Below are 72089 nucleotides of genomic sequence, written 5' to 3'. Positions count from 1 at the left end.
GTAGAAATTCACCCGGTTCTACTGCGCATCACTCTGCCCTATTGTCACATATATGACATGCCTATGGTACATGCATTCTGTGTGATGGCATGTGTCATGTATGTGTATTTGAAATGCCACTCCCAGGCCAATGTGTGATGGCACTGCTAGCCAGCATGCAGCTAATGTGTTGCTCTCCCATCTTGGTGTCATCATTGTCTGACATTTTCCTCCCCTTCCAACTCATGGACAGTGCATGCATGGGAGGGTTATAGTCATGTGGGACATGTGTAAATCAAGTACTGGTACTGTAGCTTGTCTGGCCTAATAGCGTGCCATGGTGCTAATGCCTGTTTCCATTTTTTGTCTTTCAATTTTTTGCAGAGGATGACGCACCTGATGCTGTTGAGGGAGAGGAGATGGTGCAGGCCCAGTAGGGATCTGAAGCACGACCAGGCACCAGTGGGGGACGTGTTGTGGTGGTGGGGGAGAACCCTCTCTTGCTGCAGGCCATACTGTCCCGGGGTGTCCCTGGCTGCACCTCCCCAGAACTCTTTTCAGGTGTTGATTCGGATGAGACCTATGTGGATTCTCAGGTATGTGTTCATGGAAGGGACACTGTTCTGTCCGACCCACCTGCACCAGGGGTAGAGCCCACTATGGGGATGTCAGTGTTGGTAGGTGCGCCTGTGGTGGTTACGGATGCAGGGCCACACTCCGCAACATCTGATCCTGTTCCTGGGCCAGCAGTTCAGAGGGTAAATGCAGTCCTGCAGCCTCAGGCAGTGCCGACACAGCAAGGCGCAGTTTGCCTTGCCCCAGACAGGTGTGGTGCCCGTCAACGCGGTGGCCGTCCGCCACCGGGCAATACCGCATGGGAGCAATCCATATACTGTATGGCCAACCAACAGGCAGCATCATCAGAAATGATTGCTCAAGCCATGGAGAGGGTGGCCACTTCCATTGTCCCCCCAGAAAGGCAGATGGAGCTACTACAGCAGGCAACAGACTCCGTTTGCCAATCAGTCAGGGAGGACATGTTGGCGTCCAACAGGGACAGACAGGCGGCCCTGGACAATCTGAGGGAATCAATTTCTCTAGATGCCCAGGGACAGAGGGAAGCCCTGAGGGGAGAGGTCCGGCACCTCAGGCAGACTCTTGTGGACCTTGAGGCTTCCACTGTCACCAGGACGGAACAGCTGCTGGAGTGCGTCACCCGTACGCTCTCAGCAGAGATGCAGTCAACTCGGGCGGAGGTCCGGGCAACACGTGGGGTGTTGCATGGGGATCTCCGCACCATATCCCTCCAGAACGAGGCCTTCCACACCCGCATGCTTGCTGCCATGGAGGACCAAACTAGGTCTTTGCGTGGGCTGCCTCCCATAGCACCACCACATCCTGTGGCAGTAGCAGCAGAGGTTGAGGAGAGCGAATCCAGCAGTGAATCTCCCACAATTTAGTAGCCGTGCAGGCCATGAGCCCATGGAGGTGTTTTTTTTCCCCAACATTCACACAGGTGGCTGTTGGTGGGCACCCTGTCCTCGGACCTCCTGGGTGGCCTCCCCCACACCTCACGGCCCACACATGGCCATTTTTGATTTTTGATTTTTTGTTGCAGTGTTTTGCCTTGTGTGGCTCCTGTGGGCATCCACTGTATTCCGGCTGGACACATGCAGGCTTGTCCTGAGTTTGGGTTAGATGCTTGGGTTCGTGAGACACACACCCCTCCTGCTTCCCGTTTCCATGGGCTTGCAAAGGGTGTGCCCAAGTGACAGTGATTTACACAGTGACGTTGGACTCCCACGACATGTGTGGGCAGTCTGTAGTCAATGCTGTGTATACATTCCTAGTGAATATTGTTGTTGTATTGTACACGGCATGGTGTATTGATGTGTGCTTGTGCATCCATGTCTCCCTCCTAATTTGCAGGTTCATTCCTCATGTCTTCACAAGGCCGTCCACTTTGGAGATGGAGCTCATGTTGTGAGCAGTGGACTTCCAGATGTGCGTGGCAACAACACTGTACAGTTGGAGGCGGTGGATGTGCTGGCATTCTCATGTTGTAAGACTACGTATCCTTTACCTTAGTACTGTCATGTTAATGCTATGTCGATTGTATTGTGGTAAGTATTTGGTCATGTGTGTTGTTATTTCTACATTTATGTGGGCATATTGTGTGTGGCCAGTTTCCATTAGGGGCACTGTACTTTGTGACACGTGTCATGTTTGGGGGATGACTTTGTTTGCTCTCACATGGCATGTCATGCCAATGATGTGTTGGGTGGCGGTGCTGGGGAGGGGTTGGGTGACATGGCACTGTTGTCATGTTGTACTATGCAAGGGGGTAATGATTTTAGCAGCATAGAAGTGTGTCTTTTGAACACAGCATTGGTGGTGTTTGTGTAGGTAGGGAAGCACACAATGGAACACTTCCAGATGTACAATCTCAGGCTGGTATGGTTGTGACAGTTGACTGTCCATTGACACATCATAATTGTCAGTTACAATCATCATTGATTGTCAGCTGGTATGTGCCAGGGCTGTGTGCACTCCACAGGGGTGTGATTTTATGTGAAGTAATTAGCGACGAGCTGCGTACGGGCTGCCTCACCCCGTGCCCTTTCCCCTCCCATGCGCAACAGCCATGCATGTGGTTGGGGATGTGGGGGCACCCCCATGTCCACGGCCAGGCCCCGGCGTGTTGCAACGTTGTGCAGGACACATGCTGCCACTATGATCCTGCACACTACTGGGGGAGCGTATAACAGCTGCCCGCCAGAACGGTCAAGGGAGCGGAAGCGTGACTTGAGCACTCTGAATGTGCGCTCCACGATGCCCCGGGTTGCAATGTGGGCTGTGTTGTATCTTACCTGGGGTGGCGTGATGGGGTTCCGAATTGGCGTCATCATGTGGGTGCTGAGAGGGTAGGCACTGTCCCCTGGGGAGGTGGTGATGGGTATCATTAGTGGGGTTGTGACATTACTCAGTATCTGACATGCATGCATGCGCAGTGGCATTTATACTCACCGAGCAAGCCATGTATCGCCATGCCGCCCAGCTTCTATGTCCCGGTTTAGGGTAGACATTCTGTAGATGAAACTGTCGTGGGTGGAGCCTGGATAGTTGGCGTATACTGAGGTGATGATTCCCTTGGCATCACATACTACCTGGACGTTGATGGAATGCCAGTGCTTGCGGTTTCGATAGATGTGCTCAGTTGCCCTGGGGGGACGTAGAGCCACATGGGTGCAATCAATGGCACCTAGCACTTTGGGGAATTGTGCCACCCTGTAGAAATCCTGGGCGACAGCCTGCCTTTCTGCAGGTGTTCTGGGCAGGTATATGTGCCTGCGGACTGATGGGCGTGCAGTGATGATGGCCAAGACCTGGTGTAGGCAGCGTGACTGCGTGGCCTGTGACACCCCCCCCACTATGGCACTTGTCCGCTGAAATGATCCAGTGGCCAAGAAGTGCAGTACATTGAGGACCTTCTCCAGGGGGCTGAGTGCTTGGGAGCACAGGGTGGTTGATGTGAGGTCATCCTCCCACTCACTGACCAGGTCGAGTATTATGTGAGGTGGAAACCTGTACCTCCCATACACATGGTCATTAGGCATCCCAAAAAGGCTGGTTCTGGGTGTAAAAATTCTGGCCCTGACTATCCTCCTCCTCCTCCTGTGGTATCCCACGGCCACTGCTGCTAGGAACGGTATGTTCATCCTGGCGTCTGAGCTTGTTTGTTGTTTGCGTGCACTTTTATGCTGTGCGGGTGGACGTACGCCTACTTCCTGCTGGCGTACGTGTTTCCGGATTGGCCACGTTCGATTCCATGAATACGTGTTGTAGGCGAGCGTGTAAAACTTCCCGCGCACCCCTGGAATACACATACCCAGCCCAATTGCGTGTGAAACTTCTCGCGCACCCCTGAAATACACGTACCCTGCCCAGTCGCGTGTAAAACTTCTCGCGCACCCCTGAAAAACCCGCACCCAGCCCAATCACGTGTTAAACTTCCGGCGCACCCCTGGAATACCCGCACCCAGCCCAATCGCGTGTAAAACTTCCCGCGCACCCCTGGAATACACGTACCCAGCCCAATCGCGTGTTAAACTTCCCGCGCACCCCTGAAATACATGTACCCAGCCCAATCGTGTGTGAAACTTCTCACGCACCCCTGAAATACACGCACACGCTCCCCCAGGCCCGATCGCGTGTGGGACTTCTCGCGCACCCCTGAAATACATGTACCCAGCCCAATCGCGTGTGGAACTTCCCGCGCACCCCTGAAATACCTGCACCCAGCCCAATCACGTGTTAAACTTCCTGCGCACCCCTGAAATACACGTACCCAGCCCAATCGCGTGTGAAACTTCTCACGCACCCCTGAAATACACGCACACGCTCCCCCAGGCCCGATCGCATGTGGAACTTCTCACGCACCCCTGAAATACCGCACCCAGCCCAATCGCGTGTAAAACTTCCCGCGCACCCCTGGAATACACGTACCAGCCCAATCGCGTGTGAAACTTCCCGCGCACCCCTGAAATACCCGCACCCAGCCCAATCCCGTGTTAAACTTCGAGCGCACCGCTGAAATATACGTACCCAGTCCAAAAATTGCACGGAAATTGATTTTATCGCATGCGGCTGGCGCAGACATTCGCACGGGCACGCTGTGCGCCAGCCGCGTGCGACACTTTTGTGCAAATTTCCATGAATTACCCTGTTGATTACAATTATAATTGTTGTTACCCGCCCTTTGCCCAAAACCGGGACCGCTTTTTTAAATTTAAAAAACTCTCGTGATGGGGGGACAGAGGGCCCAATTCCGGGACCGTCCCGGCAAAACCAGGACGTCTGGTCACCCTAACAAAGGTGGCCTGCTGAGACTTGAGTTAACCCAAAATGTCTGCAGGAGGCGCTCAGCCCTCAGCGCTATCAAAGATTGCATGACAGTATGCTGCAATATACAAGTGTGAATCGCTTACTATCTCAACTCATCGAGACTTGCCAGGAGTTTGGCGGTAAATCGACAGTAAATCTGCCATTTTACAGGAAAAACAATTACCATTACTGCCACTCCGTCCCGTGGCGATACCACAGGATTATGCATGCGGGCACTGCGGTGTAAATCCCCATTTGAAGAGTCCACGGGACTCCGTGGGGATTTTTGGTGGATTTCTTGCAAGAAGCAATTATGTGCGGTAAATACACTGATTATTGGAGGTAAAATGAAGGATGCACCTCCAGATTGTTTCTGGCGGTGAAGCCTCCACTTGATCTCCACACTCGGAATTCGGTGGTACAGTAAAAAGGCGGTAAAGTGACAGTAACGAAATTACTGTTATTGTACTGCCTTTTTCCCTGCACAGCTGAACTTGTAATGAAGCCCATAGTGTGTGCGGAGCAGCGTGAATACTGAGACACACATCACACATGTGTAGGGCTCTGCCCCTACTGCAGTCAATCTCTCTCTGTCTGACTCTCTCTCTTTTTATTTCTTACTCTCTTTCTCTCTCTGCACTCTCTTTCTTTCTGTGTCTATCTCGCTCTCTCTGCACTCTTCCTCTCTTGCTCTTGCTGTAATGTCTCACTCTCTCTGCACAGTGCACTCTCTCTCTGTGCCTGTCTCTCTCTGCACTCTCTTTCTCTCTTCCCTATTTCCAGATCTTTCTCTCCTTCTCTCTTTCTGTGTTTTTCTATCTCTCTCGCTCTTTCTGCACTTTCTTTCGCTCTCCCCCCTCTCTCTCTGTCTCTTGCTTTCGGTCTCTTGCTCTCTCTGCTGCACCCTCTTTTCACTCTCTAGCTCCGTCTCAATTCCTCTCTATTTCTCTCTGTGTGCCCTCTCTGCACTCACTCCCTGCATTCTTTCTCTCTGTCTCTTGCTGTAACCTCTCACTCTCTCTACACGGTGCACTCTCTCTGTGTCGCTGTTTCTCTCTAAACTCTCGTTCTCTCTTCCTCTATTTGCAGATTTCTCTCTTTCTATACGTGCCTCTATCTCTCTCTCTCTCTCTCTCCCTCGTCTCCCCCATCACCCCGTCTTCCTCCCGCCCCCCGCCCCTGCAGCCGCCACACTAGTTCTTGTGAATGGTCATGGGCGAGCACCGGATTGGCCGAGGCCCTTCCCCCCGGGGGCACTTCAGTGGCTCTTGCGGTTTTCAGTAAGAACCAATTACCATCAGCATCACCTTGACGCAGGCTTCTCGCGCGCAAATGGGATGGAGGCATTTTGCTTCCTGGTTCTCTCACCCCCGCTTGCTTCCCTCTCCAGTGGCACATATGTGGCGGAGTACCGCAGCAGCCTGGAGCACCCAGAGGCAAGGGGCGGCATCGCCCAGCGGCACATGAGTACAACTACTGACCTACAATATCCAATAATAAAACCCCAGCTCGCGTATCAATAATAACGCCATGTTTTGTTGTGTATTGCTACACAACGTCGAGTTACACCAGCTCTTCCATACCAAATGTTTCTATCGCCCAACACATTTTCCAGCCTGGAAAGGATAAAAGGATAACATATGGACCTGCTGTTAGCGACAGCCTCACATTGCTTTCTGAATAAATGTACTCTAAACGAGTGCAGTGGGGAGAGGGACTTTATTTGCTTGGATCTTTACCATTAATCTGACATGGCGCCTTCCGGCCACGTATTTACTCTCTGAGACGCATAACAATAGAGAGTGGTTCTCAGTGCCCTGAAGGGTCTTCCTGGGGTCGCAGGCTCATGAAGTCCCAGTAGCTGGGGTAGCCTGAATCCTCCCTCAGTTGATGGTGGGCTTCAGTTAGTAGGGTGCATAGTGCAATGCCTCGTGTGTGCTATATGCTCCCCCGTGTCCGGTCCCCCCTCCTTAATTCCCAGCCATTAACCCCACGGGACGCTGTAGTTCTGGAGTGACTTGGCCCCTCCTAAGCCAGTGCTCCTCTGGGAGTCAACTGCATACACAACCTGTTTCCAAGCTCCCTCGCGTTGCTGTAGTTTCTTCCAGGCTTCAATAGGGGGCCATGTGGAGTGTACTCAATGGACTGAATCTCCGTTGCCTTCAGGTCCTTTTTCCTAGTACCAATACCGAGACGAGGAAGAGTAGAGCTAGGAGTAATGACGATTACTGATAAGTAATCCCATCATTGCCGGGCAGCGCTGGGATGCGTGGGTTCCAGGCCTGGTTAGGAAAGAGCTAAAGTAATTATATAATAAAGGAAGGGTTTCCAGTTCACAAAAACATAACGAGTTAGTGAACCAGGGAAGGCGTCAGTGTAGAAGAAACCTATATAACTACCTCGAACTCAATCCTGTGAAGGTCTACTTGCCGTTCTTCAGGGAAGGCATGTCTACCGCAAACCTCTGTGCGGGTACATTACACCACTGGCTCACCTTGCAAAGAAATCAACAGTAAACTAGTGTGGGGTGTACGGGTGCGGGATGCACAGCATATCCCTGTGATACATAGACACCCATTGCAAGGAGGGGCTGTCGGTACAATCAGGTGTCCCCTGCAAGGATTGGGTGTGGCTACACTCCGGTGCTTTTAGTAAGAGGTGTGTCTGGGTACAGTCAGTTGCCCATAGCAAGGCCGGTATTAGGCTGCATTTAGGTGTTCCTAGCAAAGAGGGGGTGATGGGTGGGGGATGGGTACACTCTGGTGTCTTTAGCAATAGGTGTGTGTGTGGATACCATCAGGTGTCCCTAGCAAAGATGGTGTGAGGCTGCATTCAGGTGTCCCTAGCAAGGATGGTGTGAGGCTGCATTCAGGTGTCCCTAGCAAGGATGGTGTGTGGAAACATTCAGGTGTCCCTAGCAAGGATGGTGTGTGGAGACATTCATGTGTCCCTAGCAAGGATGGTGTGTGGAGACATTCATGTGTCCCTAGCAAAGATGGTGTGTGGAGACATTCATGTGTCCCTAGCAAGGATGGTTTGAGGCTGCATTCAGGTGCTCCTAGCAAGGATTGTGTGTGGATATATTCAGGTGTCCCTAGCAAGGATGGTGTGTGGAGACATTCATGTGTCCGTAGCAAAGATGGTGTGTGGAGACATTCATGTGTCCCTAGCAGGGATTGTGTGTGGATACCATCAGGTGTCCCTAGCAAGGATGGTGTGAGGCTGCATTCAGGTGTAACTAGCAAGGATGGTGTGAGGCTGCATTCATGTGTCCCTAGCAAGGATGGTGTGTGGAGACATTCATGTATCCCTAGCAAGGATGGTGTGAGGCTGCATTCAGGTGCTCCTAGCAAGGATTGTGTGTGGATACATTCAGGTGTCCCTAGCAAGGATGGTGTGTGGAGACATTCATGTGTCCGTAGCAAAGATGGTGTGTGGAGACATTCATGTGTCCCTAGCAAGGATTGTGTGTGGATACCATTAGGTGTCCCTAGCAAGGATGGTGTGAGGCTGCATTCAGGTGTCCCTAGCAAGGATGGTGTGAGGCTGCATTCATGTGTCCCTAGCAAGGATGGTGTGAGGCTGCATTCATGTGTCCCTAGCAAGGATGGTGTGAGGCTGCATTCATGTGTCCCTAGCAAGGATGGTGTTTAGGGACATTCAGGTGCTCCTAGCCAGGAGTAGGTGTGGGTACATTCAGGTGCCCCTAGCAAGAAGGGTGTGTGGGTACATTCAGGTGCAAATCAAAGGGGTGTCTGGGAGTCTCTCTACCAGCACGAACACAGCCCATTGGCCTGTTCGTGGGTGGATGGCCCCTGGGAGAGTCTCAACCAAGTCTTTAGTTCAGATGCTCCTCGCACGGAGGGTGCGTGGGTTCATTCGAGTGCCCCTAGCAAGAAGAGTATGTGGATACATTCAGGTGCCCCTAGCAGGAAGGGGATGGAAGGTGTGTGGGTACAGTCGATGGAATTCTGGCTGCCTGAGCAGGGGTCTTATCTGTGGCAAAACAGCATCTTCTGTTGTAGGTGAGATCATACCATGGTATACACAAACGGGTGGCAACTTTCAAATGTGCCTGGGGCAGAGATCTGGGCTTTATGGCACACTCTTTCACCAAGTGAGGTCATGGAAAGTGACATGTCATGGAATGACAACACAGGAAGTGACTGAGCAACGCATTAGCTTGGCCTTGCTTTTTTTCGTGATACTCCACATTTTCACCAGAACTAAAAAGAAATGAATTGAGGATTTTACATAATCATAACCACTGGCATTGCCCTTGGCAACCTTCCATGCCAGAATAATTGGTTCCATGTCTTAAAATTGCTGCAGAAATGGCAGTGAATACAAAATATCACAGCAAAAATGCTGTGGTTTTGCCGCCACAGTCATGTAATGGATGCGGGGACACCCCTGCAACCCCTAGACCTATTACACCATTTAAGGTGAGCGGGGGGGCACCCCTGCAACCACCGCTCCCTTTAAATGGTATAATGGGGTACACCTTTACAGGGTCAAACCACAGCATTTTTGCCGCAATAATTTGTATTCACAGCCATTTTTGCCGCAATTGTATTACCTGATACCGAATTATTTTAGCCTGTCTATACCATTATAGAAGGGGACCGGATATTTTAAGCGGAGTCTTAGTCCTTCGAACAATGGGACCAGTTGAGTCCTAACTGCTCGGTAACATCTCCTCTGCACAAGAACACTTTTCTGTTCTGTTCTCTCCTTAAGTAGGTAAACCCAAAGAATGCATAATCGAAATGCACTAACAAGATACCTCAGCTGGTTGACGCACCTGCGTACGAGCTGAGAGCCACACCCTGGAACCTTTGATGAGCCAGCAAAGCATTTCATCCTTCTAGGGCTTATACAATGAGTAATATTGAGATGGATCATGCTCTCCTGCCTGTGGGTAGAAGGAGTAATGGCTAGCAGAGCTGCAGGTGGGTTCAAGCTGTAGTGGAGCTTTCCAAAGTCCCACAGTAGGCACAAGTGGAGCAGCAGGTGGCACTGACATACCCTGTGCGGTGGGAGACACTCAATAATTGGCAGGTGGCAAAGCTCAGCTTTAGGCAAGTTCTCACCATGCCCAATACTACTGGGTACACCCCGCCCCCACCGCCCCGTACACAAACTGGGTTACAGGTGGCGACTTCAGGGCCACATGCCCTAAACGCGGGCAAGGCATAGTAAAAGAAATCGCTCTGGCAGTCCCCTTTCAAGGCGCACACTCCTAGCTCCTCACCCACTTTAAACGATGTAGGGCTTCTGTTATTTCACAGGGGAAAACCATGGCCAACTAATGGCAATTCCAGGGGCAATTAGCAAGCTAAGGGGCATATCATCCTGTGGTGTGGGCTGTATGAGCAGTCATTTTTTTGTTATAGACTTAAAGAATAAGGGCTAGAGTAGGAAATGGACCCGAACAATACAGAGCTGTGCTCCAGCCAAGTTTGTCTTGCCGTAGCGCCCTTCCATCCTGAAGCCCAACCCCTGGGGGTAGGATAGTCAGGCAGTCCCCAAAATCTGCTCCGAGTCTTGTGCAAGACTAAATGCTTAACTTGCAATGAGTGCCATGCAGAACTAGCCTGAGCTTTCCAAATACCTGCTATGTCCAGCTATTTAGAGACATTCGGCCTCATTCTAACATTGCCGGTATCCTGGCGGTAGAGTCGCCAGGATACCGGAAAATGTAGATACCGTTCCCGGCACTCAGTACGGTGGCGTTGCTGCTGGATTCCGAGTGCCAGAGTGACAGTGTAAATCCCCATTCATCCACGAGGGGATTTGCTGTCATTACCAGCACCGGAAATGCCAGTGCAGGTAATGAGGACTTTTTTTCCCAGTAGGGCACCGGCAAACCCGCAGTCAGCCTGTCGGGTAAAGTGCTGCTATCCACAAATACCAGCACTTTTTACCAGACTGGCCGACCTAGAATGAGGCCCATTGTTCTTTGAGGTTGAGTATTGAGGTGAGATGCCCCAAGGTGGGGTTCCAACCCTCTAGGTAACGGCCTACCACCCAAGTTGAGGGCCCAAACACAGCAAGCGTCCCTTAATAAGGGTGGTGGGCCAGTACCTACAGGGTCGGCCTGCCACAGAGGGGCATATCGCCATTAACACCTGTGTAGTTTGGTAAATGGGTGCTAATGTTTCTTTTTTTTTAAATGGAATATATTTTCTCTCCGTGAACGGGAAGCCTCGGGCGTCCTGTCATGCAGAGAAAATACTATACCAACATGGCCGCCAAGGAATAGGAAGGCAGGGAGCTGTATGGAGCCCCTCTTCCATTTCCACAGTGGCCAAATGGAGCGGGGACAGGAGCTGGAGGAGCTGCAGCAGAGGGTCCCGCCGCCGCAGCAATCAGGTAAGTGGGATTGGGGAGGTCAACAAAAAAAACTGTGTCAACTGGGTCGGTGGGGGGACGATGGCGGTCGGGGGAACATGGCCATCAGGCGACTTCGAATGCGGACTAACACTAGCAGTGCCAGAGAGAAATCAAAAGAGCAGAGAGCCCATTTTGAATTAATTGATCAAAAGGGTTTCATACTGAATCACTATCACAGACATATTTCAAATGTAAATGTGCTCATTCATTCTTATGTTCCCAAAATGCTCTTTGCTACTATAAAAATCGCCAGGATCCGGTTCCTTGACGAAATAATGTGGCGCTTCACTTGGGCTAGGACTCGCCCCTCAGCCCCACCCACACAACATACCCCCATACGAAGTGGGTCAGACCGCCTAGTTTTTTCATTTCCAGCACTGCCAAGGGAGGAGTCATTATCGTGGGATAATGGCCCTCTCCCAAGTTCCATTGGGATAGGTTCATTATCCCAGTCTGATGGGCTGAGAGGAGGTGAATAATGACTTCAATGTGGTAATATACATTGAGCAACCGTACTCTAATAGCGAATGTATTATTACAATTATTATTATTATTATTATTAGCATTTTGTGTAGTGCACACTTAGCAGAATCACTTCTAGATGGTACCAATTTGGTAGCCAAATAAGAGCCTTTTCATTTCTGCAATTTGCGCAGGATCACACAGATAAAATTGCAATTTTGTAAGTGCCCTCTTTGCATATTTTGCTTTGTACTAACGTGCGATTTGGTCTTCGTGTGAGGCTGGCAAGGGTTCGGCTAATACCAAGTGCAAGGCTGCCAACTTACAGATGTTCTGTGTAGGGGCTGGGGCTCAATCCTAAAGTGCAACCTTTAACTGAGCTCGCAGTGATATCACAGGAGAGGTGGGTCCTCATAGGGAAGGAAGGGAGCATGGATGGCGCATGCTTGGGTTTCAGATTCATCTATTTTAGGGCTTTGCATAAAATGATCTCTGGGCCTATGTCATGTCAGTACCAAGTAACCAAATACTCAAATGGGACGCAGATAAAGGACTAAGCAATTGAAATGGCCGCTTATGTGCTTTAAAAGTATCCAAAATATACAGAAATTAAGCTCACAAGTAGTCCCATGTAAGGATTTTTACCAACGGCAAAGACCGGCTTTTCAGCTCACAGCATTCTATATTATCGTTCAGAAATTGTAGTTTTATTTTCCAACTATAAACGCAAGACTACAGGTTCCACAGTGCAATGTGACGGCACCCTAAAAGCCAGTACGGGATGATGATATAACTCTTGACATGGACCAACTCGAGAGGCCCTGAACTCGCTTCTGGTTAATGATGTGTGATAACATCACCTGCTCTTAGTCTTTATCGGATGCAGTCATGCATCGTGTTACTTCACATGATGTCATTTCACACTGAAATCCTGTATTAAAGAGTAAACGATTCATTACATGATTCAATAAGTATAATAGTCTACCTGAAGTGTCCACCAGGGCGGCGAGGAAGGACGCCTTGCAAGGCTGTATGTGGGATCTTAAAAACCATTTAAAATAAAAATAAAATATTATTCTGACCTGGCTCCATGCCATACAATTGATGCTGCAATGTGTTAGGTCAGAGTCGGACTGGTGCATAACATTGTCTCGGGCACCAATGAAAAAGTGGCCCCCAGTTGCAAATGGCAATTGCTTTTGTGACAGACTGCTTGAATAGTACCCAAGGGGGGGGGATGATAAAATGTGATGCAAATTGTGCAGTTTAAAGAATATTTATTCAGCAACAATGGTCAAAACTAATAGCCACATAGTGAAGTAACTCATCAACTGGCCCACATTGGCCAAAAAAGTGGCCCACTTCGACCCAAAACACTGGCCCGCACTAGCATTTTGCATTTATGGTTCGGGCATTGCCCTATTGCCCTATAAGCCAGTCTGAGCCTGTGTTACGCCAGAGTGACAAGCTGAGAGTCCAACTTTAGCACAGGTTCCATTTAATTCGAAGTTGGTTTCGTCAATACCGTTGTTCTTCGACCAGGATCGGACCTATCGTTGACCCTGCTTGCTCTGATAACAATTGGGGCCTTCTTTTAATTATCTCTATGGGAGGAAAAATCCACTCTGCCCCCCGAAGATGAGCAAGCAGTCGAGCTCGACTTGTTCCCACGCGGAAACGTAGCATTTTATAGCACATTTTTAGGAAGGAATTAAAAAAAACCTGTAGGATTTATAGGCTGATCGCAACACATAATATCTCAGCAACAGTCACCTAACCTGCTGTGCTACCTTGCAGCTATCTGCTTTAGGGATTGCCACTCAACTTCACCATTGCAGGCGGATCCCTGGCACTGCCCAAATTCACTGCATTACCAACAGTGCAGTTCGTGTGCATGGCTTAAAAGCCAATCGTGTTTTCGGTCCTGCAGCATTGGCAATGCGGGCAGTCTCACCCGGGAAGCACAGTGGCAGCTGGAACGTGTAAACATCTCTACAGGCACAAAGTGTGGTTCCTGCACCTGTAGCAGCAGACACAAGTGCCCATTTGCCTCAGTACTCGGTGCCTAATCCGCCAACTATGAATGGGGGGTCATGGTATGGCATGGCAGGGTGCAAGGCTCTATTTAGAATAGTCTGAAGAGTCCTATCCTATCCGTGCAGCAATGCCCCCATCCTCAGCCCCAAGTCCCAGTAAGTAGGGAAGCATGCCTTGCGCCCACCGCCCATAACCTCCTCCATAGGGCTGTGGGCATATAAGGAACAGGTCCTCATTCTCTCCTCGCCTTCGCCCCCATGTGCCCACCCTCCCGACTCCCCAGTATATGGATCTGTGCATTTTCTGCAATAACGCCAGACTTGCTGCTTGGTATGTGGAGGCGATAAACCCAGGGTCCACCTCTTGCGCAGAGTGTCTACATTAGCATTCAGCACCACGGACAGCTCCGGAGAGCCTGCAAAAACAGCGGGGAGGGGAGGGGAGGAGAGGGCCGGAGATGCATTGAGAAAATCCCTCTCTCGCCGCTTCGGACCCCCATCCCCACCCTCTATCCCCATCCTCATCCCCATCTCCTCTTCCCCCCAGCTCACAATACTTAATTTGCGTGACATATGTCTACAGATTCCCGTGCGTTGCAGTAATTTTACATATAGGTTCATATTTATTTTTACAGTGCTTACTAACTAGCTGATTTACTTCTTGACACTTCAGTCTAAGAAGTAGTAACCAAAAAAGTGATGGGTGGACGACTTTGAATAAATCTGAACCACTGGCACTGCTATGTGCAACCTTCCACAGCACCGTGTTTTAGCCCATCTGCGCCATTGCAAAAGGGGTCCAGCCATATGCAAATCAGTCAGGTACTGCCACCAATGGTAGCAGCCCAGCCCGGACTCCTAGGCCAGGTCCCCTCTGTGCAGAGCCACAAGCAACCCCAGACATGTTTCGGCCTTGTTGGGCCTCCTCAGTGAGGTGCAGCTTGGTTTCCTATGGTGCAGCGAGCAAGGGACCCACATCTAACCATACCTCCCTCACATACGGAGACAAACTGTAACCAAAAAGCTGATGGGTGGAAGGCTTTCAATACATCTGAACCACTGACACTGCTCTAGTGCAGGTATTCTATTGCCTTTTCTGACAATTCTTGTTTTTCTCCCAGAGGAAGGTGCATCTTGTCCGCTTTCTTGTGAAGTTGTGATCCTGTGAAAGATGCAGGCACCCTCCCCACCTCCTTGCCTCCCTCATTATTTCATTGCTTGCTCAGCCACTGGGCAATACACAAGGAGGGGGATGGGCCTCATTATGAGTTGGGTGGTGTGGTAAAAAATGAGGCGGCAATACTGTTACCACCGCATTACCGCACATCCCGATTATGAGTTTGGGGCAAGGAGGAGAAAAACCCTCCAGCAAGAACCTGGAGGTAGTTCTGCCATCTTGCCTCCCAAAATAGGCCAATTCAATGGTAGTACTGCTGGGGGTAATAGCACCGAAATCCCCATCGTGTCCTAGGTATTCCAATTAATGGGGACTAACACCGCCTACCACCACTTGTAATCTGGCAGTAATACTGCTGGACCAAGTGGCAGTAACGGTAATACAGTTTGATAGTATCTGGCTGGATTTAACGTCGAGATACCACCAAACTCGTAATGAGGCCTATTGTTTTCTACAAGGCCTTGCTCAATTCTTTGGTAGATCGGGTCTTGTTCTTCTTTCCAGGGGCAGCATTACAGAAACGGTGCCCCTATGAAGGCGCAAGGTATTCTTTTCATTGCAGACATACCTGCTGAAGGCCCCGAGATTGAGAAAGTGATTTTGAGCTCTCAACAATTTTCAGCCCACAAGTCAGTTTTTAGGATTAGAATTGTTTTACCAACTTGAATAGCTGGTCGCATTAGCTATTTTGTTATAAATTTTATGTTATCACGTTACAGTGACTTATACCTATCTCATAGCTACAAAGCCTAATATTACTCAACACAAGTGCAACATGTCTACTCTCTCCCTCCCCTAGCCCCGGTTCTTCCAGGCATAATTCTACACCAACTCTTTGCGCCAACACTCATGTCAGCTGGCTTGGCAAACCCAGGGCTCTCCTTTGATATAGCGACTGTTTATTACAACCAAATCTGGTGCAAGCCTCCACGCTACTGAGTAAATAGAAAGCACATCACACAGCCACTCACCAAACCACATCTAGTCCCATGCTTCGCTGGGTCTAGTATTGCCATCACAATAAAACTCTGCTCTAAACCAAGCTCTACTCTCGACACTGCTGCATTCAAGCGTCCCAATAACGTATCACATTTAAGAACCACGCCTCCCTACTTTGACATATCACCTTATACTCATCCCAATTGATTTTCTTCTCTGTTTTTGGTCATTTTATTGTCTAGTTTCTCTTTCCTATCACCTCCTCCCCAAACCGTCCAGTCCTTTCCACAAACTAAGGTCTGGCAGCATCCGAATATACCACCTTTCGGACAAGGCCAGGAACCGTAAGACCACTACGGGGATGATGGGCGCAGTATGAACATTGGACAACATAATATATATAAGGTGTCCAATTAATGACTGTAAAGTCATCTTCAACCTTCCGCCTGATTAGGCGCTATTGATCTGATTTTTGCAGAGCTGGTGCTATTCGACCCTGGTATCCCTCCTCGCACTGTTTTAATGCTATTTGTTCAGGGCGTTTGTTTTCGTGGTCGTATGTGTGCGCACCCTGGGGCCCATGGGCATGTGGCATGATGATATAAGAATTTGTAATAAATAAAGTGATGGAAGAACTCTGGATTTACTGAGATTTCTGGCTGTGGTTGTAATGAGAAATTAGACATAAGACTGGTCCAGCTGTTTCCGCCAATACTGTCGCACCCAATACTGATGCCGCCATTCACAAGAAGTTGTAAATTGCACTGTTGGATCTCGGAATAAAGTCATGTTAATGGCATGGCATTGCTGCTTATCTGGCTAATCCTGACTGCATTGACTTATAATTGTAATGTATCTATTCTTTTAATGTAACTGTGGTAAAGTGGTTATTTGTATTACTTTTAGGGTCTTGGTACTGAAATAAAACTTTTGAATAGAATACGATGAGATACGCCTGCCCGCTCCTTCATAGAGCTGCGCAGGGCAGCATCACCTGGAAGAAGGCTGCCCTTATACTTTTTATATTTTACTCTTTTACGTGTGAGAGTTACTTCTTTTGATTGATTATTTCATGTATATTTGCTACTTTTTAAATATTTGTATATTTATCTATTTTTATATTTTTAAAGCATGTTAGGGAAAGTCTTGTGTCCCAGATTGAGTCACATGGTTTTTTGAACATCAAGAACACGTCCAGAAATGTTCTGTTTGTGTTCACCAGAGATCACCAATCACCCTCAATACCTTTCCCCAACCTTCCTTTGCTTGAGACACCCCGATACCAACAGGCGCTGGGAACAACTATCCCTTTTTACTTAGGTGGGACGACCCAAGCTGCAGTGGTAAGAGTTGTACCAAGCTCACCCCAATGTGGGCCCCCTCTTAGGAATCCCTATCCATCTGGCCCCCAATTCCACAAGTAAGAGTGGGATTACAACCTCTGAGAAAGATCCACGAGAGCCTGGTCACCCCACATCCGCCACCCCTGCTATTTCCTGTGAGAAGCTGAGTTTGATCTGTGTTGATGAAACCACGGCACTACAACGCCAGTCTTTTTTTAGCAGTTTTTTGCTCAAAACTTTCAGCCGAAAAAACTCATCGAAAAATATGGGGGTTGTGGGGGTGGATATAAGGGATAGGGGTGTGTGGGGAATAGGGACTAGATAATAGGGAAGAGGGAGAATGGGGGCGAACCCCCAAATATTTTTATTTTAATTGCTTCATTTATTTCACTGAAAATGTTCATCAAAACAGCGGAAAAAAAACCTTGGGATGTAAGAACATAGAACCGTGTTGATGTACGGTTCTATGTTCTTATATCACCAGGTTTTTTCCCGTGCAGTTTTTTGCAGAAAACATTTAGCCGAAAAAACGAATTGAAATGTTTTATTTTATTTGGGGTTTCCCCACAAGCTACATTCCTTCCCTATGATCTAGTCCCTATTCCCCACCCCCCCCATATTTTGATGGAATGTTCTCTTGTGTGTGCAGCTGAATGCAATGTTGAGTGAATGCTGTGAGTCAAGATGCTTGGTTGAAGAGCGCATCGTCTGCTCGGTGTCTCTTTATACATAACTGTTAACTTGTCGACTTCTTATCTGATATCTACAACCAGTAACTTGTAACCTTTTAAAATTCTTTCTCCAGGGTGCATCAGGGCCATCTCAAGTCCTTTTGGGGCCCTGGGCACGGACATCTTTGGGGCCCCCCTCCACCAAACCAAAGGAATTAAGGGATCAAGAATACTGGTGGCGCCCCACACCCGTCGCGCTCACAACCTATAGGTTAATATGCTGTTTTGCAGCATAATAAGCAGGTTTACTTCCTTTAAGTCCCCTTAGCCTCTTCATTCTTGCTCTAATCAGAATGATAAACAAGTAGGATTTGAATACCAACATTAGCAGTCTACGAAGAGGTATTACTGTTCTAATACATACAGGATCATTTTCATCAATAACATCCAGGAAGGTATGCAGCCTGTAGTATTAATGCAGGACTGTATGTAAAAGGTACATGTAACCCATAATAGACATAGAACTCACATTAGCTGCCTCAGAGAATGCAAAAATGCTCATGCATGGACAGAAGAGACCAATTGGAAGGAAGGATAAAGCTACACATACTGAAGCATGGATAGTGAATGCAGAATAGAAGCTACCAGGAAGGTGTCTTTATCCAGACTGAGATTAAAAGTGGGATAAGGTTTTCAAATAGTGTTGCCATTAGATATCAAAGGAACAAATGTCTGTGGTGTGTGATATAAATATGCTCACTATTAAAGTCAAAGCAACCCTATAGCCAGTGAAACCATGAATAGGTATTTTATGAAGATCATACCATGAGATGGAAATCACTCTGAAGGGTTGACAATATTCAAAGGTTTAGGGATTGACAATATTGAGAGGTTAGGCAATACAAGATTAAATGAGATGTCCAGGATCACACATTGGTTAAGGGCTGAAGGGGTAAAGCTGTGATTTGTGCCAACTCTGCAATTTCTGCTTTTGAAAAAATTATTTTCCAGTTCTTACCATGAACTAAAAAAAATCTCATTTTATTAAAACGGACTTGGAAAGTACACAAATCACATTTCCAAACATGACCATGTTTAAACAAAATATTATAGAAGGGTGTTATGCAAAATGGGAATGGTTCTAGCTTCATTCTCTCCATCATCAAGGAAAGTATATAAGTTCCAGCATACCAATCGTTCTGATTTAACACATTTAATCTGGGTTTGTCTTTTGTATTTTAAAGCTTTAAATACTTCCAAAACAATGGCTTGTGACATTTTCATTTATAAACGTGCCTAAAAACCTTTTGACTTTTACCAAAAAGCAAACAGTTTTTTGTATCAAACAAGCAGATCATAAAATATGCTTGCCTGAGGCCTGCAACATCTGGTCCGCTCTCTTCTGTCTACCAACCCTTCCACCCAGATGGCCTACATAAGAAGAAAGATCAAGTAATGGGCTAAACAATACCAGTAGCATGCAAGAAGGCAAACCTCACAGAAGACAGCACAGTAATGTAAGATATATTAGATGATTTGACCAGGATCACTGTATCGTCTGGTGGCAAATCCAGGATACAAGCATGAATGCTTTCGTTCCATAGTCTTAAATTTGGATACTTATTCACCTCTTCGACTAACAGTTTATGCTCATCGTTGGAGGTGATTGGCTGGGTTTTACAGCACCCCATCTGAACAAAACAATTTCTAGACCATCACTATACGGATGATATGTTTGTTTTTATAGCAACCCCTGTCTGGTGCAGGTACATTGCTGATAATAGCAGATGTTGTTCTGCAAAACCAATTACATATGCAGGCAGGTTTGTAAATTTCAGACATAGGAAAGGCTCAGCTGGCCTTGCTGGAATCTGATATTCTAATTTTGCATATGAACACCTATCTCTGCAATGAGTGCTTAACACACTGAACTAACTTCTGAACCATTGAGGCACTCAGTTTTTCAATATGCAGTTCACTGTTGCCTATTGCACATGATCAACATAATTCCCACAGGAAGGAAAGAATGCTACCGTAAGGAACCCACAAACTATGTATACCACAGTGAACACCGAAAGCAATACATGATGAATTGATCAAGGCAGAATGTACTTGTCAAAACAGAATGGCAATGGGTTTAGAGCCTCAGCAGCACCCCATAAAATATCCTGACATGTGCTATTTAAGACTGGTGACCAATCTTCAGATCAGGCAGCCTTGTGGGGCCCTGCTCCAAGTTGGGGGACCTGGGCAAGTGCCTTTTGCCCTCCCATAAAAACGTCTCTGGGGTGCATTGATCGGTGTAGACTTCGATAACTAACAGCCTCCCGCCTTACCTTGGTGTTCAAACAACCCGATGCTGTCTGCTGGGACTCTGCAGGGGGCAGAAAGTGTCCCTCCGTTATAGCCCAAATGCCTTATTTATGACAACCAGTTGTACCCAGAGGGACCAGAAGGACTCACCTGCTAGCTTTGCCAACCCTCTGACGCTGATGTGGCCCAATACTGGGCAGAGTCCTCCCAGACTGACAAAGAGTGGTGGGGCCATGTGAGAAGACCCATTCCCTGTATTGGGGCCTGGCTATGTCGTCCCTGGCCAGAACTGAACAACTTTAGTTTTTGTAGACACTCACAACCAGGCGTTTCTTGTGTGGTCACAGTTGAGCAGGCATCTTGGTCCTCCACACTCCTGCTTCTATAGCAGATGCTAGAATTCTTGCTGGGCACTTACTCAACAGATCCAGGGTTGGCACGGGAAGGGCAGACTGAACCATCTGATTGGCCCTTGTATTCTGATCTACCTTTAGAGTTACCTATTCTTCTTTTGTGCTTCTGGTTTTTATTGGATACCTGCTCTCCTGCTCTTGCTGTTTTTGCTTTGTTCTAAAAAGTCAAATCTTGCTAGCCATTGCCAAATTCTCTGTATTTTGCTTGTATACTGTTTCTTCTCTATAACTTGCCAGCCCAGTGACCTCACCACTCTCTTTTGTCCCACACCTACCTGCCTAACCCCCCCCAGTATCTCCATCCTCTCACCACTTCCACCCCAATGGCGCTTTCTGTTTCTCCTATCTTTTCCAATTGCTTCTCCATTGACTATCCTTCCCTTCTCACTAAGTCTGGTAGGAAGAAGTTCAAAAAGGATATCTTGGCCTCTAACCCTGGTCTTCCTATTGCCTACTCCAATGCTTCCGTCATACAGACCCTTACCGACATCCTCTCTGTCATTCCTTCGCCAGATCTATGGACTCCTCATATGGTCTCTGTGCTCTGCCCTATCTCCTCCTCTCCCATTAATTGTGGCACTCACTGGGAAGTTCTCATGGCTTCCTTCGACTCCTCTAAAGTCATCATTAATGTCTACCTAATTGGCACTGTCATGGTCGAAGGCCCTCAGGCCAATCTCCTCCTCTTTGATAGGCGCTTCCCTCGCCTCATCAATTTCCTCTCATCTCCTGCTGTCCCCTCCTCTTCCCCCTTGGCTACCTTGCCCTCCCACTCCTCCTCCTCCTCTGCCCCTCCTAGGGCTCTTTCTCCTCCGCAGGGCGTACCTCTGATCTGCACCCCCTCCCCGGAAGGTCTTTAAGGCTGGCAACCTTCTTCATATTGCCACTCTCAACTATCGCTCTGCCGTCAAACACTCCTCTGACATCTGCCACCTCCTTGAGGAACTAGACCTTGATGTCCTTGGTCTTACTGAGACATGGTTCACGGCCAGCTCTGTCATAAGCTTTGACACTATCCTCCCTGATGGCTACAAGATCCTCTCAGCACCCAGATCCTCCCGGTTCGGTGGGGGGGTAGCCATGATCTTTCCTGAGTGGATTCCTGCCTCTATCATTCCCACTCAGACCTACTCCTCTTTTGAATGCCTTGTCTGTAGGCTTTCTCTTCCACCTACCCATTCTCTTACTGTGGTTACCATCTACCGGCCTCCTGGTCAAATCACCTCATTTCTCTCTGAGTGGGCAGACCTCTCCTCCTCCCTCGTGGCCTCTACAACTCAACTCCTCCTCCTCGGTGACCTAAATATACATTTAGACTCTCCTTGCTCCTCCTCTGTACTCTTCCATGACCTCTGTGACTCCCTCTCCCTGTCCATCCTCCCCTCTGGCCCGACTCACTCTGCAGGGCACACACTCAATGTCTTGATCTCCTCTGACCTTCCCCTCTTCATCCCTCTGACCACTCCTCTCTCCTGGAGCGATCACTCCCTCCCCTCATCTCATCTCTGCCTCTCTTCCACCCAAGCCAAGCCTACCCCAACACTGCCACCTACCTTCTCGGACATCTTGCCCATGAAAAGCGTGTCAGTTGAGGCTTTTGCCACCACTTTCTCTCCCCCCCTCCACCTTTGGCTGTCTCACATCCTGACACAGCCCTGTCTCCACTCTGCTCTTCAATTTCTGATATGCTTGATGCTCTTGCCCCTGTCATGAGGATCCGTTTGAAGTCCAAAGCCAAGTGCAATTCCTGGTATGACTCTGACCTAGCTACACTCAAACGTAAGTGCAGGGCAGCAGAGAGAAAATGGAGGACTTCCTGTTCATCCTCTGACAAACTGGCCTGTCGCCTGCTACAAAGGCAATACCGATTCTCTGTCCTCACCAAGAAGAGAGTCCACATTCAAGCTCGTGTCTCTGTGGCATCTAACAACTCGGCCGAACTCTTTAAAATCTGCAAGGAGCTGGCCAACCCTGCTGCGGTCTCTACCCCACCTGTTGCCTCCCAGGCTCTTTGCAATGCCCTTGCCTCTCACTTCATTTCAAAAACCCAGGACATCCTGTCCACCCTCTCCACCTACACCCCTACTCTCCCCTCTCCATCTGTGCTTGCTGACCCTCCTTTAGCTAGCCACCCTCCCACCATCCTTCTCGTCCTTTCCTCTTATCACCCCTGACAAGGTCGCTAGACAAGTCCGATCTATGAAAGCCTCGTCAAAACAGGTTCATCCCTGTTCCTCTAAAACCATCAAGGACCACATTGACACCCTCGCTCCGGCCCTTGCTGATTTTTACAACCACTCTTTGCCTCGGGATCCTTCCCCTCCCCTCTGAAGCACTCCTTTGTGCATCCTCTTCTCAAGAAACCCACAGCTGATCCTTCTTGCCCAGCTAACTATTGCCCAATTTCCATTACTCCCTTTCTTGGCAAACTCCTGGAAAAGTTGGCCATCTCTCAGTTTAACCTTCATTCCAATTCTGTTGGCTGTCTCCGTGACCACCAGTCTGGCTTCAGAGCTGCCAGAAGTACGGAAACTGCTCTCCTGAACATCTGTGAAGATCTGCTCTCCAACCGTGACTCTAACATTCCCTCTGTCCTCATCCTCCTCAATCTCTACTCTGCCTTCGACACAGTCAACCATACCATCCTGCTCAACCGTCTCTGTGAAAACCTGAGTATCACTGATCAGGCTCTGGCCTGGCTGACCTCTTTCCTCTCAGATCGACCCTCCCAGTTCCAACTTGGGTCCTTCCTTTCATCTATCTTCCTCTCTACCTGTGGTGTTCCCCAGGGGTCTAACCTCTCGCCCTGGCTTTTCAACCAATACCTGGCAACTATCGCCCACTGCATTGCCACTTTCTGCTCAAATTCCTAGTGCTACGCCAATGACACTCAACTCATTTTCAGGCTGCCCTCTGCCACCTCCTCTACCTTTCTCATCTCTGATTGCATAACTGCCATTCAAGATTGGTGTTCCGCCAATGATCTTTGTCTGAATGCCAGCAAGACGGAGATCCTCCTCATTGGCACACCTTCACCATCCTTTCCCCTCACTCTCTGGCTGGCCTCCCTTGGCCCTCCTCCTACCCTCACCTGCGATTCTAAGAACCTCGGGTCATCTTTGACTCCACCCTTTCCTTCTCCGCCCACATCTCTGAGGTCTCTAAAAAGTCAAATTTCCGACTGCACCTCCTCAGAGGTACTCTGCCTTTCCTCTCCTTCCCCCAAAAGCTCATGGTATTCCAAGCTCTGGTTCTCTTTAGGTTGGACTATTGTAACTGCCTCTGTATAAATCTACCTGCCTCTACTCTCCGCCCTCTGCAACTAATCCAGAACAGGACTGCAAGACTTGTCCTTGGCCTCAAGCCCTTGGATCGTATCTCTCCAGCTCTGAAATCTCTCCACTGGCTCCCAGTGGATGCAAGGATTACATTCAAAACCCTCTGCATTGTCCACAAGGCTTTTTGGGGCCTGGGTCCAAAATACCTTCAGCTATGCCTCCGCAAATGCCTCCTCTCTCGAGCTCTTCGCTCCTCTACCTCCAACTCCCTCAGGGTCAGTCGTTTTTCAAAGAAACAAGCTGGGGGTAGATCTCTGTCTTCGGCTGGGGCCTCCCTCTGGAATAGCCTCCCTGCCACTCTAAAACTTCAGGAGAACCATCTCCGGTTCCAGAAGCACCTCAAGACCTTCCTCTTTTCTTCTGCCTTTGCTCCCCCTCTCCCCTGCTGATCTGTTCTTTCTTGGCACTGTGCACCTGGCCACCCTCTGTCCTTCGGGCCCAGGTACCTAGTCACCCTGCCACCCTCCCGCACTGCCTCCGGGCCACCCCTTGCACTGGGGTCTGTATCTTTACCCATACAGCCCCCCTTTTTTCTTCCTGCACTTATCAGACCCACCCTGTCTGCCGCCTTAAATCTAGTACTTGTAAATTGCTGGCTGCATTACCACTGTTTGTTGCCTTTATTATTTATTTATTGTTATTTATCTGTTTCTCCTCTGCTTCACACTTTCCACTTCTCCCTCCTTCCATGCACTTTTCCCCTCCCCCTCTCCCATGCACTTGTGTGTTCTTAATGTCACTGGGCCTAGTAAGATCGCTGTTTTGTTCTCCCCTGTTGCCCTTCCTTGCCTTGTCGCGCTCTGAAACACTTGTGTACGAGCGCGATAGAAATAAAATATCAATCAATCAATCAATCCTGCCCTGTGCGGCATCCTTGGAAGTCCAGCTTTGTTGATTAGAAAGGAGGACATAAGTTGTGCTAGAGGCAAAAGAAGATTTCTAGTGTGACAACGTTTTTATTTCTCCTTCAATTTAGATTCTAACTTAATTAAATTCTTATTTCCTCTTAGAATTTAAATGTCTTGTAACATCTTCTTTCTGTACCTTATGCAACCATGTTCATTATTAATTATTCATATACAACATCTTCGGAGAGGAGCGTTCCCATTGGTAAGCTAGCAAGTAGGGACATAGGTATCATTCATGGGCCATTGATTTCTCTTTGAGCCGATATGGTTCTGCAATGTCATCTCTGAGATTTCATGTGTCTTTTGATCTAAAATATATTTAAGCTTGTGTAGAAAGTCAAGCTTTTGCTCCCTACCAGACTTCCAGAACAGTTGTCAAAGCTGTGGTCCTCTGCCACATTAGCCCCTCTGAAAGCCAACCATCACCAGTAAGATTCCCTATCACAGGATTAAGAAAATTCAGCCACATCACCCTGTTCTCAAGGAGCCACACTGATTATCCCTTCAAGCATGCATCATGCTCAAGATAGCCGGCATAACCCTCAAAGCAATCACAACCGAAACACCACTACTTGCCTGAGAAACTGACCATCCTGGCAGCCAGTGCACCGCAAGAAGCAGCCACAACATTGCCAGGTTGGAAACATAGAATGGCAAGTGGGAAAACACAGGAAATGTGGCCTTTTCCTGCTATGTAGCTGTCTCTGGAGCATGCTACCAACACAGATAAGGCGGGCCTCCTTCATCATACATTTAAGGAAGGACCTGAAGACTTTACACCTCAAACAGCACCCTGCCAATCACTAATCTCACCGTTTAACCCTCATCCCCCCCCGTTGAACTCCCACCCTTCCCCACCCTTCCCTGTTCTCCCTACCCATCCCACTTATTACCCCATTCACTTTTTGACAGTGCTCAGTTTCTTCCCAGCTAGGTTCATGCATAAATCCCAAATATAAATGCCTAGATATGTACATACATGCATACATCTGAATGTTAATTTCCTTGAAAGGTCAAATCATCTCATTTGAGATATAGGTTTCTTTTCCTGTTGTTTCAGTATTTTTCTTTCCCAGAGTTAATGGTATCCGGGACAGGGAAAAGCCCCTTACCCTGTGTCAGTTTCCCTCTCCCTCATAATCCCCTTAACACCCTGCAGCCCAGCCACTGTCCTCCTTCATACACATCAGCTCACCCGGCCCCTCGCATGCATCCTCAGACCTTGTGTGCTCCTTCCTGCAATCACATTGCCAGCTGGCTCCATGTGCTGTTGCTAATATGATAAAGTGCTTCATTTCCCCTGATATGGTAGGTTATTTATTTGTATTTGTATTTATATAGCGCCTTAATTCATAACACGCTTAATACCAAGAGGTTTCTAAGCGTGGGCCGGGTATCGAACCTGTGTTGCTCCGTGTCATCTTGCTTCCAAGGTGAGCGTGTTGCCCCTGAGCTATCCTCCCGCACCCTCCGCCCTCACTTTTACCTCCTGTTCCATAGTCTCATCCACCAACCCATTCTGATAGACTAAAACACATTCCATTGGATTGTTATGATTTAAAGTTGTATGAGATAAAATTGTAACTAGATGAAACTGTAACTTTGGAGGCATCACAGCAAAGTTGTTGTCTGATGAAACTGAGCGGATGCTTTCCCTGCACCACCCAGACACGTTCAGTGTGTTGTGCTACAAGACGTGACCTAGTTTGTTCTGAGCCAACACCAGCTTTCTAACTTACTGAGGCTGGCCAGAAACGTCATACTCTTTTATCGTCTCTCCCGCATTCTTTCAGTGTTTGTCTATGCCTCCATCAACCCATCCATCCTTCCATCCATCAATCCATACATATATTTATTTATCTGTCTCCCCACCAATGTGGCGGGCCCGACCGCATTAAATATGGACTAGAGTAGCAAAGCATAAGTGAGATTTTATTTTGCAAGATTTTGGCTCATGAAGGTTGCCTCTCGTCTTTGTAGTCAAGTCTTTCACTGCTATTCACAAGCGTTTCTGGTATTAAAGCCTTAGAGAGTTAATCATGTAATGAGCACTTCAGCTGTTCTTACTGGGGTTTGAAAGACTCTTTCACAGCTGGCAGGGTTTTAGAAAATGAGCTCTTTATTCATTTGCACTGGACATAGAGACTCGCTTTCCCAGCATACAATGTTTTAGACAAAGAATGCTATGGGTCTCATAACAAGTTTGGTGGTATTCTGGTGGTAATTCCCTATTTTCGGAGTCCATAGGACTCCATGGGAATTTTTGGTGGGTTTACCATGCAGTAATTCCACCCGTGGTAAATCACCACCACTTCTTTCCTGCACCGCCAAACTTGTAAAATGGTCCTATGTTATTTCATGCTGGGGTTTCAGACTGACTTTGGCAGCATGCAGCAGTACAGGCCGTGAAGACTCAATTAACTCTGGGCTTCAAGACTCTCTTTCTCAGCAGGCAATGTTTTAGACAAAGAATACTATTGTATCATTACGAGTCTGGTGGTATTCTGGTGGCAATTCCCCATTTTTGGAGTCCGTAGGACACCATGGGGATTTTTGGTGGGTTTATCGTGCTGTAATTCCACCTGTGGTAAATCACTACCACTTCATTCCTGCACCGCCAAACGTGTACTGTGGCTCGATTGTTATTTCATGCTGAGCTTTCAGACTGATTTTCGCAGCATGCAGCAGTACAGGCCGTGAAGACTCAATTCAGTCTGGGCTCTGAGACACTCTTACCCAGCAGGCAATGTTTTCTTCGCTGCGCAGTCTGCTAGTTCACTCTAGGGGTTGATACTTGCTCCCGGCTTGCAGCGGGTCAAGGAGTGAATATGTTCTCATTTCGCTTTGAGCCGTGAGACCTTCCAAGCATGCAGTGTCTCAGCAGCGCGTTGGACCTCTTACTCATGTCCCATTGTTCTTCTTCACTCTTTGGCGGGCCATGATGAGCTCTTCACCGTGGCTCTGTTCCTGTTCCCCCCTTTCGGCTGTTGCTGGACCAGCAGGACCTCCCATTCATGTTGCTCTGCTCCTTCTCATGCTTCAGCTACTGTGGACAGTTGTGTTGTGTACTTTGCCTGTCCAAACCAATATACCTCTTTCGCTGTTTGACTCTGATGGCCTTTTGACTTCTTTGTCTCACTGGTCTTTAGACTCCAGGCAAGGGTTTTCTCCATGTCCTCATTACGGTACACTTCTTCGATATCAAACATCTAGCAAGACCTCAGGTGAGGGTCCTGAATCTTGGCTCTGCTGCGGTCCCACTGTCGGCCACCTGAGGAAAGATGAGTCCTCCCTTTGAGTGCTCTTGTGGCCGAAGACTGCTCCTCCTCAGGCCTTACAGCCTCCTAACAGCCAGTCGGTAAAGGCTTCACCCTCCTTACAGGAGACCGGGAAGCCACCTGTCGCATCAGCGAACACCATCCACTGAAGAAAGACCCAGGGAAGCTGTCTTTTCAGCACTGCCCGTAGAATAAAGAATCACACTACCTCTCTCGGAATCCATATCTATCTGTCCATCTATCCCTATTACCACTCCTTCCAGCCCTCGTCCTTCTCCTCGAATTCCCTTGGCCTTCCCTTCCTTTCTCTTCTAATTGACTCTTCTTTACAGTATTCATGAAATATGGGGTATGGCCCCCCTGCTACTATGTCCCTATTCTTAGAAAGTCTTCTTTTGTCCCTTCAATTCCATCTAATGTATGTCAGATTTGATTCTCCCATTCCCCAAAATGTGCTCTGTATGTATTTACTCTAACCTCTATACGAATCCAGCTTTCCCCCTTTTCACTCCACTGCTCTGTGTTTTTAACTCTTGACTCTCTGCTCATCATTATAAGACCTCTTCAATTCTCGTTCAACTCGACCTTTCAACTCCTTTTGGCATTTGGGGCGTTAGTCTATTGTCACTATGGGGTTTTGCGGGTTCTCTGCTTCACTGGTTTCACACACGTGTCTCCGAATGGCCATACCCTGCCTCTGTGTCTGGCAAACGCGCTCCTGTTCTCCCTTTCCGATGTGGAGTTCCCCAAGGCTTGGTCCTTCGTCCCTTTCTATCCTTGCAGTACAAAAATCTTATTTTGCCAATTATTTCTTCTTTCAATCTTTCTTATTATTTCTAATCTGACGAGGCTCTAGTTTCTGTTTCTTGTTCTGTCTTTTCTGCTTCTCTTCACTGTACCTTTTCATCGTGCCTTCCCTCCAAGCAGTCTTGAATCCCCCTAAACTAGTTTCGTCTTTTCCAGCCTCTTCATGCCCTTCGTCCACTCCTCCTTCATGTGTCCCTTTCTCTCCTTCTCGGTGTCACTGTACTCCTTCTGCTTGTAATACTGGAGTTGTTTTTGATTCTTCTATCTACTTCTCTTCTCGTATCTCTAACACTGACCGTTCCTGTCACTGTATCTAAAGAATATTCCTAAAGCTCACCCTCTTGCTACTAAGCTTCTCTTCTCTACATCAATCGTTGCTTGTCTTGACTACTTGCTGCGCTCTTGAATGGTCGAGCAGCGTATTCGTGGCTTCTCTCAGAGCGACCTTTAATTCTTCTGCCCGTGTGCTTTTTTGCCTCTGTCCGTGGTACTCTGTTTCACCTGCACTTGCCTCCCTTCAATAGCTTACCGTAGCCTCCTGACTATGTCATTGCCTTTATGTTGCCTTCAAGTGCATTCATGGCTTGGCCCCTCGTTTCTCTGTATGCTCCTTCTAGTTCTCTTTGGTCTCATCTCCTATTCTTCTTGCTGTCCCTAAGCATCACTGGGCCTAGTCTCATTTCTGCTCTTCCTCCCTCCTGCTAATTAAACATTGAAATTAGCTACCTCTCCCTATTACGTCCTTATCCTCATTTAACATTTTTTTTTCATGCCTAAATTAGCACTTTTTTCATTTTCTTTTTAAGTGTATTGGTCTATTGTAAATTAGAACCCCCAGAGGGCGTGGCATGGGGCCTCTCAGCCTATCAGGGAGCTCAGAATGAAGACTTTACCTCCGGATATTGCCTGCATTTCAAGCACCCTGTGCTCTCTTTCCCCCCAGATGTTCATCTCCCCACCTACCCGCCTCCACCCCTGCCCCACTGACATGCTGCTGCCTCGTCCCTTGCTGGTGCCAGGAATACTCAATGTTCCGGAGCTTCCCCGCCATGGCAATGGCATCCATGGAAAGGGAGAAGGAACTTGTTCCCTTCTCTCTAGTTCATGGTGCCCATCTTGTTTTTTAGTTTTTTTTTAAAGTTGTGAAACAGCAATCAGACTATTTCTCAACTTAAATAAGTATATGTTAGGACCCCAGAAAGCATGTTGAGGTACTAATAGCAATAAACCCCTTGATGGGGAAGCAGGGATGTCATTTAGGGGTCATCAGGGGTGGCACCTTTGACCCCTGAGGTCTTCCTTGCTACCCCTGTGATCTCCCTTGCAACCCCTTAAAAAAATTCTTTTTTTTTAATTGAGTCTCGTGGTCTGTGGCCAGCAGCATGTGGCTCCTTGTTTCTGGAGTGTCTGGCTTTCAAATAGCCATAGCCGATAAGATAGCTCAGTTGGTTGAGTGTTTGCTTCTATGAAGTGTGTGTGATCTGCAGGTTGTAGGTTGCAGGTTCTACTCCCGACAAGGTCAACTCAGCCTTTCATCCTGCAGAGGTTCATAAACGAGTACCAACAAAGGTTGGGTGATATTGTATGTATATTTGTTCTATACAAAGCGCTTAAGTGTAAGTGCTATATAATAACACATCAGTATCGTTAGGCCTTGGACGTCTGCTTGCATTCACAGTGATATGGTAACATGGGCCTATGCGCACTATTAACGATACATATGGTGATCCATTCTTGTATGAAATATATATCACTTTACAGTGATATCTTAACCATATGTTTTGTAGTTTACTTAGAAACAATGCTATGTGATGCCACTTCCTGTTTTGTCACGGGGTGAAATGTTTTGTTCCACTGCTTCCCATGATGTCACTTGGGGGTGGGGTCAAATGAGATCACTTCCTGTGATGTCATCAGGGGCCAAGAGTCATGTGATGTCACTTCTGCTACCCCTGGCATTTTGGTGAAACGACATCCCTGGGGGGTGGGTGGTATATTACCGGGTCTGGTAATGCCCCAAGGCTCACATTAATTCCCTAGAATACACATGTTCTATCTATCCATTTATTGGTATCTGGTCATTACATCTAATGCCGTTGCATCTAATGCCATTCCAGCGAAATTGTTTCATCTATAAAATGTCCATCGATTGCATATATTTGGGGCAGTAAAGGGTTAATTTTTGTTTGGGTGCTTTATAAAGGGTCAAAAACAGGGGTTGGGGGGTTCCCCCCCCCAAAAAAACAAAGAAAAAAAAATGCATTCGATGCAAATTTGTTAGATGGAAAAATTTGATGCAAATGTATGTCGATGCAAGGAATTTGATGCAATGACCATAAACCCAATTATCTATCTCCGAATAGTTCCATCTATTTTCTTTGTAATTTTCTATGTATCTATCTAAGCTATCGTCCTCTCTCTGTGACAAAATATATAATTAGAGGTAAAGATGTGAGAGGTATAGACATATATTTCTTTGCCTCCCTGCTTATTTGTCTGTCCCACTCTGTCTTCCCCTCTAGATCCTCCTTGCATAAGTGCCCACGCCAGCATTTTTTGTCTCACTCTGAGCCCCCCTTTCTCAATTCAATTGAGCTCCCATCCCAACTCAATTCACTTCCCTGTAACTCAATCTCTTCCAGTGAATAATGCGTTCTTGTCTTGCGCTGCTGAGTCACTAGAATTACTAGTATCTTACATGCCATTCTGTTACAGGGGTGAAGCCAGGACAGACACATATATGTATTTTACATATTTTGTCACTGCCTTAAATTCTGGTGCAGGACCAGGGCATTTTTACTGACTGTCAACAGCGTGTTAATTAGTTTAGTCCATTGCTTTCTAGGTGTCTAATTCACTCCACTGCTTATTCGGAGTTTGATATTGATGCTTATTGCATGGAGGTCTTATAATGTCCATTGGGTCTTTGCGTCACAGTTTCCATGGGTGTATGTCTGATAGCTTGCATTTATCTTTAGTGTATAATAATAATAACGACAACATTTCACAGTAGTGCTGCTGGTCTCTGGGTCAGTCACTGAAAGTGATCCTTCGGGGATGGAGCCGAGAGGGAGAGAGAGAGAGATGGACTTTAGTTGTGGGGTATTGTATGTTGTTCTCGGGATGAGTCACTAAAAGTGCACCTTCGGGGGTGGGGCCGAGAGAGAAAGAGAGGTGTTCTTTGGTTGTGCAGTAGTGTCTGTTGGCCTCTGGGCAAGTCACTGAAAATGCACCTTTGGGGTTGGTGGTAGGTAGAGAGAGAGAGAGATGGATTTTGGTTGTGTGGTAGTGTCTGCTGGTCTCTGTGTGAGACACTGAAAGTGCCCCTTCAGGGTGGGGCCGAGAGAGAGAGCGATAGTCTTTGGTTGTGTGGTAGTGTCTGTTGGTCTCTGGGTGTTTTATAGTGTTTGCTTTTGGACTGAGGATGTTTTACAGTTTTTTACTGGTCTTTGGGTGTCTTATAGCGTCTGATGATAATGGAGTGTCTGTTCATCTTTTTGTGGCTGCTGAACTCAATGGCCCTCATTATGAGTGAGCCGGTCCTGAAATAAGCTGGCAGTAACAAGGTTACCGGCACCTTTTCAAGATCGGCTCACACCGAGTCTGCCGTGGGAGCTGGGAACTACCAACAGGCCTGACCTACCAGTATTTCAGGCCCCTACTGGCACATAATTCACTGAAGTACCTGGCAGACTACCGGCAACCTCATATTCAGTGTCTATGTGTCTGAAAGTCTGTGGGTCTTTGTAACTACAAAGGTTTACAACAGTGTGCGCTGGTAACCGGGTTTGTGTTAGTGTCTGCTGACCATAGTATTGGCTGGACTTTGGATATCTGTTCGGATCGATTTGTCCATGGGTGTCTGATATTGGTAGCTAGTCTTTTAGTATATTTTCGTCTCTGGTCTCTGGGTCTAATAGTGTTTGTCCGTTCTTAAAAACAGAAGATGCACTCTAAGAACGCAATACATGCTTCCTGCCTCCTCATCCTATCCAGGGGAGGCAGAATGCTTCAGGAGTATTGAAATGCACCTTGCTGTGATGTGTCAAAGCATATTGCTGCCCTGTGAAGCAGAACCTGGAGCACTGGTACCTAATCCACAAGTAGTGAGGTGGACATAGGCAGCTTCAGCACTGGGCATGACATCTCTTGGAGAGGCCAGCAGAAGGCGTCTGAGCAGCAGTGAGCCACCATCCCTAATAGCTGTGTCAGGACCATCAGAAGTAGGCGCATTTCCAGCGACCACGTATTGTGCCAAAAGTCTGCCATTTAAAGGCAGGGTTTGCCTGGAAGTCTGAAGTGTCGGAAGTTATGCCACTTAGCACCAGGAATTACCGAACCATAAGTCCTTAAACCCTGATCTCAAGAAGAAGAACACTGCACAGGCCTTTGTGTCTCATTTCATGTTTGGTTGTAATTTGGTTGTAAACCCACCAAATTAGCACCAAACTCGATTAGCATTACCACCATTTGGTCCCCTCCCCTGGAGGTTCCACAGGATTACAAGTGGTGATAATTTTCCATTTTTGGAGTCAATGGGACTCTATCTGGATTTTGGACAGATTTACCACTGGTGGAATTACAGCACAGTAAAGATCTTCTGATTATGGGTGGTAAAGTGGCAGCTTCACCTCCATATTTGTGTGGGAGGTAAATCCTCCACTTTACCTCCAAAGTTAGAAATCAGCGATGCAGGAAAATGGCGGTTATTCTGTTACTTCAAAAAAAGTGGAAGGAACGATCACCACTTATTTCGGATGCTGACGAATTTAGAATGAGGCCCTTTGTGTAAATTGTAAACCAGTAAACCAGTAAAATTGACTGGAATGGACAGGTTGGGAAAGAAGCAACCTCAACCTCTGGAAGTGCCCTGTCTGAGCTTTGGCAACCTTGCAAAGACTGCGTTACCCGAGACACTGCAATGCGAAGGTGGTCTGTGCTCTGTGCAACGTTCACCTTGAGTACCGAAAGGAAGCAACTCTGGATGTGGTTCAAGCCTTTGCGTACCCTGTTCGACCTCCAGGGGTTTCTTCTCTTGCTTGTAGTTTTTTGTCCATCAGCAACCACCGTCACAAAGGTGGTCTCTATATACAAAGTTGTGGGAGCCGATATGGGAGACATCTGCACGCAACTTCTATAGTTCTCATGTAGCCATGACTATCTGGCCAACATCCAAACCACAGTCAAGTCGAGCGTCTCTGTGGCCAACCCTATCTTGTGGTCCATTCCCAATGAAAAGATAGCCTAAACGTGTCTCATCGTTATCTAAACTCTCACAGACTTACTTTGGCCTCTTTGATGAACATAATAACAGAGCCACAGTTGATGTGCTTTCTGAAATGTTCACACCAGATCTGTGTGTGGTCCCTAATTAATACATGCTCCCTTTGTTTATACATACTGCAGGCTACTGCTTTTCCCATTGGGGTTGAATTAGTATAAAATGGGGTGGCAGTTCCTTGCTACCTGCAGACTATATCTACCAGAATAATCAAAAAATAGTCCATAGGTGCCCCTCTGCAAGAACGAACACGGCCCATTGACCTGTTCTTTGGGAAGGTAGCCTCTCGAGAGTCTGCAGCCACACTTTAGCTCACTGTACCTTTCACAGATGGGAAATATGGTGGTCAGTCAAAAGGCCGAATACATAATACCGAATGTCAAAAATCTCGAAACCAAAATCTCGAAAAAAAAATTATCGAATTATTTATTAATTTATTTATATGTGTTTTTGGGGTCAGGTAAGTAAAAAAAATGGTTAAAATAAAAAAAAAGGGGGGTTGGGGGGGACCCCCCATTTCGAAAGAAAAACGTCATAAAAAAAATTCGATATTTTTTTTTTCGGCCATTTGTTTTCGAGATTTTGGTTTTCGAGATTTTGGTATTCGGTATTATCACTATGAACCGGGAAATATCCATTTGCACCCGAGGAAACTTGCCCCTGCTTCCCCATGCTGCATCTATGCATAAAAAGGGCTCAAGTGATTGGTCTGCTACATTTGGGAACAGCCAACCAGACTACATACATTGCTTAGCTCTGGACAACTCTGCATACTCCTTCTCGACTTTCCAACATTGCCTTTTGGTGAAGGACTACTCACTTCTCACACGCACGTCATCGGACATTGCAATCATCCCATCCTCACTGTCACTAATGGTGGGAAGCCGACTTATGAATTTCCCGGGGGGGTGGGGAGGGGCGCCAAATACAGGAAGTGACATTCACTGGCAGTTATAGGACCACAAAATTGCATGTAGTCACCAACTTGGTGCAACGGCGCGCTGGGGGCGGGGGGTGGAGGAGCGTGCAGCGCAGAACAGTGGAAACATTGGCTAGCATGTACTGCATATACTTCCCTTCGTTCCGCTGACCGCTTCCTTCTCACTGTACCTCCTTCCCCCTGTGCTTCCTCCCGGTTTCGCTCCTTCCACCTTCTTCCTCCACTGCACTGGAACTCTCTCCCACTCCCAATCCGCTCTTCCTCTACCTTCACCTCATTTCGCAGTTCCCTTAAATCCCTCCTTCTCCATTCCCCACCTTGAAGCCCCCCACTACCCTCTCCATTCCCCAGTTTCTCCCCTCTTTGAATTCATCTCTCCCCTCTCCCATTACATTCTTTCTCCCCTTTCTTCTACACATATTCTATCCTTCTCCTGCCCCCTCAACACTCCTATCCCCACTCCTCTCCCCCCTCTCAGTTAATTGCTCCTTGCACTGTTTTGTAGAATGATTCAAGTTGTATTCTTGCTCACAATGTTAATTGTTGTTATTTTTCTGTATTTGTTGTTCCATTGTACAGCGCCTTGGTGTGAGGCGCTCAATAAATCAATCAATCAATCAATCAATCAATCAATCAATATACTAAAGTCAAGTAAGAAGGAGATTTAAGCCTTTGAGTTGCATTTAATTAGGCCATCACTGCCCCTACTCCACCCCTCTATAATCATTCAGGTTGTAGTAGCCCTCAAAATGCAGAGCAACACAACTAGGATGGGAGAACGAAATGACGTCCCATCCTGTGAGTGTGTCAAACGTCAGCGCAAAGACTGTGTGGGTGCCTCCTACCTTGGAGCACAATCTCACTAATTTGGTGCAAATCTCGCAAGTGGGAGCATGGGAATCCCCTGCGTGTGTGTGGGCTGCAGACCCCGGATCACATGCTCACTTCTTCAGTGTGAAACTCTGGCCAAGGCTCTTTGGGCAAGCATTCAGGATGGGTCTCACACCTATAAACAGTGTGATTATATTGAGTGGGCACCTCACTCCTTGGAGCATAGTATAAACCGTTGCTGGTAATCTCACAACTGAATGAACAGTTTTACTCTTGGTCATCTCAGTGACCCCATGTATATTAATGGAGTCAGTCTCCCATCCCGGAAGACAATTATATTTCTGTTAAAACACTCTGAATTGTCACTCCAGTTTTTTCATTCTATAGATCCACACCATATTCATTCAATGTGTGTGCAGGGGTAATAACTTGTGTCTGAGAGAGCTCATACTTTCATTCAGGAGAGATAAAGGGGTAACAACCCCCTGTATGTGGGATCAGGCTCATTTTGCCCCATGGCCATTCCAGAAGGAGTGAGCAGGTTTTAAGACCCTGCTGATTCCGCTATCCGACAGGCTCGAGCCGTCTATCCCTTGCCCCATCACGGCTCCCAACATCCTGAGCAGCATTTTATGGACAGCAAGCAGCTCCGGACATGCCTGTTGCCAATTGAATGTAGACAGCTCTACTATTTAGACACTGGGAGAGAGCCATGAATCCACATTGGTGGTGAAGAAGCACTCAACATACAGAACACAATGGGATAGTGTTGCAGTCCTGCTGAGAAATGACAATTCTGAGCATGTGAGCAGTAGGCTGGATCAGCGCTGCCCCATAAAAGGTGTAGAAGCCTCTGTGAGAAGTGGCAGTACTGTCCCAACGGTGAGAAGTGTAGTATGTTCACATTAACTATGCTTAAGAACTTTGGGTTATTGAATAGTGCTGCTACATTCTGAGTAATTCCATCCGTTTAAATGTATGAGCTCTTGTATAACCACAACAGTGTTGAGTTATTCTGATGATGACAGACTTGCTCAATAGTTCTGGTTCTGTATCATTAAATGTACTTCAGATCTTTAGAGTATCGGAAGGATAGCTCAGGGGCAACGTGCTCGCTGTGGAAGCAAGGCGACACAGAGCAACACAGGTTCGATCCCTCGGTCCGCTCAACACAGGTTTGCTCCCTCGGTCCGCGCAAACAAGGTTCGCTCCCTCAGTCAGCGCTTAGATACCTGTGGGTATTACACGCATTATAAATAACCAATTAAAATAAAAAGAAATACATCTGTTGAGAAGTGCTGGGGTCAATAAGAGTGTGGCAGCTCAACTGAGAGGTGCTGATGTTGTCCCATCAAAAGTATAGCAGCCCCACTAAGATGAACTAGCATTGCCTCAACAAAAGCATAGTATTATCGCTGAGAAGATTCAACAATTATAGAAGCCCTGTTACAGCAGTACTATCCCATCAAGAGTATAGCCAGCTAACTGAGGAGCACCAGCGTTGCCCCATTTCAAATATGGCAGCTCTACTAGAAAGTGCTGGCTCATACGCCTCTGCTCCCCGCCCATAGCATTCACCCTCACCACGTGCACACTCAGAGACATGCAAACAGTCGTATTTGCCCTCTCCCTGCCCCTGCTCCCTGCCCCCTCCGTCGCTTTGTAGAGGTACACCCAACCCAAAAGATTATTAGAAATTGATTGACAGACTTTTTTTGCATCTGTGCCTCCATTTCTAAAAATCATTTTGGGTTGGGTGTACCTCTACATCTGTGCGCCCCTCTGTGCCCAGATGTTAGGACCTCACTATGGTGCTTTATCCGGAGATTATTAAAGCACTATTCTAGATGGGCCTCGCCTTGTTGGAGTCAATCCTCCGCACGCGACGGTAGTGAAATCTCTTACAAACTTACTAAAATGTACAAACACCCAAGAAGGTGACTTATTCTTTTGAATGATGGGAAGGAGCAAAGTTCGCTGTCTCTACTAGGTCTAATTTATGCTCAACACATTCTGCTGAAATGTTGTCACCCAAATACTCAACCTCCCGGCAGAACAATTTACATTTCTGCCTCTTGAGTGTCAGACCCTTTTTGTAAGATAATTAACACCTCTTTTCACACTTCAATTTGTCATTGCTCAGTGTTTGTAAAAATCAAGCTGTTTTTCGAACGTCACAGAAACCCCTACAACTGCTGGAATGAACAGTCCATCCATTTATGAAAGATGCAGCTGCAATGGCACGAAGAAGAACTTATGAGGGCTGTAAACCTCCCAGTGTGCTCTGCCAGTTCTGTCTGACGGTGCTGGGAAGATACATCCATGACAGATAAAAACCCTTTCTCCCTTTATAACGATGACTATTTCATTTAGTTTAGGCAAAGTGTGACATTTGACTGTGATGCTCTGATTGAGACTCCTCAAGTCCATGCATAAGAGAACGTGGTTGTCCCCTTTCCTGGCTAACACGAAGGGGGACAGCCATTGTGAGGACTGAACCCTCTGAATTATGCCACCTTGAACCATCTAATCAAGATCTTACCTTGTAAGCTGGTGGTTATCTTACGGACACTCTGTTCAATCAGAGTGACATTGGACTTGAAGACAGTGCACTACTGAAAACACATTAAGAAACAGGTTTGCAGCATCTCTGATGAGGCTGGAAGAAGTGTTATAATTGGTTATTTATAACGCGCGTAATACCGAAGAGGTTTCTAAGCGCAGACCCGGGGTTCAAACCTGTGTTGCTTTGCGTCGTCTTACTTCCAAGACGACTGCGTTGCCACTAAGCTGCAACATAACTAGCACTTGTTTCGCTGTCCCAAATACAAGACAGCCCCGAATGCCTCCCAATACCTCAATGCAGTAGCAGGAATTACTCTTAGGTTTGAACGTAGATGCTGCAGAAGACATTTTTAATTTGAACGTGCTTTCATGTAGTATGTTTGGAATGACCGTATACAGGGACACAGAGACTGCGATCAATTACACTTCCACCCTGCGATTTCTACAACCACCATCGGTTATGAGGGGTGTTCTGCCATGTCCTGGTCTTCTACAGCCACGATCATAATGTGAACAGCACCTTGAACATCTATAGATCCTCATCTTTTGATCCCTCCACCAGTGCCACATTACGTGACAGACCACATGTGGCTTCTTCTTTATTGGCTAGCAAGCGTAAGCATAGTGTTTGAGCCTGCCACATGAACTTCATACCCTAGATGGAACAGCTTGTAAGCAAGCAACATTTGAATGACTACCGCACCTAAAGCAGCCATTACTTTGTGGGTCACAGGTCAGTTTCTTCAAACAAGCTCCTTTCCCCCCACTTTATACTTTAAGATTTGATCTGCAAAGGTGCAAATCATACACTGCATAAACAGAACCTGTGGCAGGTTGCAACCCTTTCCCCCCCCTGCTGCATATTGCGAAACACCCGCTACATATCCTTGGCAAAGTGGGGTTTGCAGTCATCCAAAGTCGTTCCCTGGCATGTTTGTTGTTGGTGGGACCCAACAACTAGTCGCACAATACCTTCGTAATTAGCTGACCAAAATTGGTATTTGAAGGCAGTGGTGCGTACCGCAGTAACATAGTCCCTAATTGAGTGCCCTGCCACTGCACAGTTGTATAGAAACAATTAACCCTGATTCATGGAATTATTTGCGTGTAAAATGGGGATTTGCGTGCCATTCTGACTGCAAATCCCTGTTCGAAGAATTGGGATTGGCCGGCAGAATGGTACGCAAATCCTCGTTTTCCACACAAACAATTCCATGAATAGGCCCCAACGTCTTTCACTTATCACATGGACCCTTGTACGGCACTGTTCCTACATCCCAGCTACTGCATCGCCAAGACATTTAAGGCATTGTTATCCTAGGGTACTGGTACGGCTTTTTGAGTGCCGCATATAATGGACTGAAATAAATCGGCCTCTTTTTATGTGCGCCTGTTAAAAAGCGGAAAACTGACATAGAACCCTGGAAAATGTGTTGTCCCTCCAACTCTAGGCAGGACATCAGGGTATCCTTGGTCTTGGTAGGTTGATAGTTCCGCCCATCATTACTTTATAGTCATGTCAAATGTGCTGAGAGGCTCCATCTGCTGCATGGCTGGGAAGAGCGGTGTCCTTGAGTCCCTCAGAAGTGAGGGTGCCACCCTCTGGCAGATAAGTTTGCAAGAAGCCCAACAATCTCTTTATGTCCTCCCATCATTTCAGAGTATGTGCAGCAACTTGAGGTGAACCTGCACATGTCATATTCTTTATATACCAATGGCCTTTGTGCCCTTCAGAGATGCCGCAGTGTGCACATAGACCCTTTGTGCGATGTGCATGAAGAGACAGGAACTAAAATTGCACATGGATGCGCCACTAGGGGAACACTGTATTCTGGAGACAAGATACAACCTTGCCCTGGAAACCTCAATGATCAGATGACCAATCTCGGGATGATAGCTCAGGGGCAACGTGCTCGCCTTGGAAGCAAGACAACACAGAGCACCACAGGTTTGATCCCCTAGTCCACGCTTAGAAACCTCTGGGTATTAAGCGCTTATAAATAACCTATCATATCATATCAATCAGAACCTCAAATGCAAAGGTGTATTTGATGGCAGACTTACAAAGGTGTCAATTACCAACCAATAAGGAGACGGAACCACCAGTGGCCACAGTGATTCTCTTCAGGTGACATGGCCATGCCTGTGCTCCTCTGGAACAGAAGAGTAGAGATGTCCACTCAAGAGAGCTAATGAGCATCGGGCCGGCATCTCTTGCAGGACTGGAGATATGCTGAGAGTCTGGGCTCATAGTGCAGGCCAGTGTGTATTACACAACCCTTTACCAGATCGGCCTAACCTCCGGGATTGTCTTGGAGCGTCTGGGTCCCGGATTTCATGTTCTTCTCCGAGTTTTTGGGGCAGAGGTTGACGCTTCTGGAATTCGAGTTGGGCAGGCTGCAGTTTAGCTGCTATTAAAGATAACAATCAAAGGAACAATAACATTGTGGTGTGATTGTAGTTAGGTGTCTGGCGGTGTTGTGCTACAGCTTGTGCCCCCTCTGGCAACTCTAACAAGCTCCAACCATCCATGTTGCAAACCTGCATGCGAATATTAGCTTACCAGGTGGCTGAAGGGCTCAGCAGGCTGGCTGATGCAGCTGCCAATGCTTTCATTCTCAGTAGAATCCTACGGCGGCCATGTTAGATTGGGTCAGGCAAACCAGACACAATAAGAAGATATTGCGTGACACTAAAATGGCCATGGCTATGGTCCTTTCCTGCTAGAGCATTTTCTGCAAGGACCGAAATAGGATTTCAGTACTTCTAAAGCAAGGATATTGAAGCCAGGCTAAGCGCCTATTTCTATCAAAGATAGGTGAGGTCCTGATAATTATGCCTTTCACCACCAAACGCCTGTGTGGGCATGATTTTATTTTAAACATGAGCAAAAATAGCTAATTAACTCATTTCAAAACCGGCGCTGGTACAATGTTTCCAAAATATTTCTGCAATATTTGGGGTTATTCTAAGTGCACTATTTTTTGCATCATTCAGTATTATAAAAATGCTTGAGGACAAGTCAAGTTAATTACATATTTATTGATCATGTATTGGTTTCCCATGGGAATAGTGGCTGCAATAGTAAGCATGCCTGCCCACCAGAAAAATGCACTTCCGATGTCATCTATCGCAATAAAACAAGTATGCAAACTCTGCATTTATTTTTTCGCATTGCTCCATAATGAGAAGTGCTGTGTGCTAAAAGGAATTAGTTACAATGTATTAAATATGGCGTTGCTTCTCTGATTAGCTGTTCACTGGGAACTATTCCTCTGTTGTCTGTTGGTGAAAGTGTACATATTTTAAATATAATTGACGGTATAAAAGTTGTTCACCTTTGCATTTCCTTGATAGAGCACTCAGCCAATAAATTGGGGGGATGTCTCTGGTGGGCAGGAAGAGTTAATTGTGTATGAGGGGGGCGGGGGGAGAGGCGGGTGGGTGTTTTGAACTTAAATGGCAGAAATCTCAGGGTTTTCTATTTCCAAATACAGGCATTGCTGCCCTGGAGCACCACAATGACTTGAATTGGTGACCGTAAGCATCCTAGCAGTGCAAAGCCCCCGTAGAATCCCAGGCCCAGAAGAGATGACGTTTTCCAACACCCACTGGTCCTTGAATGTACCAGCCATGGTGCTGAAGACAGGAGAGGGAGACTCCTCGTCGCCACTTGTAGTAGCTGTCATGACCCCGGCATGTCACTGCCACGGCCCATGGGAACTTATCTGGTGGATCTATCCGTGGTGGCGTATGCCGCATGCAGTGGGGAGTGGGCATGGCAGAAACAACAGAGAGTGGTCTGGGCTATGGCCTGACCGCAGGAAGGAGACTGGCAATCCTATCATGGGCGCGGCCAAGTTTTGCCCACTGCATGTGCACTGAGAGTTAGTACCACACTTCCGCGCATGCGCAGCTTGGGAAGTATCCTTCGTTGCTGCAGCAATGACGTCTGATGCCTTGAGCCTCGTTCATGAACCTCCGGGATATATGTTTTAAATGGTAAAGATCATTTATACCGTGCACTATCACCACTGGAGTGGTCCCCTGGTGCTCTGGCAGATCTGAAATGAAAGAGTGTGGGATGGATTAGTAGGGCATAGCGGGAAGAGGTAGAGCGAGAGTTGTGTTGTCCTGTCGACAGCTTCAGTTTGGTTTGCACCGTTTTGCTGAGCTTGGATGTGATTTACGGCTCCGTAGACTCCCACCATGTGCTGTCGTGCAGGACTATGTGTGGATTGTTTGTTTTTGCAGTGTAGTGAAGTGCATGCGGATTGCTCTGCAGAGAAGAGGTTGTGTATGTTTAGTGTTTAAGAGGTCTATGTGGAATTTGAGCTTTTGGGGTTGGGTTAGTGGGGCTTTTCTTACCTTCTTACTTCGGAGTACTGCACTGAGCGTCTCTGCCCTTGCTGTGTGCTGGGCGTTTTGTGGCGGTTCATTTGCCGGGTTCTGTGCATGGTGGTGGCTTTCCTCTGTAACTTTCTAGTGGTATGTGGGCCTGAGGTGGTGAAGGCCAATCTGCAACCTTGGGAGGAGATGGGTATGGTTGAAGGTTTGCTCTTAGGTTGCCATAGGGTGTACCTACCATTGCCTCCCAAGCTCCTTGGGTGGTATCCCCACCCTAGGAGGACAGGTGCTCTAAGGCCTCCAGGGGTGCCAGTTATTGTCTAATGCTCCCCATCTGCAGCTATAGTGTCTGTGATATCTAACATGGGGGTATTGTTTGGGGTAGGTCTTTTCTGGGCTCCCACCTTGACTTCTATCTTCTATGTATGCTTGCTGCAGTGTGTTCTGTTTCCAGAGATGTCTTTGGGCCTCATTACACGGATGGCGGTGGACCAAGGTGCTATTAGCACCTTGGTCCATGCCGGTAAAATACTGGCACCGCCTTGGTGGAAAGGGGAATTACCGGCCTATTCCAAGGTTGGTGGGGCGGTAATTCCCCCTTCCCCATTCCCATTTTTGCATAATGTGCATATTGTGGCACCGTAGTTAGCTCCCTGGTCCTTTTGCGGGTTGTTTTTTAACGCCTGCAAAAAGCAGGCGTTAAATTCTCCAACCCGCAAAGGGACCTCGTATTAAGGCGGTAAGGATTTACCGGTAAAATACCGGTATTGGTAAACCCTTACCGCCTACCGCCCTTTGTCTTTCCTAGTCATTGCCATCTGATTCTGAGATGAATGGCTGAGTTTTAAGTAGTTTTCGAAATTTTAGGTGATCCTTCGTGTTGTGTTTTTTTTTGGGAGGCTGTTCCAAGTTTTTGCTGCCAGGTGGGAGAAAGATGACCCCTCCCGACCCCCCAAGTTTTTTTCTTTTGTATGGTTTTGGTTCTAGGTGAGGAGGGTGCCCGAGACCACCCATCTGTGCACCCACGTTCTGGTCAGGACGAAGAGCTAAAAACTTTGCCGCCATTCATTTTATGTTGGATGAATACCGAGTGCACCAATGATTGATAGGTACACTGAAAGATACCCTCTCAGCCAGCCGTACAGTATGAATACAATGGAAGTCTTTGCGAGTGTGGGAGAACAGCCAGTGATCCTGGACAGAGACACCTATATGGACATCCTCGACTAAGCACCAAAGAAGCCATGGTTCCGACGTCATTAGTGACACCACCACAACATAGCGTTAGACATCAAGCACATATGCAGTCTGCACTGAACCACATAAACACACACTTGTATATATGATATGGTATTTATAATGCGCCTATACACAAGTGTTTCAAGGCGCGACGAGACAAGGGAGGGGAAACAGAGGGAAGACAGAGACAATGATCCTAGTAGGCCAGGTGATATTGAGATTGTGCAAGTGCTGGGGAGAGGGGAAGGGGAAAAGTGCGGGGGAAAGGGGAGGGGGCAGTGTAGTACATAGGATAACATTGAAATAAATAAAGACAATACATTTAAGTGAAGCCAGCCGGTGGCAAGTGCAAGGGTAAGTGCCGACATCAGGTGTCAAGTGCTAGTAGGGGCTGTAGGGATACAGAAACAGTCCCAGAGTGCAAGGGTTGCAAGGGGGGCAGTGCAGATGTGCAACTGGAGGGGAATGGACCGGTCCCGAGATCACAGGGTAGCTGGGTAACTAGTGCAGTTTCAGAATCAGCCAGGAGATCAGCAGGTAGATGAGGAGAGAAGCAGAAGCAAAGAGAAAGGTACGATACATGAGCGTACAGTTCTATAGCTAGAGGACATATACATATACATACTATCAATGCTTTCATTATTTTGTCATTAGCCAAATGCAGTAACGCTAAAACCGCAAGGCACAAGAGATCCTGAGCAAGCTTGCTGATGCTAAAGCTGAATGTTCGTGTGGACATACAGGAGTATATATATGGAACCTGATCAAACCATAAATAGCTAACCCATAGGAAACATAACACAACATGGACAATGTAGAAACCGCATTATAAGGTTTAGGAAAATTACAGCAGGCCTCAAGCCACTGAGCAAAAGATGAGCAGAGCTGACTAAGGCTGCATAGTGAGCAAAATTTGCGAAAGAGACCCACAGCCAAGGTCCGTGATATGAAGGCGCATTCCATCCCCAGTCGACAAAGGGACCAGCTGCAGAGAAACATAATACATCCTCATAATTAGGAGCTGCAGAGCTCAAATGTGTGGTCTCTAAACACGTGATGCAGCTAAGCAAGACGATGGACAGTCATCAATGGAGATCGGGTCTCAACATACCAGACGCAGATCGCAACAAGTATTCCTACTGTAAGGAGAATATTCTCATAAGGCAAGGTGGTGTACACAAGTTACAATACAGACACATAATCATTCACATCACCTTGAAGAGGTGCACAGCAAGCTGAGAACTCATTCTAATCCCTGGCCTGGGGGCAGACGCTCTAACCTAACAAAGTTTAGTATTCCAGGGGTGGATGGCAAGGGGCAGGAACCAATGGTGAGTCTACTAATCTGCAACCATGTAATAGAATAGTTTTTGAGGACAGGACAGGCCAGCCACCTGACATGTCAGAGCCAGTAGAATAACACGTATAGGTGACCGTATAGGTTACTAGACTCTCAATATCCAATCCCTCACACTGATAGGTTTTTTGGAGAAGGGCCCAAGTGATAATGCCAGAGTCATACAAAACCGGCCTGCATGCCGTGGAGTTTTGTGAGGTACCGGAATCTTTCTGTGTTCTTGTATCCCTGTTGGTTTTATTTGCAATAAACCGTAGTTGTACTTGCCGTCTGACTGAGTCCTCCATTCATTCCTGGGGAGGGAGTTAGGGTCTCTGAGTCCGTGGACCCCCAGCATCGGTCTGGCATACCTGGGAGTCCTCCCTAACAAGTTGGTACCAAAGCTGATGGTTCACTGCATCAGCATGGCACAAAGTCGTCTCCTCTGCTGCAGAACCTGAAAGCATGCATATTTTGAAAAAAGACGGGTACACGTACCCATGGAAAGACCATCTGGAGCCAGCTTAGAAAGTATCCTGCCTAAAATCAGCGAGGAGTCCAGGCAGACCAGGACGGGTATGTAGCAATTTCTGGGTGACACGGAAGCCAAGCAGCGCAGCAGACCACAGAGTTTAAGTAATGACCCAGTCACATGCAACTGTGGGTGTGAGGGAGGGTATTGGGTATTGTGGAGTATTGTGTACTATCGTGGAGCATTGTCAAGGTATTGTTTAGCATTGTCAAAGTTAGTAGGGACAGCAGCGGAGGTAGATGTCATTATTTGTGGGTGGGGCATATTCGAGTTTAGAGGTCAATGGATCTGGTGAATAACCTAGACTATTGACTTGAGGACACGGATAACGGGACTTAAGTAAATAGTGGATTTCCTGTGGGTTGGGCATTTTAGCCCGGGTCATAGATGACGGCATTCCCGTAAGATTTAGCAAGGGAGCTGGCCTAGATTGTGGAAGGTGAGTCGACTGGTTAAGTCTCCTGGAGAGAGACATTTTGCACATGAGGCGAGGCAGCAGGTACAATCGATCACAAGAGAATATTGGTATACTCTTCCTGGAGGCGGGTAGAGAGCTGTGGGGTTTGTGTTGGGGTTTGGTGCATTTTGGGAGTAACGGGTTGTAGCAGTGTGCGTGCGGTATTGGGTTTGTAGCATCTGTAGGTTTGTTGACCCGAAGGTTTGTGCTTAGGATACGGAGAGCACACGGCGGTGAGGAGCTGGCATTGGAAACTTGGATTTGCAGACAAGGTGAACAAGTGACGGTGTGCGAAAGGTGCATGCACAAGATTGTGAGTGTGCCTGAGGAGGCAGCGAACTTGTAAAGAGGGCGGTGCGCGGAGCATGCCTGGTAAGGTGTGGAGCTAGAGAGGCTCATAGTAAAGTAATAACATTGTGATTACATTGTGTTCCTCCCTTGACCATGGGCGATCGAAACCCTGAATTTAAGGTCAGGTAAACACAAAAGCAATGTATCAAGGGAAGAGCGGGAGCACGCCCCTTGAGCACTTGTGTAAGACGCTCCCACCCTAGCAGGAAAAAATATGCGAATATAGCATAGAATGTTCTAACGGTAAAGAGGGGAAATAAACTAAACCATGGCCACCTTGCAGATGTTTCTCCAAATATGCGCAGCAATTGCTACTGACACACATACAGGGCACTTATAAGGGGAAGAAGCTTGCAAGCCATATGGCAATATTCAAGCTTTGGAGAATGTTTCAGAAGGGCAAGGGGGATGCACAGAGGTGTCCGTGGATGCTGAGCCAGCAGGAGGCACCGGGGTCTGCGACCCCGCCTTTCGCTCCCCCACACGTCCCTCCGAGTGTGGTCTCCAATGACACAGACAATGAGCAAGGGATGTACCCCATAAGAGAATTAAGAGCATCAGAGGGATATTCAAATCCGGCATATAAACCACCACCATATACTTGAGAAAAGCGGCCGATCGGCGCAGGACAGCTGATCACTGAGAAGGGGGCAAACAGTGAGGCGCAGATGGGCAAAAAGGAGGGGTTAGGGGGAATAGCCACTCGCGAATGGATAGGGGACGGATACTTCTAAAGCTAGAAGGGAAGACAGATGGGGCAGCAGAAGGGGCAACTAAGGCAATGGAAAGGTTAAAGGGGAGCGAGGAAGCATCACATTGGACTGAGATAATGGAGGAAAAGGACAGGCGGGAGAAGGAAAGAGAGAAAAGGTTGGGAGAGAGAACAGGGAGATGAGAAGAGTAGAAAAGTTAGAGAGAGAGGATAGGGAGAGGAGAAGGGAGGTAGCGAAGGAGCAGGTGCAGAGAGAAAGGGAAGAAAGGATAGAAAAGGGATCACAGAGAAAGAAAGAGTGGGACAGAAGGATAAGGGAAGTAGAAGAGATCGAGAGACGAAGGGAGGTAGCAGAGCAGAAGAATCGCAATTCAAGTTGCTTGAAAGGGAACAAAGGAAGTTGCAGGTGGACAGATTGGCGAGTGAATGTACACACAAGGAGGCGGACGAGTGAGCAATACGAGCTGTAAAGACGCAAGGGACAGCGGACCGGGAAAACGACAGACTTGAGGAGGGCAGATGAGCAGAGCCAGATAGCACAAGCTCACGGGACAGGAGTACCACGGAACAAGACAGCAAAGCCCTAGAAGCCTGGGGGGTGGGGGGGCAGCAGATACGACTTGAGGGACATTAAAATTAACTTGAAACCTAGCACGGACAAAGCGACCAGGAGACTGAAGTTCGCAGAAGGCTTTTGTAGTAACATGGGTTTGGGGTCTGACAATGACTGACAAAACAGTAGGGACGAGAGGGGGAGCTGCCTAGGCTCCAGTCCACAGAGTTAGGGACAGAGAAGAGGGTGACATGGGAGAGTGGGCCAGACACAGGGAGAGCAGGAGGAGGCAGCATGGATGAGCAGGCACCACTGCTGACAAATGACTCATGTACTCTCAATGACGTAACAACATATGTAGACAGGCTTAGAGATCTCCCAGGACGAAGGAAGGGGGAGACAGCTATAGTGTGCTCAAGAGGAAGGCTTACATGGGAACACACTGACAGTGTCTGAATACCTATAACAGACCCAATAGACGTTTATGCTGGCATCGAAAGCAAAGGGAGACAGGTCAGACTGCTTAGGAGCATGCATGGGGAGGTAGGGTTTACACAGTTTATTGGAAAGGGTAGGGGTGCAACCTCAGTATATACCGTAGAAGAACATCAACAAGTCGCGCTTTGAAACACTTGTGTATAGGCGTGTTATAAATGCCCTTTCTTATCAGATCATAACAAGGAGAATGTGAGGTGTAGGTCACCATTGTTCTCAGCAGGGGCTGAGAAATGGATATACGAGATGGAAAGGATGACAGCAGGCCAGAGATTAGCAGTGGGAGATGTGAAAGGACTGTTGATAGTGATCCTCGTGGAAGCGGCAGATGACGTATGGAAAAGGGCGGGTTTCCCCAGAGTGATGACACAGAAAATGGCACACAACAGTTCGCCATTCACAAACAGCAGGGCTGTCGTATAAGACACAATACCCAGACACGTCAGACATCAGTGCAATTATGTCTCGCAACATTGAGGCAGCAGAAGACCCCTTACACTACATTCAGACGATCCAAGAGCTTTGTTGCCTTGAAACTTGTAAACCGGGGGACAAAACAGTAGCAGTATTTTACCATATATTATGCCAAGGGCTACCTGAGATGGTACAGAAACAGTTAAGGAAGTTGGTGGGCATGGAAGCAAAGGCGTGGCCAGAAATACAACCCACGATTGTTCACCATTGAAGGCTATGGCAAGAGAAGCTTAAGAAGAAAGCGGAGGACAGAAAGGTAGATGAAGCATAGCTAGCGCAGAAAAAATTATCGAAGGACACCATAGAAGGGGTGGTACTGATGAGCACAACCGCACCCCGGACACAGCAACCACAGCAGCAGTACACACAGCTGCCCATGGGGGGAGGGTTCATGGGGTGGGATCACTTGCAGCAAGGATTTAGAGGAAGAGGAGGCAATGGAGAGGCCATGGGTACAGACCACAGACACATCAAAATCAAGGGGGATTTCCAGGAGGGACTTGAGGGTACGGGCAGCAGGTGCAGCAGGGCCCAGGGGATTACTGGCTGGTTTCCAAGGTCAAGGGAGGGATCCACCATAGTGTTAGTCATGTGGGCAGCTGGGACACATTTTGAGAGCTTGCAGGAACAGAGGGATGCAGCAGAATTGGGGAGGGTCATACCAGCTGTCGTATCAAGGAAACCAGGTGGATTATTATTCGCAGGACCAACCACAGATGCAGCATGGACAGACACAGGGGGCCCCTCAGCAGGCATACCAGCCCATGACACAGATTCCACAGATGCAAGCACCAGTACCACAGATGCAATCACCTGTACTACAATATTTACAAGCATCACAGATTTGAGGAGGCACACAGCAGGGGCCACAAATACAGGACAGCGTTCAGCAAAACGACGGCACAGGCCCACTCATGTACTCCATGGGCACAGTACCCATTAGGAAACTGGGAGGGGTCACAATGATAGGGAACAACCCATTTACGGGAAATGGGATGGCCATGTACCCTCAATAGGACAGCCCACAGACGGACTTGATGTGTTCCATCCTGTCAATCACACCCAACCCTGTGGAGGAACATTGCATATGGGTGGCAATAGGTGACAAGACTTTTTTCCTTTCTTGTAGATACAGGGGTGACTAGGTCATTGGGGAAGGAGCAGTTACCTTGTCAGGTGATGCCATGAATGCTCAAGGATTCTCTGGGACTCAGGAAGTGGTTCCTTTCACAAACAATATCTCTTTGTCTATAAGACAACACAATATATCTCTGAATTTACTATGCTCTCGACAGACACCTGTAAAAATACTGGGATGAGACATTATGAGCAGGTTGAACATGACAGTTTCATTCACAGACAAGGGGATAGTGTGCTCCACACCAGGAATACATATGCGCAATGTAAGAGAGATCATTCAAGCCTGTTGTGGGCAGAAAGTACAGAGGGGTATGCCAGTGGACAAGGAGTTGTTCCAGTATGGAAGTAACATTGAAATCGCATGGCTTCCAGGGATTGCAAGAAAGATGTGGCAGATGCCAAATGAGTACTTGTTCAGACCTGAGATCCCTATGGACGAGCAAGAAGTTATGATAGTGCCAATAGAGATTGAGGCAGTAGTTCTGATGGATGAGTGGATAGCAATGCATGGGATGGACGACACAGCTCGGTCATGGCGAGCAGTGATCACGGTGGCAGAAGGTTGCAGGCTAACCACAGTGAGAGATGAAGAATTATTAAGAGATGAACAATCAGAACACCAGATGGTGTTTGAGATGAGTGTCATATACTGGCTGAGGATACACTACAGGGAGGTGCCACAGAAGATGGCAATGGTGCTGGAGGCACTGCCATCTTTCTGTGAGAAGGATCTGGCCAAGGTACCCAGCACCCTATGGACCACAAGTCCCTATGATGTGGGGCTTGTGAAAGGAATAGGGAGAGTGAAGCTAAAATTGAAACCAGGAGCAATTTTGAAGAGAGTAAAACCGTATCCACTTTGAAAGGCGACAGATGAGCACATTCATTAGATGATTGCCGCACTAGTGCAGTGAGGCATCCTAGTACCATCACAGTCCAGATGCAACATGGCTATGTACCCTGTCAAGAAAGCAAAGGGTCAGGTTGAGGCATTTTATCCAGGATTTACGTCCCCTAAACAGCATTTCAGAAGTAGAGTATCCTTTGGTCACAAATCCAGTGACAATATTGTGCAGCATTCCGGTGGACGCCGCCTACTTCACGGTCATAGACTTGAAAAATGCATTTTTCTCAGTCCCACCACACCCAGAGTCACAAGACTTGACTTCCTTTACATATAGAAACCAGAAGTGTAAACATACAAGGCTCCCACAGGGTACTGCAAGTCACCTTTTATATTCAACAAGGTCCTCCAGATGGACCTAGGCAATGTACAGATGGAAAGCATGGTTTTGCAGTACGTAGATGACATTTAGATTTGCAGCATGACAGAAGACATGTGTAGAAATGACTCAGTGCAAATGCTGACAGTGTTGGCAGACAAGGGGTACAAGGTGGACAAGGCCAAACTAAAAAGAGGTACTATATATTGGACAGACAATTTCCCAACATGGCTGACAGATCACGTCAGAGAAGGTGGAGAAAATACACAGGACAGCAGTTCTTTGGGTTGTGCAATTACTGCAGAGCATGGATATTCGACTACAGTACAGACACAGGGCCGTTACTGGGCGCTCTAAAGGAAGGTGAAAGAAAGAGGGGGTTCAGAGCGCACTAATTGTTCATCTAAATTTCATTGTTATATTAGTTTCAATCAATAATGAGAACTCATATGACTTCAGGTGCAGAGGGGGAAATAAAGAGTCTCAAGGCCACCTGAGATAAAAGAATAAAGAACTAAACAAAGGCCAGTGGTTGCCAACCGGCGCCCCCTTGATGTACTCCTAGGGGGTAAAAAGACCCCACGTTTTCAGGTAGGTTAGTCACAAATGATAATATTGAAAGGTAATTGTATAGTATAGTATACCCTGTGGTATAAAATCACATATAATCAAGTAAATGTGTGTCTTAAGTTAAAATAAGCAGACAGACAAATGTCAATCTGTGTTTCATAAGAAAAGGTGTAATTAAGTACAGTTTCAATGGCTCACTGCCATCCATACATTCCTAACAAACATAAAGCAATACAGAAAAACAGATTCAAAGTATAATATGTTACTTCACACAAGCTTATTCACACTGGGTAAACAATTCTGTTACTCTAACATGTACTCCTCCCTACTTTCGAAAGGTATTGGTACATGAGTTTGGTCATATATAGTTGTAACTCCTAATACTTTCTAGAGATGGTAACAACAGTATGCCAACGCGGTTTCGGATAACAACAGAATCCTTCTTCCGGGATTGAAAGTACTCAATTTCCTATATATGACCAAACTCATGTACCAATACCCAGTGTGAATTATCTTGTGTGAAGTAACATATTATACTGTGAATCTGGTTTTCTGTATTGTTTTATGTTTGTTAGGAATTTATGAATGGCAGTGAGCCATTGAAACTGTACTTAATTACACCTTTTCTTATGAAACACAGATTGACATGTGTCTGTCTGCTTATTTTAACTTAAGACGCACATTTACTTGATTATATGTGATTTTATACCGCAGGGTATACTATACTGCACAATTACCTTTCTATATTATCATTTGTGACTAACCTACCTGAAAACATGGGGTCTTTTTACCCCCTAGGAGTGCATCAAGGGGGCGCCGGTTGGCAACCATTGGCCTTTGGTTTGCTCTAAAGGAAGCACAAGACGCTGAACTGGACAGATGAGATGACTGAGGCATTCAACACACTAAAGGAAGCAATATGCACAGCTCCTGTGTTAGGGATCCCAGACTACAACAATTATTTTCTTGTTCTTGCACACTGCCAGGTTGGTGATGAAGGCAGTATTGACACAGAGGACGAGATTGGGGCAAACACCCATAGCTTACTACAGTGGAACACTTGACCTGGTAATGAGAGGACACTATCAGTGTGAACAAGCTTTGGCTGCTGCTGCATTCGCAGTGGAGAAATCAGCAGGGACTACATTGGGGTGCACTCCGCACTTTATGTGGAGCATGCACTGTTCGCAATACTGCAGAAGCCAAAGAGCACCTTGACAACACAAAGAGCATCAGGATACAAAGTGATACTTTATAAACTCCCTCAGTTAAGACAGAGAGGTGCAGAGTTGTCAATTCAGCAATTTTTCTCACAGATGTTCTGCAGGTGGGCGACTATGCATACGACTGTACAGCAAACATACAGCTGTTCAGTGACACCTGCAAAGTACATGAGGAGCCATTTGAGGGGGAGACGTGCTGTACATTGATGGGTCTTCAATAATTGGCCAGTCATATGGGGTTAGGCATACAGGGGCCACAGTGATGAGATTGAGTGAGGAGGAAACAAGCAAGGTAGTAGCGAGTGCACGATTACCACCACATTACTCAGTACAAGCAGCAGAATTAATGGCCTTAATACTGGCATGAGAAACAGCTGGGAAAAAGAAGTGACAGTGTGTTTGGACTCAGTGTACGTGACATCAACAGTACATTCAGGGCTGTCACAATGGATCAGGAGAGTATTCAGGAGGGCAGACGGGACACCAGTACAGCATGCACTTCTATTGGGCAAACTGATTGAAGTAATTAATTATCCTACAGAGGTAGCCATAGAGAAGTGCCAGGCACACACACAAGGGGAAGATGTGATTTCAAGAGGCAACAAAGCAGCAGATTCAGAAGCAAAGTATACAGCATATTTTGGGGAGTTACTAGAGATGGAGACAGCGTCAAATGTCCGTAATGCAAGGACAATGATACGAATGGAAGGGTACAATGTACTGCCAGAAGCACAGATAATGGAGTTGCAGGGAGCTGCACCCAGGGAAGAGAAAGACTTATGGACAAAAAGGGGATGCACTGTATCTCGAACAGATGCCCTATGGCGGAAAAACAACACAGGGAAGGTGGTGATACCTCTGGCACTATTGAACACAGCATTGACACAGTTACACTATCCCATGCACACAGGGAAAGAGGTCATTGCTGCCCATATTGGAGAAACATGGTTCTGTCCTAAGTTGGTGGAACACGTGGCTCAATTTGTGAGCAATTGTCTTGTATGTAAATAGTTTACAGCAGGACATACATTGAGAGTTGTGAGAGGAGCCATACCACACCCCGCAGGTCCATTTCAGCATCTACATGTTGACATGATCCAAGTGTGCCAAGCGTACCGCTACATGATAGTGGTTGTATGCCCATTCTCTCAGCTGAGCGAGGCAGGCCCCTGCTCTCATCCTGATGCCCTCAGGGCAGCTATGTTTCTGATAAGGGAAGTGTTCCCACGATGGGGCATGTGTGAGGTCCTACGATCTGATATCGGCCCCACTTCACCAATGAGATGTTCAAGCACATCACTACATTGCTGGGCATTCAACACAAGTTCTCCTGTCCGTACCACCCACAAGCAAATGGTATGTGTGAACCCCTGAACGGCCTCCTGAAAAAGGCAATAGCCAAGACAAAGCAGAGTAGAAAAAAGAATTGGCTGTACTGCCTACCACTTGCATTGTTTGCACTGCGCAACAAGCCCGGGTCTGACCACCATTTAACATCCCATGAAGTGGTGATAGGATGGCGCGTGCAACTCTCACTGGCTCCTCCCACCAGGGATTCAAAAGATTCTGGATGTAGCATAGATGTGTACGGTCAGGAAATGTATGACTACATTCCTTCCTTGATTGTTAGTGCGTCTTTTATCTCTCGCCAGATACAACGGTTCAGGGCAGCCCCAGGAGACAACGGAGAAAGCAACTGCAACAGTGGACAAAAAGACTCTGGACTAAAAGGACAGGTTAACGTTGGAGATATGCTCCTGCTACAAAATGTTATCTGGAATTGGGATGCGCCCAGATTTACGGGCCCCCACACCATTGCACCAGTAGCAGATAAAGCTGTCCGACTGGAAGGCAACACTGTATGGAATCACTTTTCTGACATCAAGCCCTACAAAGCAGCAGCCTTACCTGGCAATGAGTTCAGATGGACCAATGACCAGCAGCAACAAGAGCAACTGAACGATTCTGAACATACAGTACAGAGTGTAGAGCACCCAATGGTTACTCGCTCAAGAGCAGCAGAGTTAGAGACTGGACTATTGATTGACTTAGAGCAGAGGTCTTCAAACTTTTTGACCCTGAGCCCCCCCTAAGAAAAATGTCTCTGGCTCGGGCTCCCCCCCAATACACATAGACTCCAAAAATTGTACTCGGTTGCGAACCGTTGCCCGCGCTGGCGTAGAATGGTGCCCCTAATGCAGGAGTGGGTGCCAAACAATAAATTGTTTCAAAATCATTGCTTGCAATGTGTGAAATCAGGGAGGACAAATATTTGTGAACAAAGTATTCAGATTATTTTGCAAGAATAGAGGACTCGACTAAAAACAGTGTTGGATATTTATTTCCCACAAACGAAAACAGCCAATATTGCTGTCCCACAGTAACATTTGCCATGCAAGTGCTGTAACAAGTTGTTTCTTAAGTACAACAACTTACTATCAATGTGGGCACTTGCAAGTTGGACAGTGGCATATTGGAGAAAGTGTGAAGGATGGGCCTGCCTTTCATCAGCCAGCCTGGCAATATTGGGTTTGATTCTTGCAATAGCCAACCACAGGTTTTCTTCCACATCTAGCTTTGACCAATATTTAGTCTCTAGGGCTGCAAGTGCTGAGAAACCAATCTCGCAGAGAAAGTCATCAGAGAAAGGCTCAGCCCCAGAAATAGGTTTGAAATCCCCGATTCACACCCCTGACCCCCATGGCACTGACACCCCTGTCCCTAAGACGCCCTTCCTACCTACTCTCGATCGGCACTGGCACCCAGCTGGGAAATACGAAGATCGGATGAAGGGCTGCAAAGACCCGTCAAAGTACGGAAAGGCAAAGGTCTTCTGGTGCATGTTCTGCAGCAGCAGGGTAGAGGAGTCTGGGGGGGAGACGGAAGGCGTTAGAGCAGAGGTGAGGAGGCATCACTGTTAAAGGCACGCTTTCTACAGGCTGAGCACACTATTGTTCCCCAAATGGACAATTTACATTGTCACAGAAATAAAAGTAATTTCCAAACTCAAAAGTGTTGCTTAAACTTGCATTCACTAGTTTTCTTGAAACATGAATCTTTTTTCATCAGACTACCACACCAATACCCTGTAATTTTTGTGCCCATCCTTTGTGCTTTATTACGGGTTATATTTATAAAGATGTTATAATGCTTGTCAAACTGCTTAATCACCATAATGCTCCTGTTTTGTTGTTTGGTTGTGGTGCTTCTGATATGCCTTTGACCAAGCTCTCATTCAGAGGTACCCTTCCTTTTGAGATTGAGTAGCCTAAGTAGTTGAGTCTTGAGAGATTCACACTTATCTGTGAATAGTCATAGCCCATATTTAGCCAATGCTTCAAGACAGCATTGTGGTTCTCCTATGTGCATCCATGAACTAGGGCTAATGTGCTCCGGGAACCTCTGGGTCCGAGGTAGAGCTAGCGCTGAGCAAAAATTCAAATAATAATAATATTGTCTCCAAAGTATTTGACTCTCATGATGGTTTTGAGCATGATGGTGATGAATCAGTGAAAAGGGATGCTGCAGAACATAGCCTGAAAGGAAGTCTCATGTACTGAGAGACTTCGAATGGAGTGATAAATGCTATTGGGTCTCCGGAGTTGCAATGCAACATGACCAGGGGAGACCGGTGTTGTATTCCTAATGCGGCTCCCCCATGGCAGATTGCTGCAGCCCAAGGCTCACGTGCTACAAAATGCCCTTTTGAGCATGATGCCTTTGCAAATGGAACTGTGCGGATCATCCAATTAGTTGTCGAGGGTGTGGGTCACAGGAGTGGGCAGTGATATATTTCCCCAATTCAGTGAGGTTGACAGTAATTGACAGTTGCAGAGTGCTCATCGTGGGTGATACCTTTATGCAAGATCTGCACAGGTATGACATGGAAAGAGGCTTTGATACTAACCTTCAGTTGGAAGGAGTGGAGGCTTTTTCGGGCACAGTGTAGGAGTGGGGTTTTGCTGCCATGGTTCCCCTTTGTACATGTGTGGTCTCTGTCGGCAGTGTGGATGTTGTGGTCGTGCATTATGGAGCACTACATTTGGGGTACATGTCGTGCTCACATTTGCTCTGTCACCTCAAGAAGTTGATGACAGCAGTGATGCAGATTTTTCCCACTGCCAAGGTGATTTTCTCCTGCATACCACCAAGAGGTGCATGGGACCATGCCGGTGTAATTTGCCAACAGCCAGAGGACAGGAGGGGTTTCATAAACAGAAGCATGTGTGACTTTATGTGCAGTGCTGGGATGTTCTGCACCGACTATGACAGCATTAACGAGCAAGATGTGCAGTGGTTCCAAGGAAATGGCATCTTTTTACCTCCATTGGCAATGCTGTTTTGTTTGGCACTCTGCACACAGCATTGCAGACAATCCTGTAGAACTGTAAGAGAAGCATTGATGTTCAGTCCGTACAAATGTGAGGAGGAGAAGCCAACATAAAGTGCTTGAAAGAGATCAAAAACAAAAAAATGTATGGAAGCACGTACATAACAAAAACAGGAAGAAAAAAAAAACTTTTGTTTTCTGAGACAGCACTACAGGCCCAAACCTCTACCCTGTTTTATATTCACCCCCCCCCCATTCTGCCTCCCTCCAAAGCACGAAAATTCAGCGGATTACGCTGTACTTTCACGCTTCCACGTGCCACATCCAGCCATTTTCTGGATGGGAGCCATTGTAAGGAAATTGTGGAGCGAAAGACACTGCTCTATAAGGTTGATGGGTCTGGTGTGTACACAAATACTGTGACGGTAGGTGTCTTTGCACAAAGTAGTGCAGAAGGCTATGATGGAAATGTGCAATTAAGGGGCAGGCATCCTAGGTGTATGTACGAACTGTATGTATTTATTTGCAGTTAGTAACATGCAAGGTGTGCTGCATGTGCACAATTTATTTGGAAAAGTGTGCAGTAAGTGGGGTACTGCGGAAAACAAAAAACAACTTTGCAGCGTACACAGCAAGTGGCAGGCATCCTACTGTCATGCATGGATTGTGTGTATGATATCATATGATGTGCAATTGTATGCTATGGCATTCGTAATGCGCCTACACACATATCTACCAAAGTGCAACGAGGCAAGGGAGGGGAAACAGAGGGGAGACAGAGACAAGGACCCTATTAGAACAGGTGTGACTTAGTTTGCCCAAGTGCATGAGTATAGGGAGGGCAAGGTACAGTACATGGGAAGAAGAACAAATTGCAATAAGTAAAAATAAGGGCCAATTGTGCCAAGTGCACGGATAAGTTCACACAACAGGTGGTGGATGCATTGTTAGGCATATAGAAAACAGTCCTCAAGTGCAGGGTTTGCTAGGAAGTCAGTGCAGGGGTTCGCCTGGTGAGGCGAGGTGATATGGGCCCGACATCACAGAGTCCTCAGGTAAGTAGTGCAGAATCAGTTCATGTCAGGCAGTTGGCCAGGGAGAGGAACAGGAACAGCAGACGCTAAGAGAAAGGCTTTGAGGGGTATCCAGAACCGGTGATGGTTTCCCTTCAAGTTCCAGGGAGCCAGGGAGGCTGTTGCAGAGGGAGGCTGCAGGCAAAAAAGCACAACTACCACCAACAGTTTTTTTGAAGAAGCGCCTGACCCTGAGTGAGTTGGAGGCAGATGAGGGAAGAACTTCCACACGCAAATATATAGTGAATTACAGTTGAAGATATTGAGGTCCCAGGGGCCGGAAAGCCTTCCGTATAATGCAGAGTCTTCTCACTATTCCTCGCAGCCACTGGGAGCTATTGTGACATTTCAGTGCAGGAGAGATACCATCCCAAGTCGCGCACTCCTCTTCTGGATGCGCTCCAGAGGGCAGAGTGTAGAAGGGGGTAGATTTAAAAAGAGCATGTCGCAATAGTGCAGCGTAGACAGAAATACAGCTCTGCAGACAGTGATCTTTTGGAAACTTGCCATACACTCAATACTGCTATTGGTGGCATTATCTTTATGATTTACTTAGGAGGTGGGTTAGTGGGGAAAACATTTCATAGCATTGTCGGAAGGAAAGCAGAGAGTTCCTGTTTCGATATTACACTGTATGATATGGCTAAATGAGAATATTGCAAGCACATATCACTGAAGTGCCACTTCATGGTAGGGGATGGGAAAAAAACAGTATGCTTTTAAAGAACGTAATACCCGCTCAGTGGCACATACCATGCACAGAGGCACTTATAACACAGTCAAACACATAGTGCAGAAAAAGTTTCCGTACCTCTTTTTTGTGGTGATCGGTGCGCAAGTGGATGAATGTGGATCTTGCAATCTTTTACTGAACTTTCTACTGGACGTGCTGTCCAGTGACAGCACACTAGCAGGCGGAATTTGTAACGGTACCTATGAAGTGTTGTGCAGAACTGACAGTGTTAGAGGGTAACGTCTTGGATGGCATTGGGGGAATCGTGTGTGCCCATTTACCCGTACCCAATGAGGTAGTGCTGAACAAAAGGTAGTGGAAAGAGAAGAAGGACTGCTCCTGCTCCTGCTTTACTGGGGTACGGCCCTCGCGGTACTTTGGGCACCACATGTGCCACAATCTGCGCTTCTTACCTTGCTGGCCAATTGACATGGGACTTTTGGATTATCCAATCAGGTACTGTGGGTGTGGTTCACAGGAAGGGGCGGTCAAAATGCTGTACATTACACTCTGCGTAGTGAAGCTGGCTGACATGGCGAAACGCATTGTGTTGCCTATAGGTGATTCTTTTCTTCTAGATCTGATCAAGTATGCCCTGGAAAGAAACTTTGATGACAATTTCGGGTTGGAAGGAGTGGTCGCATTGTGGAACAGTCTCTACGAGCGCAGTTTCGCTGACATGCATGCACTTTGCAAAGACCTGACCACTTTTCCTAGAGCCGATGTTATGCATATGGGTTACGTGTCTTGTTTAGGCTTGTTCCGTCAACTGAAGAGGTAGCTAAATCTAGTGAAGATGCTTTTTCCCACTGCCAAAGTAATTTTCTCATCCATAACACCACAAAGAGTATGGGACATTGCTCCTGGAAGTTGTTCTGAGCCAGAGGCAGGTAGGTGTCTCATCAACAGAAGCATGTATACTATTTTGTCCGCTGCTAGGATGTTCTTCTGCAACAATGACCTCATTAGTTGTGGAAATGCAGAGTTTTTCCAAGATAATGGCATTTCTTTGTCGCCCATTGGTAATGCTGTGTTGTTTGCCCATCTACAAGATGCGGTGAAGAGTTTACTGTAACAATGTCCGCAAAAGAAAACTCAAAATCAAATAAAAAATGAAAAAAAGGTCTTTCTCTAGAAGCATCTAAAAAAACAAAAAGAAAAAAGCTCTTTTCAGAGCTGCCCCTTACAAAGAACTCCCCCTAGCCTGGTTGCAAGTTATTCCCCCACGCTCGAATGCAGCACGAAAGCCACATCCAGGGATTTTCAGGAGGGTGCGCATGGAAATGGGACTGTGGAGCCACAGGGATTGCGCAACAATGTTTCTGGGTGTGGTGTGTACGGAGAGGACTGTTGTACAGAACTGATACTGTTTCATGGAGAGCTCTTCAATGTCATTGGTAGAAGCGTGTGGAACTTTATAACAGTATGCAATGACGGTGTGCTGCAAAGAAGACACTGGAAAGGGAAGAAGGAATGTGTCTGCTTCATTGGGACACGGCCCTCACCGTCCTTGGGGAAACGCACGTGCGCATACTCTGCTTTGCTGCTAGCTACCCATGAGATTGGGACAATGGGGACTACCGTAGCTGTGGGTGTGGGTCGCAGCAAGCCTCGTTCATAATTTTCTCCATTACTGTGCGTACTGCGCTGGACTGACATGGTTGCTATTAGTTGCAGACGCACTGTAGCACAGCAGATTTGGTACTCCATTACTTACTGGCCAAACCTATTTGGCCTACTACTCTGTTCTGAAAAGTTTCGAACAGATTGCACAGCACCTCTGCGGTGTGCCCTTTTGTAGGGTTGCTGTGGACAACTTTCACCCAGAAAGCAGGCGTACCCTCGTGCACATAACAGTAATGCCTCCTCAGCAAAAGAACTTGACCTCGCGCGCGCAGACTCGCCTCTGCGCATCAAGAACCTCATGCCCATTGACCACACTCAGACGGCAACAGCCCTCTGCTTCCTCCAGTGGCACTACTCCTGCAAACCAGGTTGCCCTTCATTCTACCGGATGGCCGCTAATAATAGCAGAATCTCGTGGCATTATTTAGTTGCCCTTCTGTCTTCCATTTGTTTAATATTGCTAATAAACACTGCCATTACCATGCCCCCTGACAATATTGATGTTACTGTGCCATGTGAAGTTGTTACTACCACCATGCCCCATGTCAATGCTGATGTTACTGTGCCATGTGCAGTTGTTACTACCACTATGCCCTGTGTCAATGCTGATGTTACTGTGCCATGTGAAGTTGTTACTACCACCATGCCCCATTTCAATGCTGATGTTACTGTGCCATGTGAAGTTGTTACTACCGCCATGCCCCATGTCAATGCTGATGTTACTGTGCCATGTGAAGTTGTTACTACCGCCATGCCCCATGTTAATGCTGATGTTACTGTACCATTTGAAGTTGTTACTACCACCATGCCCCTTGACAATGCTGAAGTTGCTGTTCCTTGTGTAATCGCTGCTACTGTCATGCCACATGATGAGACCGCTGACACTCCTTCATTTGATGTCCCTCTTAGAACCGCCACCAATACACTGCATCTCCCTGAGGCTACTGATGTCAGTACACTTGCGGCTCTGCCACCCATCCTAACATAGCAACTGCGTTGCGACGCTCTGACATCTAGTGCTGCCAACCTAGTCATTCCATTTCTTAAGCCCACCTCTCCAGCCCATTGCGACACCACTATTCCCATTTCCACCACCATGTTCCCCTTGGCAGATGTCCCCCTCAAGTGAGCCTTGATTAACTCCCGCTATCTTCCTGCACATGCCCTAGACGTGCACAACCTGGTCATTAGGGACAACCTTGACCTACACATCCGAGTGAGACCTGGCTAAATGAGACATCTGGCCCTGCCCTCACCCTTGCTATTCCTAATGGCTTCACCATCCACAGACAAGACCGCTCCTTACATAGAGGTGGGGGGGTGTGCTGTCATCGCTAGGGAGACCCTCTCAATCAGGAGGATTGAAGGGGACCTTGGTCCCAACTCTGACTACTTAGCGCTTAAACTTAAGCTCTCCCACAACTGCACCATTGCCATCCACATTGTCTACCGCCCTCCGTGCCTCACCATTGACTTTCATGAAGCCCTAATCCACTCGCTCTCAGACAACTTAAAAATATCATCCAAAGTCTTACTCCTTGGTGATTTCAACCTAGGGCTTAACGACCCTAATGACTCCCATGCCATTGCCCTTAATAAAGTGCTCTCCACCCTTGGGTTCTCTATTGAGCCCACACATATTAAAGGCTGGACCTTAGACTGGGTGTCCCATCACAATTGCTCCCTTCGTGTCACTGAGATCACTCCCATTCCATGGTCTGACCACCATTGCATCAAATTCAATATCGTCACTGCCAAAGACCCTTCTAAGCCCACCATCCCTCTCCCTGCGGCACTCTCGAGAAGCGCTCTCCAGCTTACTAAGGAAAATCTCGCTCAACACCTCTTAGCGCCCGCACTATTGCCACCTTTTCTCCAACGACCCCGAGGCACTCGCAAATGCATTCAAAAGTATCATCACCCAAGTCATTGACACTGTGGCTCCACTTACCCTCATAAAAGCGAAAAAAGTGAAGCATGCCAATGCCTGGTTCACTCAGGAGCTCTCAAAGCTACGCTCCAAAAAAAGGGTTGTGCTTAGTACATGGAATACCAACCCTAATGAAACAACCAAATCTACCTTCAAGGCTCTGTCTAAAGACTACGAAATCGCCATCATCAAGGCCAAAGCTCTATCTCTCAACACTAGGATAGCTAATGCTAAATCAGGGACCAAAGAAATCTTCAGCATCCTCAGAGAGCTGGAGACCCCTGCCGCCCTGCCCCGCACCCTTCTAAAGGATGAGGCCTGGTGCAATATAATTCAATGCACCATGCTAGACAAGCTAGATACCTTGCACTCTAAAATTCTTGCCCATCAACAGGCACTTAACAATATAATTGCTAATAGTCACAGCGGCCCATCACCTGCTACTGACTCCCCATGTTTCAATTCAAGGACATGACTGTACCCGAATATCCATTAAACCGTTCAACTGCAAATGGGATGCCTGCCCAGCCCAGGTCATCAAGGACTGTGCCCCTTCTCTTGCCCCTCTTATCACGGCTTTGATCAACTCTTTCAAATCCGGCCACGTTCCGATTGGACTTAAGGAAGCGTGGGTTTGTCCGCTCCTCAAAAAAGCCCTGTAGACCCATCAGTCCCTGGGAACTACAGGCCCATCACCACTGACCCCTTCTTATTAAAAATGCTGGACAAAGCAGCTTACCTGCAAGTTCAGAAATTCTTGGATGACCACCATCTTCTCAGTCTCCGTCAGTCAGGGTTCCGGCCAAGACATGGCACCGAAACGGCCCTACTTGACCTTAAAAATTAGATGGATGACATTAGAGATGCAGGCAAACCTGCGCTCCTTCTCCTCCTCGACCTATCTGCTGCCTTTGATCTGGTGGATCGCAAGACCCTCTGCCATCAGCTATCCACCGCAGCAAACTTCTCCCCAAAGACCTGTAACTGGATAACCTCATTCCTACAGGACAAAGAGAACTGTCTCACCGTCGCCAGGGTTATAATTGGATCCAGAATGGACTACTGCAATTCCCTCCTCGTAGGAACTTCAGAAAAAAACTTGCTAAACTTCAAATTGCTCAAAATAATGCCCTTGGGGCTGCCACAGGGCTTTCACGCAGGGATCATATCTCAGGACTTAGGAGGCAGGTCCATTGGCTACCAGTCAAAGAAAGGATCATCTTCAAAACCCTTGCTTTGACTCACAAGTGTCTCCACGACCTCACCCCCCCATACTTGGTCCAAAGAATCTCCAAGGCCCTTGGTACTAGACCTACCAGGATGCCTTATTCTAATAGGATAACTGTTCCTAAAACACGAAAAGCTTGTGCTGGTGGCAGTAGCTTTTCAAACCTGGCTGCCACCCACTGGAACGCCCCCCCCCCCACATATTAGGCTCATTGACTCTCATGCGGCCTTTCGCAAGGCCATCAAAACTAGGCTTCTTGTCTAAAACTGTATGTACTATTCTGCATCTCCAATCTGTGCAGCTGCAATGTTGTAACCTATGCTGTATCCATCTCAGTACCTGTAACTTGTACCTGCCAATAAGTCAAACTCTGTGGGCAGCATTCATATAACCCTGAATCAAGACTTCCTACGGTCATCTTATAGCGCCTCGATACCCGCAGGCTGCAGTGCGCTCTACAAATCTAAATAAATAAAAATACATTGTTTCAAAACATACATACATGTGCAATGGCACATTGTGCTGTGTTTGTATGTGTGTACTTTCTGAAAAACACTCCGTACATTGCTCAACCCTGCACTTTGCCGCTGTTTGAGGGTCCGGCCCCTGTCCCCAAAATAAGGGCCCACTGCGCATGGGTGGGTTACATGATGACGTTGCCAATGTTCTCCTTAGGGACGGCTGTCCCGTGGATGCATTTTGGGTGAAATGCGTTGTGCACACGTGCATGGGTGTCTTATGCACACCGTTGCGTCTTCTCTACTGACTAGGAGTGCGCCACACGTGCACCGACCATTTTGGGAGACACTGGCTATTTATAGGGTACAGCAGGTGGGATGTTTATGTGTATAGCTACCTGTAGGTCATGGGTGGACGGCCCGACCTAATTAACGTTCCTTTGCATATTCTGAACAGTGGCAATGTCACCAGGACACAGAGGAACAGATACACATGTGTGTACTTGCACTATGCACAAACGTCCGCTCCCACATGCATTGATAGTTGGGGGACAACATGTGGACATGCGGAGCCTGCTGACAGCATACAGATGCCTCCATTGTCATTGTGGATAGGCCGGACAGCTGCAGTGTCCGTAGGACACCAAACCTTTTCCTTACTTGCGTTCATTGCAACAAGGACTGTATGCCCCTGAGTGAGAACCCCATTTCAGGTCAAAAAGAATACCACACAAACACTCAGCAACATTCTCATTATTACCGTTTATTTGTACAAATGCATACACCCCATTTCGAAAGGGAAAGTGTAGCATAAGTGGATGCTTATTGTGGGGAAATGGGGATTTCCACAACTTGGTTGTGAGGGGGGATGAGATTGATGTATTACTGTAACGTCTCCCAAGAAACAGTTTTTGAGGAAATGGCAGGCTCTGACATGGGGAAGGAGTATACGTGCAGGTGTGCCAGTGCTGTTTAATTTTGTCCAAAATATATCCTTGTAAGCAAACCTTTAAAGCGGCACAATTGTTCACCAATTTCTCCACTTTGACTTCCACGCAGTCCATTTCCCTATGCACAGATTTTCTTTCCTTTCCTATGCCTGTATGCTGCTGTGGAAGGGTTGCTGCTTATACTGCCATGCTTTCCTTTCCAATATGTTCTCTTACTGAAAAGAGATTGTGTTTGGTGTGCATGAAGCAATACATATTACATAATGTACGGTTCACAGTACTGTGCGTACCAATGGGGTTATTATAGAAAGTCATTGCGTAATGAGGGACATTTTCATCCTGTCACTCTAAGGTGCTTGCCATTGCAGCATTACAAAAAGACACGTTATGCTTCTGTACTATTGCATACTGTAGCACCTGTGCAATTATTAGACAAAGTTTAGGGTCCTTACTACATTGTAGTGACGTTCAGGTCTTAGCACTTTCCAGTCGTTACTCTGGCCGTTCGTTCTTTGTTCCCCTTTACAGTAGCAGTGCGGTAAGATTGGTGAAGGCAGACGTCACTTCTGTTGTTGATGCATTCCGTTTTGGTGCACTCCCTATGCCTTTGTCCTGTTTGCTTCATAAGTACACACTTTGCAAACCTACTCTACTTTCCCTGCAATTCTTGTACATGGTGCTGTTTGTCTATGTTCTTTGCTTTTGGTGATTGGTACCACTATGTAAGAGAGCACCTGCCTTCCTCAGCAGGTTGGATGCCAAACGATCTCCGCAAACAGACGCATAGTCCGTGACTGCTGTCTGCATTAAGATGGTACTAGCAGTTGCACTATGTTGCACAGTTCTTGTTTACAAACTAAGGTTACAGGTAAAACCGAAAAACCCCAGAAATTTGCAAGTTATGGTCAGCTAAGCAACCATAACTCGTGCAACCCATGTGCACTGCAAGGACTAACAACCATGACATCAAAGATGACATCACAAATGTAATTCATGACATGACTGATGACATCACATGTGCATATAGTTTTCATAAACACCCTCCACACGGGATTGTCATTCTAATGTTGGCAGAAAACTATCATAAATCATTGGAAGAACTATCATGAGATACATAGTTCTTTAAGGAATGTATTGCTATAAACACCATTGCATTACAGAGTTTTTTCCAGTAAATTCGCCCAGTCATGTAGAAATGTTGCAATTGTCTACAGCATGCATCATACGGGTGTAATTATCAAAATCTTCAGATGTTGGATCGTAGAATGATGAATGCTTTTGCCAGACCTTTCTGCCGTGCGAGACATGCAATAAGTAGCTACAAATGCCTCTCTTACTACATTACTGTACTACTATACACAACACATGAAGACAGCACAACTATACAAATATGAGCATACATAGAGAAAGTAAAGTCAACAAAAATGGAGGAGTACCACCAGAAAGTGTTCATACCCTCACCACTTATATTCAGGCACAGAACTGATTGCTGTGTTTCAGGCTTGCTTCTTCCCCTATGTATATGTATCTTATGATGTGACTCAACCCTCAGGAAAGTAGTGTCAGAAGATATGAGAAGAGTAAGGACAACAAATACAGCACCTCTCCCACTTTTAGTTCCTGACTCCCAGTGAAGACAAGCACCCGGTGTACATATGTCACTGAACAAAAAAAGAGGGAGCCACACATGTGATGTCATCAGTCATGTCATGAATTACATTTGTGATATTATCTTTGATGTCATGGGTGTTAGTCCTTGCAGTGCACAGGGTTAGCGTGAGTTATGGTTGCTTACCTGACCATAACTTGCACATTTCTGGGGGTTTTCGGTTTTACCTTAACCATAACGTCCCTGTAACAACGTTTGTCCATTGAATTGCATAGGTTTTTGCTAGTGCAACTTAACCATAACGTCCCTTTAACAACGTTTTTTGTCAGTGAACACATATATATATATATATATATTCTCTAAGTATGTCTGTGCATTGGGGACTATGCATGCACATAGTCCTCCTTACCCTGAGACGTGTCTTTCCATCTCAGCCCCATGTCGCATACAACTCTTTGCAGAGTGAAGAAACATTAACTCCTTGGACCTCTCTGGAGTGCAGATGTTTCAGACACTTAACTCTCACATCCAATTCTGTGTGCATTATGTACTTAGTGATTTAAGCATACAACCCTTTTATCACAGACATGCCTATCATGTGGTCACTCTTACGTTCCCCAAATGCTCTTTGATTTTATGCAAAGCAGACAGGAACCCTCATTGGCGCTATCTGTCCCCTCCCAATTTCCATAGGGGTATTTTATAAGAATGCAATGGGAACATACCAGGCTGTAAATCTTCGAATACTAACCTTCTGTCACAAAAATAATGTATCTGTCACAAAAATAATGTATAAGGTGATTCCAGGTTTTGTAGTGATGTTTGGGAATACCAGAGTAACATTTGTGTCATGACTAAAATATTTACTGGAAGTGATCATTAGAAATGAACATTGTAACCTTTTAAAAAGAGACACTTTGCAATGTCAGTACAATTGAAGCATGTCCTTTTTTGGAATAGCCTATTTTGCACACAAAAAGTCAGCTCCTGTCCCCCCCTTCAGGATAGCTGTGTTTTCTCTCTGGTTGCGCTACTGTCAGCAGTGGCTAAGGTTGCTCTAACAAAACGCACACCTGACAACGCAACATTCTCCCAATAAGAAGAGACAGAGACATAGGGAGAAAGAGAGAAAAAGCACAGAGAGCGAGGGAGAGACAGATGAATACAGCAGGGAGAAAGGAAGAGAGGGAGAGAGAGAGCGGGATTAATATAGGTGGAGAGAGATGGACCAAGAGAGAGAGAGAGTGAGAGGGAGGGAGAAAGAGATTAATACAGGGGGAAGAGAGAGAGAAAGAAAGAGGGAAGGAGAGAGAGAAAGAAAGAAAGAAAGAAAGAAAGAAAGAAAGAAAGAAAGAAAGAAAGAAAGAAGAAAGAAAGAAAGAAAGAAAGAAAGAAAGAAAGAAAGAAAGAAAGAAAGAAAGAAAGAAAGAAAGAAAGAAAGAAAGAAAGAAAGAAAGAAAGAAAGAAAGAAAGAAAGAAAGCATAGAGAGAGAGCCCAGGGAGAGAGACCGATTAATACAGGCGTAGAGAGAAATGTAAAGAGAGAGCTAGAGGGGGGAAGAGAGAGCACAGAGAGAGAGAGAGAGAGAGAGAGAGATTGGTGAATGCAGGGGGAGACAGAGAGGGAGACCAAGAGAAAGAAAGAGGGAGGAGGGAGAGACAGAGAGAGTGAGTGAGAGAGAGAGATGGAGAGAAAGAAAGAAATACGAATAGAGAGTGAGTGAGGGAGAGAGGCAGATTAATACAGGCAGAGAGGGAAAGGCCAAGAGAGAGAGGGAGAGAGAACACAGAGATAGAGAGACACGTGAATACAGGGGGAGACAGAGAGGTCAATACAGGGTGAGAGTGAACCTGTGTATCCAAAACTAGGCCCTTTAAGACGGGGTAGCAATACTTTGAGATGGATGGGGATGTAGAATAAACTCAAACATGAATAATCAGACTGACTCAGGAAGTTTGCAAAGTGCATCTGTTTTATTTTCAACTAGCTGTCCCCGGCCACTCGTTGCGGTGGCTCAGTCTGGTTAAATGAAAAAGAAAGAAAAGAGAAAGCAAACGTTTCTAATATGTTTAATTTGACAATGCTTGTGCGTAGTTTTTAATGGCTCTGGTGGTTCTCTAAGTTGAGGCAGTTTAATTTTCCCGGCGGCGCAACACATTCCTTTTGTTTCTCGATTAAATTTCAAAGCCTTGCAATAAGGACACACTTCAGTCATGGTGCCAATGAGAAAATGCTGGCTCAAACTATAATCATCAGCTGGGTTGTACCGGAATGCAAGGCAATTGTAATCACGTGATTGCTGAGCACAGAGTTGTGTTTGACGCTGATCTGCTGTTTCTCATTGACATCTTTCAGTCACTCTCAGCCTGTTGTGTTCATTCTATTGAGAACAAAGCAGATCTGAAGCTGCAGAACGCGATCGCCGTGCTCACAACCGTGCATCCTAAAGTGTGGCTGCACGTCGCTCTGCTGCTTCCTCTGCACGTATTTGAGCATTGAAATGGAATCGTAAAATAGCGTGTGTTGCTTTTACGTCCAACAGATGGTGCTGTTTTGCAGTAAAATTTTCAGTATGGCGTGTGTTGCTTTTACGCCCAACAGATGGCGCTGTTCTTCTGAAAAAGCATGTTTTTACCTGTCAAAGGTGTGACATCTATGTATAGTAGGTATATAAAAACACGCGCCTATTCGAATGCAATGTTGTGTCAAAATGTCAAAGCAATCGGTGAAGAACTTTCTGAGATTTAAGATTTTGAACAAATGAACATATACATTTTATTTATATATTTCACAAAAGGTAGCAGGCACTCCTCTCCAGAGAGAACATGGCATGATAACCTGTTCTAAGATGAGAGTTTGCAGCACACGCTTTTTGCTCACTGTACCTTTCACAGATGGGAAATATCCATTTGCATATCAGTCTTTGTCCCACCCACATGGGCAGTCCAGCAGTGAAATGCTATGGCAATTCCTCTCTGAACAAGAGTACCGACAGCAACCCCATACACGTGTTTCAGTCTTGTTGGGCCTCATCAGAGAGGTGAAGCTGTGCCTCTCTGAGTACAGTGAGCATGGAGACCACGTCTGGTTGCCCCCAGGTAACTTAGGGGGACCAACCCTAAGTTCCTTACAAATATTTCACAAAAGGTAGCAGGCGCTCCTCTCCAGAGAGAACATGGCACGATAACCTGTTCTAAGATGAGAGATTGTAGCACATGCTTTTTTCTCACTGTACCTTTCACAGATGGGAAATATCTATTTGCATATTAGTCTTTGTCCCACCCACATGGGCAGTCCAGCAGTGAAATGCTATGGCAATTCCTCTCTGAACAAGAGTACCGACAGCAACCCCATACACGTGTTTCAGCCTTGTTGGGCCTCATCAGTGAGGTGAAGCTGTGCCTCTCTGAGTACAGTGAGCAGGGAGACCACGTCTGGTTGCCCCAAGGTAACTTAGGGTGACCGACCCTGAGTTCCTTACAAATATTTCACAAAAAGTAGCAGGTGCTCTTCTCCAGAGAGAACATGGCATGATAACCTGTTCTAAGATGAGAGTTTGCAGCACATGCTTTTTGCTCACTGTACCTTTCACAGATGGGAAATATCCATTTGCATATCAGTCTTTGTCCCACCGACATGGGCAGTCCAGCACCGAAATGCTATGGCAATTCCTCTCTGAACAAGAGTACCGACAGCAACCCCATACACGTGTTTCAGTCTTGTTGGGCCTCATCAGAGAGGTGAAGCTGTGCCTCTCTGATCACAGTGAGCATGGAGACCACGTCTGGTTGCCCCCAGGTAACTTAGGGGGACCAACCCTAAGTTCCTTACAAATATTTCACAAAAGGTAGCAGGCGCTCCTCTCCAGAGAGAACATGGCACGATAACCTGTTCTAAGATGAGAGATTGTAGCACATGCTTTTTTCTCACTGTACCTTTCACAGATGGGAAATATCTATTTGCATATTAGTCTTTGTCCCACCCACATGGGCAGTCCAGCAGTGAAATGCTATGGCAATTCCTCTCTGAACAAGAGTACCGACAGCAACCCCATACACGTGTTTCAGCCTTGTTGGGCCTCATCAGTGAGGTGAAGCTGTGCCTCTCTGAGTACAGTGAGCAGGGAGACCACGTCTGGTTGCCCCAAGGTAACTTAGGGTGACCGACCCTGAGTTCCTTACAAATATTTCACAAAAAGTAGCAGGTGCTCTTCTCCAGAGAGAACATGGCATGATAACCTGTTCTAAGATGAGAGTTTGCAGCACATGCTTTTTGCTCACTGTACCTTTCACAGATGGGAAATATCCATTTGCATATCAGTCTTTGTCCCACCGACATGGGCAGTCCAGCACCGAAATGCTATGGCAATTCCTCTCTGAACAAGAGTACCGACAGCAACCCCATACACGTTTTTCAGCCTTGTTGGGCCTCATCAGTGAGGTGAAGCTGTGCCTCTCTGAGTACAGTGAGCAGGGAGACCACGTCTGGTTGCCCCAAGGTAACTTAGGGTGACCAACCCTGAGTTCCTTACAAATATTTCACAAAAAGTAGCAGGTGCTCTTCTCCAGAGAGAACATGGCATGATAACCTGTTCTAAGATGAGAGTTTGCAGCACACGCTTTTTGCTCACTGTCCCTTTCACAGATGGGAAATATCCATTTGCATATCAGTCTTTGTCCCACCGACATGGGCAGTCCAGCACCAAAATGCTATGGCAATTCCTCTCTGAGCAAGAGTACCGACAGCAACCCCATACACGTTTTTCAGCCTTGTTGGACCTCATCAGTGAGGTGAAGCTGAGCCTCTCTGAGTACAGTGAGCAGGGAGACCACGTCTGGTTGCCCCCAGGTAACTTAGGGTGACCAACCCCAAGTTCCTTACAAATATTTCACAAAAGGTAGCAGGTGCTCCTCTCCAGAGAGAACTTGGCGTGATAAC

This window comes from Ambystoma mexicanum, chromosome 10 (assembly GCF_040938575.1).
Source record: "Ambystoma mexicanum isolate Mex_15411 chromosome 10, UKY_AmexF1_1, whole genome shotgun sequence".
Lineage (NCBI taxonomy): Eukaryota > Metazoa > Chordata > Amphibia > Caudata > Ambystomatidae > Ambystoma > Ambystoma mexicanum.
The sequence above is the reverse complement of the archived record's forward strand: the minus strand, read 5'-3'. Positions refer to the sequence as shown.